Here is a 67,944-nt window from a genome sequence, read left to right as displayed (position 1 = left end):
CTGCAATCGTACGCCTGTTGATTTCATCTTCATACCTGATGGAGGGAGGCAGAAGGAGCATTTGTTTAGGCAAGTAACAGATGGAGGTGATTTTACTTTGCTGGAATGAGCTTCCTTAAAAAGCAGTTTGCATACAATGTTCTTTTCTCCTACAGAGCATCTGAACAAGAGACCATGAGTATGTTTCTTGGCTAAACTAGTTAAAACAAGTACATAAAACATTTCTAACAACCTGTTCTTTGGGGTTTTTTTGTGTTTTTTTTCTTATTTCTGGCCATTAGTCATACTTCTTCTGCATGTCTGAGGCGAATTAAACGTGCTGACCTGAAACTCTCAGAGCTGCCACGTAGTATTTTTTTTTCTCGGGAGGTAATTTAGTTAATAAGGCTTTGATCATATTCTAAATTATTCCCTAAATGGTTTTGTGTTTGGATCTGTTACTCCATTACCGTTTATCTCGAGAAAATGCCACAGCCTTCACTGTTGGGAATTCCTCTCTCCCAGATTCTCCTGGATCCCGCAGTTGGATTAAGGATGAAAGGCTGCAGCTACCCAGGTAAGCAGAACACCAGCTCAGTACTTACTTCTTCTTGAAATCCTCAACCAGGTACTGGGTGTTGACGAGCTCTCCCTCCAGCCTCCCCTTGTCACTCAGCAAACTGTTCAGCTGCATCCTGAGGTTGTTGATGTAAGTCTCAAAAAGTGGCTCCAGGTTGTTCTTCACTGTTTTCATCCCCTGCTCCTGGAGCAGGCTCCACTTGGTTTCCAGCACTTTATTTTGTTGCTCGAGGAACCGGACCTGCAAGCAGAAAGATCCTGAAGATGTTTTGAGAGAAGACAGATTCTGGAGAGCTTTTCTTGCAAATGTGAGCTCTCAGTCCTGGCTGAGGAGGTGAAGTTCCCTTCCCAGATGGTTTTCAGAGCCATCTGGAGAGATGGAATTGCTATTCGGCTGCGGGGACCTTGCTCATTATTGCAAACAAACTCTGGAATGATTTCTGATTTTCTTGCACCACGCATCCCCTTCGTGGCTTTGCTAACTCAGGGCAGGCTGCCTGCATCTTGTGTGAAGAGTGCTTGCAGAATCAGATCAAGGAGCAAAACAGGGCTTGCACTCTTACTGAGATAACAGCAATCTAGTGCCGTTTCTCCTTCTCTCCTGTGTAGCTCCCCCACCCCACAAAAACTCCAAAAGAATGGAGCATTTTCCTTGAAAGCAAAGAGGAGCTGCTCGAGCAGAGCAGAAATGCTGCAGATGCTCTTGTGCATCTGACACAGTTAACAAGGAAATGAAGTGGACAGAGAATGTCAGATCAGATTTTGCTATTTTGAACTAATAGTCCAATCATGTTGGAACTGTTGCAGTGATTACTTCAAACGCCTTTGAGGAAATTCAAGCAATGAGAAACTTGCTTCTCTCTGGTGCCAATTCACGGGATCCCTTTCTTGGTCATTTTAGATGTGTTGCTTGCATTTCATTTGACCCCCCAAAAAAAAAAGTTATCAGGGCTCCTATAATGCTCAATGGAGAGAGCTCAACATCTCCAGAAGGATGGGGTTGACTTTCAGAGCTTTTTTTTTTTTTTCCTTTTTTTCCCCACTGCCTGTGAGATGTCAAGCAGCAAATGAGGAGGACCTCAAATACTGGGTGATTAATTCATAGTAACCACTATGTAGGAGGTACATCTTCCACCCTCATTCCTTACTTCTATTCCTTCTTGATCAGCTTCAGTGCCCATCCAGCAGCTAAGAAAAGAGTTCTCATCCAAAAAAAAAAAAAAAAAAAAAAATCAGGACAAGATATTTAGGGAAGCTAATGTCTCACCTTGTCAATGAAGGAGGCGAATTTGTTATTGAGAGTTTTGATCTGTTCCTTCTCCTCCTTCCGGATCCTTTGGATGCTGGGGTCAATCTCCAAGTTGAGAGGTTTCAGGAGGCTTTGGTTGACGGAGACTTCGTGGATGCCCCCAGCTGGGAATCCAGGGCCACCCATGCCCCCACCAAAGGCACCATATCCATAGCCCAGGTTAGCTGGCACACCAAAGCCACCACCATAGACACTACCGGGGCCACCACCAAACCCTGCGGATCCATAGAAACTCCCACCCCTTCCAGCCACAGAGATCCTCTTGCATCCACCGACATTGTAGAGGCTTTTGCTTCCAAAGCCACCACCAAGCCTCCCAAAGCCACTGCCAGCATTGCAGCTTCCAACCCGGGTGACAGAGCGTGAGCTGAAGCTGGTACGGCAGGTGTTGGGGACGATGGCAGAAGCGGCACTGAAGCCACTTCTGCCCCTCTGAATCCTCACGGTGGACTGGCGGGACATGGCTGGGAGTTTGGGATGGGATGGATGCTACAGGGAGAAGAAAGGAGAGGAAAGGTGCTGGCCTGGAGCAAGGAGTAGGAGGAAAAAGGAGAAAGGTGAACCTGTGCTCTCCACAGGCTCCGGGGAGCCCTTTTATGCATTTATGAGGATGGGATGGGTTTGATGAGGTGGATCAGCTTTCTGATTAATTAAGCTTGGCACGTCCGACAGCATTCTGGAGAGTGAACTCACTCCTCACACACGCCCTGCTGAAATAATATAGCCAGGTTCTGAGCAACAGGGGCATTGTTTGGGAATAACTGTCGCCTTCTCCTGTCTTTGTAGCCAGCCAGACTCTTTGCCGTATCAAAGACCTTAAAAATGGCAGTGAGTCACCCTGGGCACAGGGAGGAAAACACCGTTCAGAACGCCTGTCATTCAACACCTCTCTCCTGTGAAAACTTCATCCCTCAGGATTGCTTTTGCTCCTGTTGTGTTCACCAGCCAGGTTTAGAGAAGTCCCTGATGCTTCAGACAGGGTCTGTGTTGGGCAGAGCAGTGCTGTGCAGCAAGCCTGGCAATAAATTGGTTTGTCCTGGGGTTTTGTCTGCTCCCCAGTGTATCTGCAGAAATAGTTTTGCTTCCATCCCTGTGTTGGCTCAGCACCTTGAGCTGATCTCTTCTGAAAATCCTGCTTCTGTAGATTTCTTCTCTCACTAAAAAAAAAAAGTAAAATGCAGGAATAAAAACGTTTTGACAAGGTCTTTGGTTCGTGTGTGGGGATTTTGATAGGTGCCATTGAGTTGTAACACAAGGAGTTGTGCCAGTGCCTCAGCACAACATCAGAAGGTTTTGGTATTTAAGGAGGGAAACAAATAAACAAAATAATAAAAAAACCCAACAAACACCAAAAACAAAAACAAACAAAAAAAAAAAACAAAAACAAACAAAAAAAAAACCACCAAAAAGAAACCCCCAAAAACCTGGAACTGCTTAGAATCCAGTGGCTCTATGGAAATTGAGTGCTCCAGGGCTGTTCCCAACTCAGCATTTATAAACACAACATTGTTTCCCAATGATTTAATCAGCTCTTCAAGCCCTGCACACGTGAAACTCTCATCCTGCCTGCTTGAATCCACTAGGAAAGTGCTCTGCAGGGTTCCCCTTGCTCAGATCTGGACTCAGGGAGACATCCTGGAGCTTTCTCTCTCAGCTGCAGGTGCCTTTGCACCCCTTTGCTTTGCATTTGGCATTGCAGGCAGTTTGAGTGACAAATCACATCCAAAAATAGGGAGAGGAAATCCATGTTGAGGGATGCTCCTGGCCCTCGTTTTGTTTCGGGTTGGTGAGGAAAAGATGATAATTTATTTATCCAAATGCATCCCCCTTAACAGCTTCCTCTGGCTGTCTGTGACTCTGAGCAGCTGCAGGCAGCAGGAGAGGAATAATGTAATATTTAATGTAATATTGAGGGATGTTGTGCTTCATCTGCCTCTGTCTTGCCAGGTAGCCAGGCTCCAAGAAGTTCTTTGTGTCCCCTTCCTCCTCCAGCTGCTTGCAGTCGGATGCATCACATCTGAGTTTTTAAATGAAGGGGAAGGAATCCAGAGCAATTACTAGTTGATTACTTAGTGTCTTTTACAAGGCTGAGCTCCTATTGTATAAGGAAAGGCTTAATCCTGCAACTTTTGCCTGGCAGGGCTGTCTCATTGGGTCTGTATGTCCACACACTGGCACCCAGGGGAACCAGAAGCAAGTGGATTGCAAGCACCAGGTCAGCATCCCAAGGTGGATGCTGTGATCAGCCCTAGGGTTGTGCCCACCAACTGACAGATGTCACAGCTTCCAGCCAGGAGATGGACTTCATCACAGAGTGTTTCATTCATGAGATTCAGGCACCAAACAGCAAGATATTCAAAGGTAAATACAAGTTGCCAGCCTTCTGAAATGCCTATGGCTCCCTTGGGAACTGCTCTCTGGGGTCCCATCCATCTCTCATAGCTCTGACTGTCTGAAAGCTTTTCTGTCTTCTCGTGCAGGCAGTGGAGATGACCAAAGGGCAGATCCTCCAATCCTAAGGGAACTAGATGGAGAGGCCCCTGAAGATGGCTTTCCACCTTCTCCAACCCTCCCTGGATAGACCAGATGACTGACTCAGGGTGTGTGGAGTTGGCCAGGATGAAACCCACCCTTGGTTACAAACAGTGCGATGTGTCAGTGTTTTCCTTTTACCCCTCAGGCTCCTTTTACATATGAAACTGGTCTTTTTTGGCTAAAGAATACACCAACTGCGTTGGAGTCCATTGTTAATAATAGTAATAATACAGCTCCTCCAACCAAATAAAAAGAAATTAATTTCTTTCCATTTCACATTTGCACTAGGGTGGAGGTGATGTGGTTGTCACTCATCTGGAAAGAATTTGAGAGGTAATTACAAAAGGCAGAACTGGGAGCATGAGAAGCTGTAGCTACAGGTTTTGGGGTATGGGGTTGATGGCAGGGGGGCCCCCACCCTGCTCTGTTGATGAAACAGAGGGTTTCCAGGTAGCTCCTGGGGGAGTGTCTCCCATGCACGCTGCAGCTCCAGGCATGTAATGAAACCTCTGCTCCCATGCAGATAGCTTCCTCTGATACAGACTTTTCCTCCTCCATCAGAGGATAATGCTTGAGCTCACTCAAGATGTAGTTCTTCCTCCTAAGCAGAGAAAGGGAGCTGTGTTTGGGCAGGTCCCACTGGCTGAGAATCCCCCCTGCCATGGCAGCTGTGAGGGTTAGCAGGCTCCAAAGCCTTTTTCTTCCCTTCCCTCTTTTTTCTTCCCTTCCCTTCCTTGTTTCCCCAGGCTGAGCAGAGGGAGAAGGTGACAGCGGGTGCCAGCCCCACGCCAAGAAGCAGGAGATCCCTTCATCCCGTGCTGTGAACCTGGGGGTAAAGTCTTGGCTGAGTTTGGTCCCTGCATGATGCTGCTATCCAGGTAATAACTCTCCTTGGAGATGAGGAATGAAAGCTCTGGCTCTATCAGGCTATAAAGGCAACTCCTGCCCCTGTAGTGAGAAATTTGAGCTGTTTTCTGTGTTCTCAGCCAGGAGAAATTTCCAACAGCTTTTCATCACCCCTTCTTCATCTCTCTGTACCCCTGCTCCCCCCCCCAGCATCCACCCCATGAGCTTTTGGTTGATGTTGGATGCTCTTTCTCAGACAAGCTTGGGTTTTTTTGTTGTTTTTTTAGAAGTGCTTCCAGTTGATTTGTTTGCAAAAAAGTGTGTGTATTTGTAAAATAAGAGCATGTCTCAGTAACTCGGGTTGGTTCACCTGTGCTACCTAATCTCAGTTTAATTATCAGTAAAGTCAAGGCTGTAATTTAGGTTAATTGCTTAAATTAAAGCCTTTGGGTTAAATTTGGGCTGCTAACCTAAATGCAAACCCTACTCATTTTGACCATAATTTACCATTCCATCCCAAGTTAATGAAGTCCTGCTGGTTACCCTGAGCTTCTTCTGCAGATGACCAAGTGACCCCCAGTGTCCTCGAGCCATGGGGACAGGGACCTTGGAGACCTCCTGAGCGAGTGCCCATAAATCCCATTTCCTGAAGGGATGAATTGGGATGAACTCAGAAGTTTTCCCATAGCTCTTGCCCCATGCTGGGTGTTGCTCCTTTGAGCCTGTTCCCAGCGGTATCTGGAGGCAGTCAGCTAGAACTACTGGATGGCTTTGAAGTGTAGGTGTGACCTGCTTTCTCCAGATAATTGTTTTCTGGGCTAGCACAGAGACACTGATGCAGCTCAAGTTTTTGGAATAAATTCACCTTCATTATTGCTGTTGTTGCTTTATGCAGAGCAGGAAGGTTTTGTTTCCCCCTCTGACCCGAGGTGGGCTGACACCTCATTTATCCTGTTCTGCATGCAGCACTGGTGCTTGGATGGTGGTACCTGAAGGAACCTGAACATCCCAAACTGCACTGTAAAGATTTCTGAGCCTCACTTGAGTCCCTGAGTAGGGCTGCAGGGGCTGTGAGCTCCACCAAGCTCCTCCTGGGAAGCAGGAACAACACTGAAGGTTCTTGCAGCAGTATTGGCCCATCTCATCCCTTCTCATGGCCCCAGGGTACATCTCTTCTCCAGATAAAGAAAACCAAGTCCTGGAAGCATTGTCCTGGAAGTCCTCATTATTTCAGGTCAGTTCTGTGCCTGCGTGTGATGTCCCCCAGCTCCATCCTGCATCAGGCACTGCTCCTGCTTTGAGTTCCCTTGCAAAGAGCTGGAGAACTCCTGTGACGTTTTATTTCTATTAAAACAAGCTGGATCCACACTGTGCTATTCTCAGAAGCAGATAACATAAACAAGGATTCTTCATGTGTCCTGGGAAGTGCATCCAGTCATGGTGCACCAATTTGATGGTTTATTTACCATGCACATGAGCCCAGAGGTCCCTGCTGAGGTCTGTGAAAAGCCCAATTGGAAGGGATCTTACTGCCCCGTTTAAATCTGAGAATATTGTCCTGCTGCTGGTTTGGCTGCATCCTGTGGTGCCTTCCCTGCAGCTATTTCATGCCTTATTTCATTTGCAAGCTGGGTATAAACCATTTGCAAATTAAACCAAAAGAATTTTCTTTGATGACAATTCTGCTTTTGAGTCGAAAAGCTGCAAAGTTTCATTTGGGAAATATGAAGGGGAGGGGTTGCAGCATTGCAGAGTCAGTCTCATCACCAGAGAAAACACTGAAATTAAATGCTGGTTTAAAAAAAAAAAAAAAACAAAAACAATTTTACAAAATGTGTAAGTTGCCAGCTAAAATAACTTGTCAAGTTTGACTGAAATATGGGAGTTTTGCAGATACCTGCAAATCAGAAGGAGGTCATTAGAAAATGACTTCTTCCATCTGTTTTCTGCTTTCTCAGAGAGGAGCTGCCAGGGTGGGTTCTTTAAACAATTCCCATGGGAACAGAAACAAGACCAAGAGCTGCTGTGTGGGGTGGTTTTTTGCCTTGGTAGCATCCTCAGACCACAGGAGAAGGACCCAACATCGATCTGGGGCAGCAGACTGATGGAGGCTGTGGAGATGCCCAGGTACTGTGGGGATGGGCAGCTTACAACCATGTTGCATGAGGGGTTCCAATGATGGTGGTGGCCCAGGTGTTTGGAGCTTATGGCATAGCAACACCTTGTGTCCACTTCTTTAAGGAACAACCCCAAAGCCCTTTATTTCTAACAATTTCAATGGTTTTGTTTTTTTTTTAAAATCACCAACAAATTAGAGTCAAGTGACAAGAGCCCCGAAGGGACACCAAGGCCTCTGCTTTGCAAGCTTCACTCTGCGACCTTAAAACATGGTCAGAACATGCACAGAAACATGGTCAGATGCCTGAAGATTGATGCAAACTGTTCAGTGGAGGAAATCCAACCCAATCACCCTTCACAAAACCTCCTGATGCACAGGGGCTGTGCCGACTTCCCAAGCCCCTCATCCCCTTGCTCCTTCCCATGCACTGGAGACTCCTGGATACAAATCCCACCCCACTGTGGGACCTCTGGGTTTGCAGGGCAGCATCCTGCCTTTCTCTTGCTCTGGGCCCCCACCTGCTGGAGACACCAGGCTGGGTTTTCTGGTGCTGGCCAACCCTGTGCACCCTGATGGTTGCATGGGCCCGTTGACTCAGGAGCTGGGAGGAGTTTCCCTGGGGTGACTGTGCCAGAAGACTTTGCACAAGGAGCCTCTGCCTTGTGGACATGGTCCCCTCTGCTCTCCTCTCAGTCTTGCCAGGGTGAACCCCCAGCTGGAGTTTGCAGGGGATGAGAAGTGGGTTGGTGACACCAAGTGGTTTCCTTCTGGGACCAGCAGCCCCCAAAAATCTACCGGAATCCCCAAGACTCTTCCTGGGGAAGGCTGCAGGGAGGCTTCATAGCATCCTTCCAGGACCTGAAGTAGGCTTACAAGAAAGCCCAGGAGGGACTTTTGACAAGGGCATGGAGTGACAAAGGGAAGGGGAATGGCTTTAAACTGAAAGAAGGGAGATTTAGGTTAGACATTATGAAGAAATTCTTCCCTGGGAGGAGGGTGCTGAGCCCCCGGCCCATGTTTCCCAAGAAGATGTGGCTAACCCATCCCAGAAAGTGTTCCAGGCCAAACTGGATGGGTCTTGGAGCAACCTGGTCCAGTAGAACATGTCCCTGTCCTTGACAGAGAAGTCAGACTACATGATAAAGGTTCCTCCCAAGCCATTCTGTGATGTTGTGATCAGCTCCTCTCCTGCCCTGGCCCCTTTCCTCATCCTTGGTTCACTCTCCAGCTCCAGCCTTTGTAGTGAGGTTCCCACCTTGTATGGTGCTTCCAGTCACTGCTGCCAGGATTTGTGCCTGGCAGGGAGAAGGAGCCAGGGAAAGGCAGTGGAGCCACAGGAGGGAGCCCAGGAACAGGGTGGGAACCTGGCCAAAAACCTCTGCCCAGGCAGAGCTCTGAAATCTCTGCCCAGGCAGGATGGGAACTGGGGACCCAGCTGCTCAGATTCATTCCAAATGAAGTTGGGACCCCGAAGCAGGAGCAGCCAGGATGTTTACTGAAGTGTTTGCACATATTGGAGAAACCTTGGTGTGCAAACTGTCCCTGGAGACCCCGATGTTTTGCCTGTGTCCCCTGCTTTCTGGTGCTGCCCTCCCTCCAGATGCTCTGTCCTGCTTTGTTCCCCTCCCTGTTTGATGCTGTTCTTGCTGCCTCCTGGCTCTGGTGCTGGTGCCAGAGCTGGGCTCTTCTGCCCTAAGATTTCCTCCTGTAAATCAATGTCCAGGATGAGCTGTACCCCACGTGTGCCAGCTCACAATTCCCAGGCAAACCTTTGAGAATCACTTTCCTTTTCCCATCCCCTGGCTCTTTCTCTCTCCTGCAGTGAAGAGCAGGAAGGGCATTCTGCAGGTAACCACAGTGGTGCAATTCATCCAGCTCTTGGCTTGCCTCTGGGGAAGCTTTTCCTACTTGTGCCTCAGTTCTCCATCCATCCCAACCTTCTCTCCACATTCCCCAGCCTGTCCCAGAGCCATGCCACAGCCTGAGTCCTAAAACTGAGGAATTTTCTCCAGAATAATGGTCCTTCCTCATGAACTGCCTACAGGGAGTCCTCTCTGAGCTGGGTTGCCCCTTCCTACCCGGACCAGCAGAGAAGAAAAGCCAAAAAGCAGCAGATTTTAAAAATGACAAATGCTCTTTATTGGACCATACATATGGAAGGCCTGGAAGTGAAGAGGCTGTAGCCATGAGGACAAGGGGTTAGAAATCAGTGCAGCAATTCATGTACACAGAAAGCAATAACCTTTCCCACAGGTGCCTGAGAAAACAGAAGGGGCTGAAAAAAATCTTGAGTTGCAGACATAACATCTGGAGGTTGTAACACATGGCCGAGGCTGCTGGAGCCTCTTGGAGGTGTTCTCATTGCTGAGGACCCGGGGCTGTGGTTTCACGAGGCTGTCACCCTTGGTTTAGGGTGAGTGAAACGTGTGTACGTAGCCCAGCGTGGCTGTCCCCGTTCAGAAAAATGCTTCCACTTGGCTTTAAATGTGTGACTGGAAGGTGAGGGGCAAGGGATGGACAAGGACTGTGCCAAAGGGGCCACCACCAGCAGCCACCACAGCTCTCCAAGGCCCCGTTGGTGACTTGTTACAACCTTGGCCAAAGATGCTCCAGATTCTTGCGGGAGGGTCCTGGTCTCCCCCCGCTTCCCCAGAGCTGGAGGACGGAGGAAGGAGAGGGTCTAGCACAGCTATTTACACCGTTGATTTCGTAGGGCAGCTCTTGCTTTTTGGAAGGTGGGGAGCCCAGAGTCACCCAGGCACCCGGGCGGCCCCCGTTGATCTCTCCATCCTTATCTGATGCTCTTTTTGCTAGTGGTGGTCTTGGAAACGATCCTCACGCTGCCTCCCGTGCTGGAGCTGATGCCTCGGCTGCTGCCAGAGCTGAAGGTGCTGCCTCCACCATAGCTCAGCCCCCCACCAAACCCCCCACTTCCCCCGAACCCTCCGCTCCCGCCGCCGAAGCCGCTGCCAATACTGTAACCGCCGCTGCCGCCACCGCCGCCTCCCATGCAGAGACCCCCGCCCAGACCTCCGCCCATGCCCAGGCTGCTGCCTCCGTAGCTCATCCCGCTGGAGCTGCTGACCACGGCTGCAGGAGATGGAAAACCCACCTTAAGGTCCTGCTGGTGCCCAGGGTGGGGGGGATCAAGCACAAGGGGTGTGAAGGGGGGGTGATACTTACAGACGCTCACGGCTCCGACTCCCTCTCCAGCGAGTCTGTTGGGAAAGGGAAATATAATAAACAATAATGGCAAAGCACAGGGAGGATATGATAGTAACCACTGGGATCATCATATTAGGCTTTTGTGGCCCCCACCAGAGCCTGTCACCTGGTGGGGTCTGCATGGCAGGTGGAAGTGATACCGCTCATTTTTCTTGCATCAGGTTCCTAGAGCTGCAGAAACTCATCTTTTCCCAGAGAGCTCACAATTTAAAATATCCCCCTCTCTGCCCTCGTTCCACATCTTGATGCTCTTTTGTATCTTTGCCAACGTGGTGCTTTAGCCCATTGGGGTGAGCTCTCTCTTTGAGCCCATTGAGATGCACCCAGCTCTGGAGAGCAGCACACAAGAGGTCCATGTGCTTGTCCTCACCTGCTCTCCTCTCCTTCCAGCAGCTTCCTGTAGGTTGCAATCTCGATGTCCAGGGCCAGCTTGACGTTCATCAGCTCCTGGTACTCCCGGAGTTGTCGGGCCAGGTCAGCCTTAGCCTTCTGCAGAGCATCTTCCAGCTCAGACAGTTTGGCCTTGGCATCCTTGAGAGCCATCTCCCCACGTTCCTCTGCCTCGGCAATGGCTGCTTGGAGGTTGGCACACTAGAAAAAAAGGGAAAGAGAAATTTGTTTAACTTGGGCTGTGCCAAACTGCTCTCCTGGAATTGTAGACACTGCCTCCCAGCAGAGCACTGGGAGCTCCTGATGGGCCACTGGGAACGTGCCATGGGGTGGGAGACTGGGGAGCTGCAGCCATGATCCAAGCAAAGGATCAACATCTACAGCTCTCTGCTTTCCAGCCACCTTCCCAGGGGTGGCTCAGTAGCTCACAGTTGCTTCCCCAGCAAAATAGGAGCTTTCACAGCACATCTTTACACTGAGAGCCCTTCTGTGGTGGGCAGAGACAAGAGGTGGCTTTGTCCCCTTTAATTCAGGGGAGGAAGCTTGGCCTTCCTGTCCTGCTCCAATTCCAGGAGCTGTTTCTTTCCTCCATGCCAGGTCACCACCACCTCCTCCCTGCCCTCCACCAGGCAGCAGCTGCTCTGCAGGAACACCTCGTGTTACCTGTTTCTTCACGCTCTCGATCTCATTCCGCAGCCTCTGGACCATCCGGTTGATCTCTGAAATTTCTATCTTGGTGTTCCGGAGGTCGTCCCCGTGCCTCCCAGCAGAGACCTGGAGCTCCTCATACTGATGGAGAAAGGAGAGAGTGCTGGTCAGGCACCACAGGGCTCAGGGAAGAGTGCACAAAGTCTGGGTGTGGGGTAAGAATGGGCAACAACAACTCTCTGAGCATCCTGCCCATGGAATAACAGTGTTTGACCTTGGTTATCAGTGTCTGCTAAGGCAGCAGCTATTGCATGGTGTGGAGAACCTGTGCTGTTAAGACCTTGGAAGGGAAAGAGGAGTGCTCTGGATCCAGTGACTCCTAGGGTCAAGGCATTGAAGCACCTTGTCCCTTGGTTTTGCCACAAGGAATATAAAGGTGGCCAAGAGCAGCTGTCCATGGGCAAGCACAGGATCTGTACATGAGAGCTGATGGCAACACGCACAGAAAACAAATGAACCTCTGGTGTAATGTTGGGATCCTTCCTCCCTTAGTCCCACCATCCCTTCTCTAGTGTGACACCAAAAAAAATCCATCTCCCAGCCTGGTTACCCACCTTGTTTTGGTACCAAGCCTCAGCCTCTGCCCGGCTCCGGTTGGCGATGTCCTCGTACTGCGCCTTGACCTCTGCGATGATGCTGTTGAGGTCCAGGCTTCGGTTGTTGTCCATGGACAGCACCACGGAGGTGTCAGATACTTGCTGCTGCATTTGAGACAATTCCTGCAGAAGATGGGAAAAATGGTCTGGTGTCAGGTGGAACCCACACAGACCAGAGATGCTGGGGAACCCCCACCCCTGAGCCATTTTCTTGCATTCCCACTGCTCTGTCTCTAACAATTTACCCTTTTCTATCTCTTTCCTGCATTATACTTCTAAAAAGGCAGTGGCCACCTGCTCTCCTACTGCACTGAGCTTGGTGGCCAGAGCTCAGGGCCACGGAGAGCTGCAGAGCAGGGAGCTGTGGAGATGCTGTCATGGGGAGAGCTGAGTGCTTACCGCTTCGTAGAGAGCTCGCAGGAAGTTAATCTCATCTGCCAGCCCATCTGCTTTGGCCTGCAGCTCCACCTTGTTCATATAAGCACCATCCACATCCTAAAGAAAAGAAGAACAAAGACTTCCGAGGTCTGTTATGCTTTAAACTTATTTTTATACTGATCTGATCAACGTGGGTTTTGTCTTTGGACATTTACTGTGAGCCAGAACCAGATTCTTGGGCAGAAGGCAAAGCTCTGGCTCTTGTGGATGTGACCCAAGACAGAGTTGAGCAGAGCCACAAGAGTTGAGATGATTTGCAACTGCAGCCAGAGGAGGAATCTTCAGAAAACAGATCCATCAGCATGGAGAAGGTTCTGTCCATTTGTGGCCTTAGGAGAAACCAGCCCATACTTACTCCTAGACCTGCCAACATCAGAGCTGATCCTACCGTGGAGCTGGAGGACCCCAGCTCAGCTTTCCTTGAAGTCTGTGCATGCCAAGTTAATTTCATTGCCCATCCTCTAATTCCCAGTTCACTCACCTTCTTCAGGACCACAAACTCATTCTCTGCACCGGTGCGCCGGTTGATCTCATCTTCATATCTGGCAGGAGAAAAGAGTGCAAGGATTTGAGTGGAAATGAAGAGAAAGACAGCGTGGAAAGAAGAGATGAGACCATTGCAGTCCCATTTGTTGCTGCTCTCAGAAATCTCCCTCACTCCAGAGCAGAAGCAGAGCAGAGCCTGCAAGACTCCACGGTGTGAGCAGTCCCAGCTAAAATTAATAGATTTTAATCACTGCTCATCCATAACTGTGTGCAGGGTCAGGAGGGAGCAGGAGGAGGTATTCCTGGTGACCTTTGCCCACAGCAAAGTTATGCAAAAGGCTTTCAACAAAGCTGCATTGCAATACCTACAAATATATAATAATGTAATAGTTTGATATTTGATATTACAATGGTGCTAATGGCTCTGAATCGTTTGCTGGAGCATTTAATTTAAAAAAAAAAAAAAAAGGTCTGTGATTCTTTAGCAGTGGTTGTGAAAGCACAGATCATTATGTCTCGGATTGCTTCTGTGGAAGATTTTATGGCTCTGAGCAACATCCTCTCATCAGATAATCAGGGCAGGGCTTAGCTAGAAAGTAGACAAAACAGGGAGGTTGTTGAGGCAAAGACCTGGATTTTCAGGGCAGGTTCATGCCAGTCCTCCAAGTAATATTGGCAGAGACATCACTGCAGATGGATTGCTGAGCGGACATGGGAAGAAATGGAAATTACCCAGTGGACTGGAAAACAACTCTAGACTTGAAATAAAACATATCCTCTTTTCCAGGCAGTGGCTCCAAAACTCAGACAATATTATTTGTCTTTTTTGTCCTGATGGGTATTTTTAAAAGCCTATGAAACAGACCAAGACCTACAGCACACCAGAAGCTATGTGAGTCTATCCTGTCAGTTCTAAGTGTCAGCTCCCCATTCCCACCCCAAAAAATGTGTCTCTCCACATTCTTAACTATCTAGTATAAACATATTACAGGCCTCCGGGGTGTTTTTCTCAGATTTTCACTAGGCCAGATCTGGTTGAATAAGGGAGAGATTGTTCTCACCAGACTCCATCCAACTAATACCAAACGGCCTCGCCTAAAAAAAAACAAAACACCTAAATGTCCCTTTTAGTCTGCAGATGCTGACTGGTGTGTCCTTAACGTGACTCATCCCACCTCCTCTGGACACTTCATCTCGGGGTGGCATTAATTGCTTCCCCAGGGAAATCGTTTTCTTTGACAAGGGTGGGGCTGAGCAAGGCCGAGCGCATCCAGGTCACCTGGCTGTCTGGAAAGGTTGGGATTTCCTTTGCAAAAAAGAGAAATGGGAGATTTGGGATCTGGTAACTCATGGTTTTGTTTCATCCATTTTTTCATGCCCCTTGTACCCATGAGTTATGCATTTTTCCATCTCCAGGTGTTTTATTTTGGGAGGGATCAGACCGTGACCTCCGCTACACCCGAGCAGCTTCCCACGGGTGCCTGGATTCTGTGCTAAGTGCTGATCCAGCATGTAAAAGAAACCTGACATGACCAGAGGTGATTCTGAGATCAAGCTTCGCTTTTATGTGTTCGTTTTGCAAACTGGAAGAGGAACACACAGGTGTTCACCAGTGAGCACAAACCACCTGCCCTGATTTTCCTGTCTGTGTTACAGAGCACAATTTCTTACTTGTTCTTGAAGTCTTCCACCATGTCCTGCATGTTCCTCAGCTCAGAGTCCAACCTTCCCCTCTCTCCCATCAGGCTGTCCAGCTGTCGCCTGAGGTTGTTGACATAGGCTTCAAAAAGGGGGTCAAGGGACTTCCTGGTGACTGTGTGACCTTGCTCTTGGAGGAGGCTCCACTTGGTCTCCAGCACTTTGTTTTGCTGCTCCAAAAAGCGCACCTGGGGAGAAAGGAAACCAGAGAGGTGCTGAACCCAGGTGAACAATGTGCAAAAAACCTCACTGCCAGGAAAAAGAGGGATCATTCAGCACGGAAAGAAAAGGTCAAGAGACACCGGGACTATTGAAAGAAAATTAGTAGGGTCTTCCTGATTTAAGGCAACAAATTATCAAAAGTACCAAAAGCAGCCAAGGATTCTAGAGAGATTTTTCAAGAGCTAATAAAGCAGGCCAAACACTCGTATTTGCAATTTTATGTGCTTTTCCACCCACTCATCCCCTCTGGCTGGATCAAGTTGGTGTTATCCCGTTGAGTTGTGTAGAGTTTTGCCAATTTACAACCAGTAGAAGATCCATCTGGCCCCCATGATGTTTTATACTGGGAGATTTATTTTTTTCAATAAAACAAGGCACTGAAAAACTCATCCTTGCAAAGAGGCAACATAAGGCAGTTCTTAGTTTTCAGCCAAGCCTACGCTGCCTGTCAGCTGGGATTGGTTTAGGCAAGCCCCAAAATCCAAAGTTTCTTCCTGTTGTTCTTTCCCAAGGCAATGCACGACTTGATGTTTGGGACTCAACTCTCACCTTGTCGATGAAGGAGGCGAATTTGTTGTTGAGGGTCTTGATCTGCTCCCTCTCCTGTGTTCGCACCTTCTGGATTTCTGGGTCGATGTCCAGCTTGAGCGGTGCCAGGAGGCTCTGGTTGATGGTCACTTCATGGATGCCACCAGGTGGGCAAACGGGAAACCCTGGGCCACCACGACCACCAAATCCAGGACCCCCCATCCCAAATCCACTGCCTAGCCCGTAGCCACCACCACCACCAGCTCCTCCTAAGCCAAAACCAGCGCCTGCTCCACCACCATAGCCAAGACCAAAGCCAGCTCCTCCACCAAAGCTGTAGCCACCACCAGCTCCGCTCCGGAGACCTCCACCAACTGAGCTGTAGGAAATTCTTTTGCTTCCACCCAGGTTATAGAGACTTCTGCTGCCAAAGCCACCACCAGCTCCGAAGCCTCCTCCACCTCCGGCTCTTCCTCCTCCAACTCTGGAGACAGAGACGGAGCTAAAACTGCTCCTGGAACCACTGCCACCTCCTACAATAGCAGAGCCTGAGCTAAAGCCCCTCATGCCTCCTCCGGTAGATGATCTGAAAGAGATCCGACTCATGGTGGCTTGTTGAGTTAGAAATGCAAAGAGCAAGAGAAGGGGAAGAAAAAAAAAGGCTGGTGAAGAAAAGCTGTGCAGCAGGAAAAGAGCAGAGGGCAACGGAGACAGAAACCCCTGTGATGGGAGCGCTCGGGAGCCTCCTCTTTTATCTGCTTGGAAAACTTGGCACGGGAATTCAGAACTTGACGTGCCTTGCAGCAACTTGCCTTGTCAAACACACCTCAGCTCCAGCAAGGCACGGAAAAATGCATTGTTTGCAGGCAAGAAAGTAACGGAGTGAGGCAGCTTCCCCCCCCCCCCCCCCCCCAAAACCCTGCTGCTCTGACTCATGAAATTAGAATTGAATGGGACAACTCTGCTGAGGTCTGCGCTCAGGAGCAGGATGCAACACGATCCTCCCCAGACCCTGGGAGACAGTTTTCCTCAGGTGAGCCAAGGGCTCGCTGGGTTGAGTAATGTTCCTTGTGCTGAAGCTTCTGCAAGGTGAAGTTTGGGGTTTAACACACTGGGACCTGAGCAAAAAGTCATCTCCCCTCATTGGGGGGGGAAATTGAGAAATTAGGTAGCATGGCTTCCAAAGGCAGTGAGTAATTCCTTTTTCCAAAATAACTTCAAGCTATTACATTAAAGAGTATTATGAGACTTATAAAATATCTCATTAAAAAGATGCCTGAAATGATTGCTCTTTTTTTGAATCTTCTTGTTAAGCTCAGGGTTCAAATGCTCCCTGTGAAGTGAGGGGTTTTTGTCACTTTTTTTTCCACACCCCCCCCCCCCCCCCCCATATTGAACCAGCAGTTTCCACATCATTTCTGGCTCTCCAGGATTTTCTGTGGAAGGGGATTCACCCCCTTTCCTTCCAGCTCTCTCCCATCCCCTTCTTCAATCCGCTGAGATCCTTCAGTCCCTGAGGAAGATGTTTCTAAACTTGCCTTTCCCCCTTCATCTTGGGCTCTTGGGATTCTGGGATTCACCCCAGGGACCCCTTCTCTTGTGTCCATGGAGAGCTGGACACAGGCTACAAGAGAACCCCTTGAGCCCCCCCGAAATATTTCTGTGAACCAGACCCTGCCCACCTCAGCCAGGAGTGTGTCAGATAAAATAGTAGGACCAGGCAGAGAGACAAAACCCCAAAGCAGCTAAATCACAAAGCTCCCCAAAATCAGCTGCATGAGCAGTAAGTGAGGGAGCTTAATCCCAAATGAGAGGCTCAGGGGCATGTGCTGCATCTCCGAGCTTGTTTCTGTTGATGAGCTTCCAACTGCTGTTTGCTCTGTCTGGAAATTGAAAGAAACTCTGTAGAAGGGGTTGGGTGTTTGGTTTGGGGTTTGTTTGTTGTTTTGTTTTGTTTTGTTTTGTTTTTCTCGTTGCTGTTGTGGGTTTTTTTGTTGATGGTGGGGGATTTTTTGTTTGTTTGTTTGTTGTTTTTTTGTTTGTTTGTTTTTTTCCTTTCTCGTTGCCATCAGAGCACTCCAGCACTCGAAACTCTCCTCCTCTCCTGCAAGAATCCCTCTCGCTGCCTCTTGCCAACAGCCGTGAGTCACCCCCAACCTTGGGGCGTCAATCGGAGCTGATCCTTGGTTGGGGTTTTTGGGAGCACCCTCAGCCAGTCGGGCGGTAGCAAGGGGGTGCTCTCACCTCGGGAGTGTAGATGTGGCAAGCTCCTGGCTGCAGGAAACCGGGAATTTCACCGGGAAAACTGCACTCCATCTTTTCCCACCTCCTGGAGGGACCGACCCCGATGCCACCGGCTGAACCGTGGCAGGAAACCTCGATGACAATGCTGGATCAGAAGTGATCCCAGGAGGAGCAGTGGGGCTCTGCTGATCCTGAAAATCAATAAATTGTGTCACAACCAGGGCAGATGTGTGAGGATTTGCTTTCCTAAGCCCGCAGCTGTGAATCCCTGGATCCTGTGGCAGGCAAGGAGCCTGGCTTTGCCCTCCCAAAGAGCTATGCAAAGTCACACCTGGGAACCAGAGCTCAGCCTGCAGATGCTTTCATCTAAGCCAAGAGAAAGGATTCATGTTTAAGGCAGTCATTACCTCCCCAGCTCTTCTAGGAAAGCAGACAATGGTAATTAAGTGGAATATTCCAAAGGATTTGGAAGAGTAAACCCAATGACTGTTAGGCACTAAAAGAAGGGAAAATCTCACAACCTCTCCTGGCTCCTTGCTCGGTTTCCTGTCATCCAGGGTTTCCCTGCTTGGTCCCTGTCACTTGTGTGCCCTGTCCTGCTCAGGGGGAAGGATGCTGGCAGGGAGGGGATGGGTTTGGGAGGTCTGGAGGGTCCAGAGCAGAGGCAGGAGGAGCAGGGGCAGCTGAGATGTTTTGCCTGTCAGCTTTTGGACTCTGCTATTCACAGAACCCCAGACTGGTTTGGGTTCAAGGGACCTTAAAGCTCACCCAGTTCCAACACTCCCATGCCCAGGGACATCTCCCACCAGCCCAGGGAGCCTCAAGCCCCATCCAACCCCTTCAACACCTCCAGGGATGGGGCAGCCACAGCTTTCTTGGGCACCCAGGGGCTCAGCACCCTCATAGTGAAAATTTCCTCCTAATTCTTGGTTTTCAGTGCAGGCTGGAAGGGGGACAGACCTTTGCAGGTTAGCTAAGGTGAGGTTGTCATCAGCCATATGAATTCCTCACACCTCTGCTGTGTCATTCAGATGAGTGCAGAAATCCAGGTGACTCAGGACTTTTTTGTAACCTTCATTAATTTCTGGCCTTTCTGTCTGCAACCTCCACTGCAGCAACAGCCACCAAGGAGATGGGGTTTGTCCCCAGACTTTGCTCTTTCTTCCTGCAGCTCCTTTGAATTTCTGGGCCAAGGGAGATTGGATGCTCCTGTGCCTTGATGCATTTGGGTTTCAGTGAGGTTTCACCCAAGCTGGAAACTTGCTGGGCTGGTGTGGACTTGCTCTTCCCCACTGCACTGGGTTGGATAAAGCTGGAATGTTGAGAGGTCAGGGAAGAGCAAAGCGTCTGCCTCTTTGAAATGCAATAAGGTGTGAGTGTTTGTCTGAGGGCTGGGCTTCCCCTCCTCCCCTCCTGGTTTTTTTGGGGTTTTTTTATTCTTTGTTTTTTTTTCTTGGTTTTTTTTTTTAATGTTTTTTTTTTAATTTTTTCTTCTCCTTTTTGCACTGACAACTGACCAAAACACCCACACCAGTTGGTGGCTTGCTGTGCTCCAGCTCACTGAAACCCTTCCTCAATTTAGATCATCCTGATAACCTCCTCCTCCAGAGCCCTCTTCATGCTCAGTTTTGCTCTGTCTTTTTAAGAAAGCAAAAATTAAATACTGGTTTGGGCTATTTTGCCAAGCTTGTAGGGATAGGCAGTACTCTCCCATGGAAGAAAGGCTTTTGGTTTACCCCAACTATGTTAAGAAATGAAAGATGAGTAACGTTTTCATCACTTAACTGATAAAATCCCACCCTCCTCCTCCTCTTTTTTCCAATTGTTCAATTTTTTTGACAACTGATTTCAAGCTTTTCGTTGTCATTTTATCAGAACTTTGAAGCTTCTCCCCAAAATTAAAGCAAAAGCCCCTTCCAGCTGAGAGCTGGGAATATTTCATGCTACTGATTCTGTTTTAGAATAAGAAGATTTAAGAATAAATTAATTCCAATCCAGTTTTATTGGACATGTTGAAAAAAAGAGAGAGGAAGGAAAACACAGCATCATTCTCAACGAAGTATGAAAAGCTGCAATTTTCTTTTTTAATCATACTTTCACCTCAAAAGAGGCCACAAATGGGAGGCTAAAGGGGTAAATTCAGAGGGATTAATTTCAAAAAGGGAAAAGTAGGGTTTGGGCACGGGTGGGCCCTTGGGCTCCTGAATGCCTCATTTCCCCTGTGTCTGGCTGGAACTTGGCTTCGCTTCCCAGTTTTCCAGAGAAACCTTCCCATAGTGGAGACTCTGAAATCCCCTCAGGAGTGGGGTGGACCTGGCCCTTCAGGTGGTTTTCTCAGTATAATTTTCCCTGTCTCAGACTTTCACCCTGACTGCTGCTACCAAAACCCTGGGGAAGTCAGCAAGACTTGGGCTGTTGGATGATTTTGACATTTCTTGAGCTATTCCAAGCAAACCTAGGATGAGACAGGACAGGAGCTCATCCCAACTGCAACCTCTGATCTTACTTTTGAAGAACAATCTGCCTCAGTTATTATTTAGAATTTTTTAAAATCCTATCATTTAGGAAACAAACCCTTTTCCATGTGCTTTGGGCCAGTCCTTGATGACTGTTCTGACAAAATACACCCACGAGATGATTGGTGAGGTGCTGCTCTGGGTAAATATTCATTGGAGAAGGGAAAGGACAGGAATGGGAGAGGAGTTTTGGCTTCCTCTTAGATAAACTCATTGCAAGATGAACTGCCATGCCTGTGGGTGGTTATTTCAGGTATCTCAGATGCTCCCAACATCCTGCTCTGAACCTGACCAAACAGCTGCAGTGCTCAGCACATCTGGAACACAAATGTTATTCAAAGCTTGGCTGTGAACGGGGAGAAGGGGGATTTTCCATCACACTCAAGTGACTCAGAAATGGCTCCCGATGGGCTCTGTGCTCCCATAATTAGGGATATTTTAAAAGGGGTATTTGCAAAGCACTGCATGGGATCTGTCAGCAGCCTCCTGGGGTATTTCTACATAGCAGAAAAACAACCCACATCTCTGACAGAGATGATTTTCTTAACTTGTTTGATTCCTCCCAGCAGTGAAGGCAAAACAAGGTGAACTGAAGCTAAGTTGCCAGCCCATCCCTGGGCTTCTGTGGGTCAGAACTGAGCTAAAGCCCCAAGTTATTGCATCTTCACTGCTGTTTGATCTGTCTTAGCTGATGGCTGTCAGCTAGCCACAATTACACACAAGCTGCTCAGCCTCATTAAAAGCAGGCAAACAAAAACAATTCCCCATGCAGAAAATCACTCAGGCCCCCGTTTTTCTTTTAATCCTGTTTCAGGTACTTTGAGAGATCTGGTTAACACGTGCTCTGCTGCTTTTCTTGAGCTGTGATCCAAGTGTGAGGAGCAGGGAGAGAAGAGGGTGGAAGGATGGTGGTGGGCAGGATACAGGAGCAGTGTGGGGGTGATGGTTCTGGGAAGGGTTGGGTGTTGGTTTTACTCGGGCTCTGTAGCATTCTTCAGGCTTTGGCTTTTTATGCTCTTTTTGCTGGAGGAGGTTTTGGAGACGATTTTGACACCTGGGTTAGTGCCTTTTGCACTTCCAGAGCTGAAATTCCCTCCGATGGTGCTCAGACCACTGCCTCCTCCATATCCACCTCCGAGACCACCACCACCACCTCCAAGTCCAAGTCCTACTCCACTTCCAAAGCCATAACCTCCACCACCACCTCCAAGTCCAAGTCCTCCTCCACTTCCAAAGCCGTAACCTCCACCACCACCACCTCCTCCAAGACCGAAGCCACTTCCACCGCCTCCTCCGCTGAGGCTCAGTCCACCAAATCCTCCTCCTAACCCAGCTCCCCCACTCATGCCAGAGCTGGAGCTGATGACAGCTGTAAGAGAAAGCAACCAGAGGGTTGGACATCTGCTTTTGGCAGTCACCCAGATCAAGAAGCTCATCACCAGGACCCACAGGATCCCAACTCCCATCCCCTCCGCAAGCTGCTCATGCTGGTGAAAGGTTCGGAAGCCTCCCCCTTCCCCGGAGTGCTCGTGGCCTCTGCTCCCCTTGAGCCCAAAGCAGGACAAGCACGGTGATACTCACAGTAGCTGATGGGGTTGAGTCCCTCTCCACTCAGCCTGTTGGACCAAATAAAGAAGAAGTTAGAGCACAGCAAAGAGCACAGGCAGGGGGACCAAGTGTTGGCAGGGGCAATGCTAAGGTCACTTTTATTCCTGCAGGGATTTTGTTCCCACCTGCTCTCCTCCCCTTCCAGCAGCTTCCTGTAGGTTGCAATCTCGATGTCCAGGGCCAGCTTGACGTTCATCAGCTCCTGGTACTCCCGGAGCTGTCTGGCCATGTCAGCTTTGGCTTTCTGCAGGGCATCTTCCAGGTCAATCATCTTTGCTTTGGCATCTTTCAGGGCCATCTCCCCACGCTCCTCGGAGTCTCCAATGGCTGTTTGCAGGCTGGCACACTGTAAGAGGAGGGATTGGGCCTCCGAAAATGCTACTTTTCTTTTTGGGTAACAGTCATACAAGGAAGAAAACCACTCTGGCTGGGGTGGTAATGAACAAAAGTTGTGGCTGAGGTTATTCACCCACAGCTAACACTGCTGGAGTGGAAATGCCAGCCTGGCAAGGGTGATCTAACACCCAGCCCAGCGTGGTGCCCTTTGCAGGAGGAAATTCAACATGCTTAATGAGGTGCATCATGCTCTGTGGCTGCTAAAGTCCCTGATCAGCAAAGCAGGGCTGAGGTGCTAAGTGACCATGGGGAAGGCTCCACGGGCTCTTTTTTGCCAGTCCTACCTGATTCTTTGTGTTCTCAATCTCTGACCGGATCCTCTGGATCAGTCTGTTGAGCTCAGAGATTTCCCCCTTGGTGTTCCTCAGGTCATCCCCGTGCTTTCCAGCCGTGGCCTGCAGCTCCTCAAACTGAGGTTCAGAAGGAAGTGTAAACCATCTGAGATGTCCAGCTGGACAAGACATGACTCCAAGAGCCTCCCAGAGGCATTTTCCCCAGAAATGCAGCCACGGCACCCATGGGTCTATGCTCACCTTGGTTTGGTACCACGCCTCAGCCTCGGCCCGGCTCCTGTTGGCGATGTCCTCGTACTGAGCTTTGACTTCAGAGATGATGCTGCTGAGGTCCAAGTCCCGGTTGTTGTCCATGGACAGGATGACAGCAGTGTCAGACACCTGGGTGCTGAGCTGAGCCAGCTCCTGTGAGTAAGCAGAGAGGATTCTGTGCTCCCCAGTCCCACTGACAGGGGTGGTGGCAGTCACTGCCCAGGGGTGACAATGAGACAGAAGTCGGGGGGGGGGGTCTTGGGGTCTGTACCGCATCGTAGAGGGCTCGGAGGAAACTGAGTTCATCGGTTAGGGCATCCACCTTGGCCTCCAGCTCCACCTTATTCATGTAAGCAGCATCCACATCCTGGAAAAGAGCAACCAAGAGTCCGTCTGCAGCACCTGGGACCTTTTCTGTAGCTTGGCCAACCCTGGAAACGCGGCTGCCCCATCCTCACTGCTGCCTGGCTGCAGAAGCTGTGCTTGGTGCATCCTCCTGGGAGAGCACCAAGAGGACACCTCTTGGTGGGCAACAGAAGTGCTGGGTGTGGCTTTGTTAATGGATAAGGAAGGGGCTCCAGGGGATTCCTGGCACTGCTGACCATCTTTGTTTGTACATGGTCTGTTTTGGCCATACCTGTGTCTGCTGTGGGACAAGAATTCACTTCCATCCTCCAAGTCCCTGATTCCTTTCCCCCAAAACCACAACTCAAATGACAACTTTTGAAGGATGAGGATGGAGCTCCATAAGACCTCCCATCCCTTAAGGCTCCTCCAGCAGTGGTTATGGTTAGCTCAGTAGCCGTAACAGCCCCTGTCCCACTCACCTTCTTCAGCACCACAAATTCATTCTCTGCTGCTGTGCGCCGGTTGATTTCATCTTCGTATCTGCAGGGAGAAAGGGAGAGACCTCGGTGAGCAGCAAAGTTGTGTAGGTGGCACTGCAAAGATATCTGTGAGGGTTATGGCATTTCCAAAGCAACCTCCTGGAAACTACCCAGCTCCAATTTGTGAGAATCCCATTTCTAAAAAGGTTGAAACAACGTTTTGACATTATGCAGATGGAACAAGGAGAGTAAAGTTGGTTTAGGTGATTTTCCTTTGCCAGTGTCATCACAAGTTGTTGTGTCCTGGATAAATCTTCTGTTTTCTGAATGGAAAAATGTTGGTGGACATTTTCTCTGCTGCTGTCGAGGAAGACAGGGGTTCTGCAAGGGGAAGGCCCACATAGGAATAGTAAATTAGAGGGGAATTAGCACAGATTAGAGCACAGACTGCAGGTACTTTTTTTCCCTTTCCCTGTCGGAAGTCTGATGGATATTTCAGGCTAGCATTTGGCTTTCAGAAAGCTCAACAGAAGTGTGATTAATCCTACTGCCTAATGCTCAGATGCACCATTTGCATCCTGTCCCCCTGGATGTGCTGCTCACAGGCACTCACTTGTTCTTGAAATCCTCGACGAGGTCTTGCATGTTCTTCAGCTCCCCGTCCATGCGTCCCCTCTCGTTGAGCAGGTTGGCCAGCTGCCTTTTCAGGTTGTTGATGTAAGCCTCAAAGAGTGGGTCCAGGTTGTTCTTGCCTGAGCTGTTCTTTTGCCCCTGCTCCTGCAGGAGGGCCCATTTGGTCTCGAGCACCTTGTTCTGCTGCTCCAGGAAACGAACCTGAGCATTGGGAAGCCAAAGAGGGTTATCAGAAGGTACCTGTGAGCGTGCTGATGGCCAGTGATCAATAACTGAGACCAACACACGGCACAAACCAAGGAAATCCCAAGCCAAGAGTTTTAGATCCAGCTGGAAATGTCCTCCAGATTATCCAGGGCTCTGTCAGCCCATCCAGCAGCTACACAAACCTGCCCTCTGGGGACAGTTTTCCAATTTAATCCAGCAAGCCAGAGAGCAGTCATTAGAAAGTGTGGGCTCAGCCCTTTCCTCTCTTACTTTCTTTAACATCTTTTGGTTTTTCTTTCCTTGTATCAGACATTTAGCTTCACTGCAGGTGAAAAGACAAGTTGCCTGCATGTACTACGTATTCACTCCAGTAAAAGCCAAGGAAGGACTTGAGTCAATATAAAAAGGGCTTTAATTTGTAGGCAGTAAAGTAACGAGGACCAAGACGTCTGCTAGAGAGAGAGGGGTTAAGCAGCTGGATCTGATGAGTTAAGCACCTGAAACTGGCTGAACCCCTTTGAGCTAATATCTCTTATTTCTCAGGCACAGAACCTGGATCTAATCCTCTTATCAGGAGTCCCTAGTCTATTTTTCTGCCCTGTAGCTGTTTAGAAGATTGTTCTGATTTGATTATTGAAGAGATGCAGATAGGAAATATGCAACAGACCATAGGTCTATGAAGTCTTTTTTGGTTTTGGTTTTGGGTTTTTTTTTGTATCTCCCAGACTCCCTCTCCATCACAGTTACACAGCATTTGATGAATTCTCACCTTGTCAATGAAAGAAGCAAACTTGTTGTTGAGGGTCTTGATTTGCTCCTTCTCATCTTTCCGCACCTGGTGGATGTTTGGATCTATCTCCAGGTTCAGGGGTGCCAGGAGGCTCTGGTTTACAGTCACTTCTTGGATTGTACCGACTCCAGGTGCTCCACCACCAAACCCCCCTTGGCTTCTGCCACCACCCAGCCCTCCACTGAATCCTCCCAGTCCCCCTGCTCCACTAAAACCAAACCCTCCACCACCTCCTGCTCCACCACCGAAGCCCCCAGCACCTCCACCAAAGCCATATCCACCACCAAGACCAAGTCCAAGACCACCACCCACTCCACCACCACCACCACCACCTCCCAGGCCAGAGCCACCACAAGCTCCACTCCCAAAAGCAGTTCGGAAGCTGCTCCCAACACCAATGGATATCCTCTTGCTACCACCAAGGTTATAGAGGCTCCTGCTGCCAAAACCAGCACCGCTGCCACCACCTCCTCCGATGAGCCTTCCAAAACCACCTCCACCTCCTCCAGCTCGTGCCACGGACACTGAACTAAATCCAGCCCTGTTGCCACTTGGAATAATAGCTGAGGCAGTGCTGTAGGATCTGCCTCCCCCTCCTGCTCTCATGCTGTAGGTCTGGCGGTTCATTGCAGCAGCACCGGGGGGAGAAGCAGCAGGCAGAGTGCAGCTCTCTGATGGGAGGGAGCACGGGATGCCCCTTTTTATCCCCCTGGGGATCTGGGCTTGGTTGCATGGAAGTCCAGTGATCAATTTAGTGCCTTCATGGTTTTGACGTGCCAGGCAGCCAGCTGTCAGACTGAAACTTGTTAAACATTGATTGGGCTCCAACACACCTATTGGAGCCAGCACAGAGCTGCTCAGCTAGAAGAGTTATCTAACTCCCTGGTTTTTTGGCAGGAAGAGCTCAGCCTCACTGCAAAGCCTCTTTATGCTTGCAGAGTTGTATTATTGTAGTGCCTAGCTGTGAAGCAAGAAAAAAGATTTAAAGGTTGAAAAAATGAGGAACAGCCCCGTGGCTACCCCTGTGCTCTAAGCTGCAGAAGATCAGCATAAAGCTTAGTGGGGAGTCCTCTGAATTAACTGGAATGAAAGGCAGTGAGAAGAAAATGACTAATTCTGAGCAAAAAATATTTCACAGGGCTTCTTCACCTGAAGGCAGAGTGTGGGTGTGATGCTCAGGAAGCCTGACATCTCTTTCAGGGCTCTCATTTATCCATCCTGCCCATTCACAGCAGTTGTTCAGAGGCTGTTTGAGCTGACAGAATCACAGAATCATCAGAGCTGGAAGGGACCTCTAGAGATCATCCAGTCCAGCTCCCACTAAAGCAGGATCACCCGGAGCACATTACACAGGATTCAATCCAGGAAAGTTCTGAATCTCTCCAGAGAAGGAGACTCCACAACCTCCCTGGGCAGCTGCTCCAGCGCTGTCACCCTCATAGTAGGAAACTTTTTTCTCATATTTAAATGGAGCTTCCTGTGCTCCAGATTGTGCCTGTTGCCCCTCGTCCTGTCACTGGGAACTACTGAGAAGAGTCTGGCTCCATCTGCCTTGCACCAACCCTTTAGATACTTGTAGACAAGATCTCCCCTCAGCCTCCTCTTCTCCAGGCTAAATAAGAAGGTCCTGATCCATGATTCTCCCAGTGCAGAGAGGTCCCAAGCCACAATTTTCCTCTGAGACACTGCATCCAAATGTCACATCAAATTTTGGCCATTTCATATTAAATCTTTAGTCTATGAGAGGTTTCTGAGGTTTCCGTTTTAGAGACAGTGGCACCTTCAGAGGACAACTCCATCCCACCCAGAGGCTGTGGTTGCAATGTCTCCTGATGATGTCCGATACGTTTTCATCTTGATCTGGAAAAGCTTTTTAATGAAAGATACAGACTTTCTGAAAAACACTTTGCCTGGTTTGTGGAACTATATTATTTGCATGCAAACATTAAGATGTAGCCAGTCTTGAGTTACTAGCTCTTTACAACTGTGATTTCTTTTCAAGACCTTTGAACCTTTTAGTTCAAAATGTTGCCAAAAGCAAAGATGTAACCTGCATGAAAAATACTCCCACAAATTCTCCTTATTCTACTTCCTGGAGTCCTTGGGAAAAAGAGCAAATTCAGTAGGGTGTGGTGACATGTTCTGGCACCTCAGACTTGGTGGAATTGCAATGTTTTTTTATTATTATTATTTTGTTCTTTGTATTTAAAAGCTCGGGTTGGTTTCAGCAGAGCAGTGTCCTGGTGGCATTGCTCACGCTGCCTGCATGACTGGGGCTTAAACACATTTATAGGACAGGACTCTGCATGCCCTTGGAGATGCATTCGTGTGCCTCATTGCTATAAAACCATTAAGTATGAGCTAAAAATTCCACTGGCATCTCTGGAAGAAAAATTAAGCAGGTGCTTTGTGTGTTCTACTAAATTTAGAAGACCAACAACCTGATTATCCTTAGGGAGATGCTGCCAGGAAGGCTCAAACTGGGACAGTTGGGTCACTCAAGTAGAATTTCCTAGTGTGAAATTCCTGGTTGGTAGAGACCAGTTTGCTTCTCTTTGGAAAATGTTGGTCTGGTCTGGATCTGCCTGGGCTGTCCCTTGAAATTCATGAACATCTCTTGCCCTGGGTATTTGCATAAAATTCAAAGCCCGGGTGTGATGGGAAAATGAGATTGTCTTCATGCTTTCTTGACCCCAGTAAAGGCAGATTGTCCTGAAGCTGACAAACAGGTTCAGAACAGATTTTAGAGCTGAATGAACATAATGTGATTAAAGGTGGGGCTGCCAACAAGAAAGAGGGAATTGTCATTTTAGGCTCCCACACTCCTTTTCCTTCAGCCCACTGTCCACAAGGTATGTGAGTGATGCAAAGGCTGGGTGATAAATGCACCATTTCTTTACTGCCCTGGTTTCTTGTGTGGAGGAGCTGAGGTTTCTGGGCTGAAAAGGCAGATACTGCACTAATCATTTGGGATCAACTCCTCTAAACTACCAAGGGGCTTGTCCAGAGTGACACCGAGCAGGATTTGACCTCCAGACTGCTCAAAAAAACTTGCACCTCACCTTTTTTCTCCCAAATAGCCTGATCTACTTGAACATCTTCAAGCAGGCAGCAGAAAACAAGGGTTTTGCAATACTCAGGTGTTGAGAAGGACAGAGATGATTGAAGGTTTTCTCCCAGAAGCAGAAGAGCTGCTGGGCTGCTTTGGTACCCTGGGGAGCCAGCTTGTTATGGGTATGCAGGTATTGTTTTGCAGGGAGGTGATCAACATTCTTATGAGCTGCTGGGACACTGGGAGCTTCTCGTTTGGGTGTTTCTGGTTGTTATTTACATAGAAACAAGATGAAGTCCAAGTTGTATGCATTGAGAAAAGATGAAGATGACCATTTCAAAAAACATCCACTTTAGGCGGGTGGGACAAAAGGTCTGATCCACTTGGCTTTCACCACCCCCCCCCCCAAGCCCAGCCAGTGTTGCCATGGCATGTCATTTATTAAAAATTAATTAGTGACCTGCTGCCTACTGATGACATCCAACAAACCATCTTGCTTTCCATCCCAGGAATGCTGCAGATGTGGAGAACCTGAGACCACCTGGACACAGCCTCTGTGCTGGGAGAGAAGCAGAGGGAGGTGCTCAACCAGTGGGATCCAGTGGGGGGTTTCCATCCCCATCACACCCAGACTGAGCCTGGCAGGGTGGTGGAACTCATCCTCCAGCCCTGAAGAAGCTTGGGCAGAGGAGCTGTGAGTCTAAGAAGCAGAGTGGGACATCAGGGAATAAATTACAGGTCTCAAATCCTTGGTGTCTCTTTCTTGCATGGGATAAATTAACTGACCCACACCCTGTGCCAGTTCCAGACTGGGTCAGAAGAAACAGATTTCTCCAAATGGCCCTTCTCAGGGGCTTTCAGCTGCACCCAACAGAGCCATGGGAGGGAAGATGTTGGCAAGGCTGGTTGGTTTTCCTGGCATCCAGCTGTGATGAGTGCCAGCCCTTCCAAACCCTGTTATAGAGACCTTCAGTGAGTCCCCATCCCTCAGAAACTGGGGACCCCAGCAGAAGCCTGGAACACCTCTGCTGTGAAGACAGGCTGAGAGTTTTGGGGCTCTTCAGCCTGGAAAAGACAAGGCTCCAGGGAGACCTTAGAGCAGCCTTCCAGTCCACTGGAAAACTGAGGAGGGGCTTTTCACCACAGAAGGTAGTGCTAGGAGAAGGCGTTAGGGTTTTAAACTGAAAGAGAGGAGATTAGGTTAGATAACAGGAAGAAATTCTTCATCATGAGTGTAGAAAGACACTGTTTGCCCAGGGAGATTGTTGATGAGTCCTCCCTGGAGGTGTTCAAGGCCAGGATGGATGAAGCTCTTTGCACCCTGGTCTGGTGGGAAGTGTCCCTGCCCATGGAGGGGGGTTGAATCTTGATGATCTTTAAGGTTCCTTCCAACCCATCCCATCCCATCCCATCCCATCCCATCCCATCCCATCCCATCCCATCCCATCCCATCCTATCCAATCATTCTATGATTCTATGACACTAACAGAGCAAAGGGAGGGTGCAGCCTGATCCCACTTCAATCCCAGTCTCCTGAAATAGTGGGAGAGGTTTTTTCTGAAGTTCTCACTGATTTCCTTAAACAAGGGCTTGGCTGATTTTTTGTTCTGCCTCCACAAACCCCAGACAGCGTCTGAGACCTCAAGTGAGCTGCACATCCCACGAGCAGTCAAACATCCAGCTTAACACTGAATTTCCAGACTTCCCTGTGGTCACACTGATCTCTGGATGGAATAAAGAGATGCAAAAGCACATCAGGAAGGGGAGCAGACAAAGGCTCAAAAAAAAAAAAAAAAAATAGACTTGTTAAAGCTCCACTTCTTGTGCATTACCAACCCCATCCTTTTGGAGATTCAATGTTTGAGAAAATATCTGTGCTCTTATAATCTCAGGGAGGGAAATAAAACCCATGAAGCAAAGCGTGAATTATGCATGTAGTTTATTGAAGGTACAGCTGCAAGTCTGGAGTAAGCGAAGGTTTAATCAACTCTGTTCACTTACACATTAAAAGCATTAAATCCGCCTGTCTGGTGCACACACAGGGAAAACAACGCATGCATTTAGCTACAGAAATATAAGGTGCTCATCAGTGTGTAATTAAAATCTGCTCTACCAAACCTGGTGTAGCAACTTGGACCGATTTACATAACCATTACCAGCCCTCTCATAAACAGGAAAAATTGGATTTTCTGCTGTCATTAAAGAAGTTAAATAATAGCCACAGCTCCATCTCGGACAATTAAAACGTGGCTTCTCTTTCTGAAGTTGGGATGACCAAATTTTTCATCCCTTTTGCAATAGCTTTATTAAGGGAAAAAGAAAAACCAACAAAAAACTGCTGAAAGGGGGTCAGGCAGAGAATGATTTTAGAGCCAAGATGACATGTGAAGACATGTTTGGCCTCTCACCTCTCTGTGACTGTAGAGGGTCAGTTCCCCCCCAAGAAGATGCAAGAGAAGGTGGGTTTTAGTCATGCAAAGAGTTTCTGGCAGAGCAACTATCCTAGCTGTGTGTGCACGGGCAGCGCATGGTTGTGTGATCCCTATAGCTGTCAGAAGGAAGGGGAATACTGTTTTATTGCAGAAATGCTGATTATTTTAAAACAGGACGTGTGGCTGACCTCTGGACTCTACCGGGTTGTTCTGACCACACGGACAGCTGTGCTGTACCGACTCCCAGTGCTGCAGACCCCCGGCCCGGGGATGATGATGGCTCCAGGGTTGCACTGCTCCACGCCGGCGCAGACGACGTTGCCCAGGTTGCCCATGCCCGTGGCACACTGCATGCCCTCCACCCCTGAGATGACTTCTCTGCCCACGCAGCTGACCGTGCTCCTTGCCCCAAACCCACCCCCCACCTTGGGGAGGCAATCCACGCTGCGGGTGCTAAAGGCAGCCCCTGGGAAGGAGGTGACCACCCCCAGCCCCATGCCGGCCCCTCCTGGCTTGACTGGACATTTGCCTCCCATTCCAGATAGGGATCTGCACTCCCCGACGGTGCCACCGCCGCTGACCACGGCTGTGGGAGAAAAACAGGCTCTGTCACTCCCCAGGCAGCTCAAACCCAGCTTGTAAAGGAAGTTAAAAGTCTAAAAGACTTGTAAGGAAATGAAGGGAAACTTCGTTAACTTACCGACACTCACAGGGTTGCCGGTACATATCCTGTTAAGAAAAGAAAAGTCTTAAAGATGCATTTAGAGAAATATTACTCAAACAGGGAAGCATCTGGAGGTGCTGCCCAGCTCTTGACTCCATAGAAACCCTGCGGGTACATGAGATTTTCTGTGTGCCCATATGTGAGGTGCTGGTCCAAACTATCCCCCCCACCACCTCCTCCTCATTCAAGCACTGCAGGGTTGGATTCCCAAATCCCAAAGGAACCTTAATATCCCATCATCTTTTTGTGCTGCAAGAGGCAGATCTGACTGCAGGGTGCTCCTTGTACTGTCATCCAGATGCCTCAAGAGCATGAGAAGGAACCAGGAGCAATGCTCCCCTCTGCACCTCTGGGGAGCTACCTCCCTCCACCCAGCATTTCTTGCTGTCTCTCTCCTCTGTTGGGTTTTGCAAACCAGGGGTGTTCCTACCTGCTCTCTTCTCCCTCCAGCAGTGTCCTGTATGTGGCAATCTCGATGTCCAGGGCCAGCTTGACGTTCAGCAACTCCTGGTAGTCTCTCAGCAAACATGCCATCTTGTCCTTGGCTTGCTGCAGTGCAGTCTGCAGGTCAACCAGTTTCTGGCGGGCATCTTTCAGGGCACAGTCACCCCTCTGCTCAGCATCACAGATGGCCGTCTGCAGGGCTGAGATCTGGGGACAGGGACAGGCAAGGGGGTGAGCAGTGGGGATATTAGGAGGCATCTCCCCAGGGTTGCTTGTGTAACGCCTTGTTTCTAAACTAGGAAGGGCCAGAGAGCCTGGGCTGAGCCTGGACACATGTGAGGATCAAGATATTTGGGATGGAGGGGACCTGTTGGCTGCTGGCTGGTAGAAAGAACACAGCAAACACTGTTATAGCCAAACCATCAAGTTTCTGCTTATTTGCTAAGGGAGGAATTAATCTGCTTCTTTGTGTATCGACAGCAGATGAGAGGCTACAAACCCTCCTGGGGTGGAGGTCCCTGCAGCTCTGCAGAGTGGGAGATGGTGAGGACAAAGCCCTTTGCTGGAGAAGCTGCAAACCCAGCTGCCCATGCAGCATTCTGCCCCTCATCCTACCTGTTTCTTGACGTTATCCGACTCACACTGCAGCTTCTGGATCATCCGGTTCAGCTCAGCTATCTCACTCTGGTTGTTTTTCAGGTCATCACAGAACTTGCCCCTGCTGCTGTGGAGCTCCTCCAGCTGTTGCACAGGAAGAAGATGACATTAATGTGACTGAGTCGCCCCTTCCAGGAGAGCTGGTGACTCTCCCAAGCCACACTGGTGTTGGTGCTCCTGGGGATGCACCCAGACATGACCTCAACCCAGACAGCTCAACTGTTCTGAGCAGGTCCTGAGCGTTTGCCCTTTGGGAACTGGGTGGTGGTTCTGATGACTGAGCACAGAGGAGACCTCTCTGAAGCAACACTCTGCTCTGGTTTTACAGAAAAGTCTTACACTGCCATTTTAAGGTTGGGGAAGTGGTGGCATGACCTTCTTTAGCAAACTACAGTGCGTGCAGTTGCATCATGGAAGACAGGAATTGTCCTCAGTTTTCTTGGCCAATGTATCCCATCTGTGCTGATGCTTTGCATACTCACTCTGGTTTGGTAGAAAGCCTCCACTTCAGCTTTGCTCTTCTGGGCAATCTCCTCGTAGCAGCACTCAACACTTTTGATGATGCCCTCCATGTCCAGGTCCCGGCTGTTGTCCATTTGCACAATGACAGAGGTGTCACACAGCTGGCAATCCAGCTGAGCTCTCTCCTGCAAAACCCATCACATGTCAGTCCCTGTCCCTCCACCAGCCCAAACCAGGCACACAGGAGGGTCTGGTGTGATGGTGAAGGTCTGGGGGAGGTTCTGCTAACACCTAACTGGAGTTCTCCAGGTGGCTGAGTGGTTTCCAGCCAAAGGTGGCAGCTGGGGACAGTTTTAGTGGGACGTTATGGGATTGCTGTGTGCAGGTCCCTAAGGAGGGGTGGGGAATCCTGGTGGAGCAACCTGCTTGGTTGCAAACTCAGCATTTCTGGCTGCAACAGCAGTTTTCTGGGCCATGAATTGCTCCTGGGTGAGTGCTGGGTGAGTACTACAGAGTGCTGGGAGGTGTTTGGCTGGAAAAGGTGCAAATACTAAGTGTCCTCTGTCTGTTTTGTTAAAGAAACATCTTGCATTTTAAAGAAAGGTGTTGATTTCACCATTTTTTTCAATAAGGTAGCTAAAACATGAAGTCCTAAAACATAAATTCTGGAGAGGAAGATGTTCCAGATGTACCAGGTGTACCCAGGGATGGATTAAATTACAAGTTGAGAGGCTTTTCATGCAAAAGATCTCTTCCTTCTCAGCCAACACTTTAGGAGATGATCAAGAATGTTCTTTGCTCCCCAGGTGTGTGCAATGGTGTTGTTACTGAATTCATATCTAGATTTTGGGGGTGCCATTTCGGGATATTCAGAAGAGGCACCTTTCCTGCTTTTAGTTTCAGTTGATGGAGCTCAGGGGACAGCAGCTGTTGCATCGTCCCCGGGGCAGCAGGAAGGAGCCAGGAGCTCTTACCTCAGCATAGATGCACTTCAGGAACTCCAGCTGCTGCCTCAGGAGACCAACCCTCACCTCCAGCTCCTCCTTGGTCAGATAGAGACAATCCACATCCTGGAGCAACACCATGCATCAGGTGAGAAGAGGCAGAGAATAAAGGGCAAAGTCCATGTTTTCTGTTAGATTTGGAGGAGTCCTCACTATTTCTTGCTCTAAAACTATCAGAGGATCATATGAATCTCAGACTGGTTTGGGCAGGAAGAGACCCTGAAGGTCATCCAGTCCCAAGCCCCCTCCCATGAGTGGGGACACCTCCCACTAGACCAGGTTGCTCCAAGCCCCATCCAACCTCGTCTTGAACATTTCCAGGGATGGAGCACCTTGGCCAGGGTCTCACCACCCTCACAGGGAACAACTTCTTCCTAATGTCCAAGATAAATCCCTTTTGTTCCAGTCCAAAGCCATTCCCCTCATCCTACATGCAGAAAGTCCATCTGAGTTTGTGTTGCAGTTACTTACAACCTGGTAGAGGTTTTCCAGATTCATTCAGCTGCCTCTATTTTGGGGCTCCCTGGGGAGGACTCATGCAGTGCCACGGTGCCAGGACTCTCGTATTTCCCTCCCTGGCCCCATGCCCAGGTTCTGCCCACTTTCCTGCCACTCTCCTCTGCTCTTGTCACCATTGTCCCTGTGTCACTCACCTTCTTGAGAACCACGAACTCATTCTCTGCAGCCGTGCGTTTGTTGATCTCATCTTCATATCTGCAGGAGGAAAGGAAAGGAAAAGGGTGGGATCTGAGACCCAGGGGTCCTGTCCCCGCCACCCAAGCAGCCAATGCAGAACAGAAGAAGCATGATTAAACCCACAGCATCTCCCTATTTGCTTTGTACCTCCTTTTTAATTTTTGCTGTTTCTTTCCTCCCCACTGGGCTTTCTGCTCAGCAGTTTTAAATAGTTGATGCCAGCAGCATGGAGTGAGGTGGCAGTAAACCAGGCCAAACCACTAGAAATGCAAAACCCTCTACCTCAGCTGATGGCTGGGACTGCTTTTTCTAGCCCTGCTACTTTGGGTGATGTTTCTCTGAAGCATCCAGGACTCTGCTCAGAGTGTTTGTGGAGTCTTCTACAGCCAAAGTGCCCCAAGGGAGGTCAGGAGCTTGAGAAACCTTTGAAACTCCCAGGTGCAATGGGAAGCAAAGCCATTGCACCATAATGACCAAATAATTGAGACCTAGAAGAACTTTCACAAGATGATTTTATGACTCTGACCTCCTTGGTAGTGGCTCAGAGAGAAAAAAACTTCTGAGATGCTTGACTGTAAGATCTCTGGAGAAAGGAGGATTACTCCTTTCTCCTGGGCTGTGCACCACCAGCCACTGAGTGTCCTAGTTTGTGATGCAGCAGAGCACACAGGCAGCTGCTATGGAATATCTGCAACTTAGATTAAAAAAAAACAGTTCCCACATTCCCCCTGGGAGGGGCAATGAACCCCAATGGAGACAATGTGGGTAAAGCGTGGGATGGAGACAAATAGGCTGAGGGGTTTGTGGGATCAGATGGCACTGGGGACACAAGATTTAACACACTGGGGAGCCACAGGCATGGAAGAAGTGGAAGATCTGACCTGGGAAACCACAGTGGTGTGCAGGAGCATTAGGGAGAGGAAAAGTGGTTCCCTGTCCCTCTCCCTAGGGAAAGGCTGTGGTTAAAGAGCTCTCCCAGTCCATCACCACCATCTGAGGCACAGCAGTGGGACCCCAGAACAGAAATCCAGCCCAGCACTGGTGTGCCCAGCCCTGCTCCCTCCCAGTGCCCAATTTTTGGATCTAACAAGAGCAATGGGATTGGCTTCACTGCTTGGCCATCAAATGCTTGGGTCTGCAGTTTCCATCTGCACTTACTTGCACTTAAACTCTTGAACCAGGTCCCTGAGGCACCTCTCCTCATTTTCCAGCCTCTCTCTCTCCCCCAGCACACATTCCAGCTGCTTCCTCAGGTTGCAGATGAAGTTCTCAAAAACAGGCTCCAAGTTTCTCCTGGAAGCTGGGAGGACGTATTGCTGCAGCAACTCCCACTTGGTGGTCAGCACCTTGTTCTGCTGCTCCAGCAGCCGGACCTGGGGGAGGAAGAGATGGGAGAGTCACGAATCCCCCTCTTGTCCCAGGAAAAGGTGCTCTGGGTTTCCCTACTTCCAAAAGTAACAAATAAAAATAAAATCAGAAATGGCTGAGCGCTGATTTCTCACCAGCCTGGGTCAGGCCAACCTCTCTCAGCTAAACCTGGTCCCACAGAGGGCTCAGATCTCAAGCTGAGCAGGATCAGTGCCTTTGCTCTGCGTGGAAGCCAATCACTGATGTGACAAAAGCTCTACCAACCCCACCTCTTGCCCTGTGACACCTCACTGATGGAGCATCCACTGCCTCCCCTGATGGGCTGATTACAATAACGAGTCTATCGCAGCAGTAAAAGCTCCATCCAGGACCTCATTTGAATGCATCTGATTTAAACTCTACCCACAGATATTTTCCATGCCTTTCACTTCTAGATTAAAGAGCTCCCTCATACTTGGGAACCTGTATGGGTCATGAATAAGTCATTTTTCAAATGGGAGGAAGCAGAGTGGCTCCTCTTACATGGGTTTGGTTTTTCCAGCTGCAAAAAATGCTCACAAAGAAAATCAAGATCAGAGAGAGCAAAGGCGTCTCTGCTGTTTGAAAAATCATTTCCTATGATACATCTCTGGAGAGCAATGAAAACCTTTAGGCTGACTTAAGGTAGCATAAATAAAAATAACATCAATGAAACCACCAAATCATTTCATGGGCAGAGTGGAGGGACAGAGAAGTTGAAAGTGTTCATTTCATTTTAGCTAGGCATCTGTCTTTCTGCAGCTCCTTGATGAACTACACAAACTATTTTTTTAAAATGCAGAAGTCCTTTAGGGTTTATAGAGGTGTGATATCAATGTCAGATTATTCATTTGTAACAAAAGTTCCTGCTCTGCCTTTTCACATTTCCAAGTGTCCATCCCTTCTTTCACAGCTTTTGATTTACTGTAGCCCTGGAGCCACTCCTGATTTATTTACTCAGCAGTCTGGTGACCATCAAACCCTAAAATAGCCATGCACTTGCCCCACTGCAAGGCTTAAATCCAAAGTCCCCAGGTCAGGGCCACCACGGTCTATCAAAGACCATTGGAAGGTCAAGATGCCAACAGCAATGGCCACTGACATTGCCTTCCTGGAGACAATCCATCTACCAGAGCCTGGAGACACGAGCCACAGGGCCTGCAGGAGGGAAGTGGGGTCTCACCTTGTCAATGAAGCAGGCAAACTGGTTGTTGAGGTTCTTGATCTGCTCTTTCTCATGGGTCCGCACTTGGCACTCCTCGGGGTCGACCCCCACGCAGAGGGGTTTGAGGAGCTCCGGGTGGATGCTGACACCCCGAATCCCTTCGGATCTTCCTCCACCGACGCCGATGCTGCCGCCATAGCCCCCGATGGTCACTCCATCCCCAAGGCCTCTGTAGCCGCCCAGGCCCCCGTAGTTTCCGCAGTTGCCAAACCCCACGACCGTGCCCACGCCAAAGCGGCCCCCGCCGTAAGCCACCCCGCAACGTCCGACCCCGGGGCCGCCGTAGACCCCGCTGCGGCAGCTCCCGCCGAAGGAAATCCTTTGCCCTCTGCCCAGGTCGCAGACGCTCCGGCTGCTGAAGCCCCCGATGCCACATCTCCGTCCCACTGCCTGGCAGACGGAGGCCGAGCTGCCGCTGGCTCTGCCGAGGCCACAGACAGCAGAAGCGGAGGAGAAGCCCCTTCTTCCCATGAGGGAGCTGGAGGTGTAGCACTGTCGACTCATGGTGGTGGGGGGAGACGGGAGGAGAAGCGGTGGAAGAGCGAGAGAGGAGCAGGGAGCGAAAGAAGAACTCCTTTAGCTTCTCTGAGGCAGAGCCCTTCCCCTTATATACACTCCAGGAGGTGCCTCAGATGCAAAAATTTAATTTATCCACTGGGTTTGGCCTGCCTGGCAGCAAGGAATGGCTTCCAACATTTTCAACCCACAGCAAACACTTCTATCTCATACGAAATAATGTGGAAATTAAAATAAACTGCTTTGCTTGCAAGCTTCAGTTTCAGGACTTATATTTTACTTAATTAATCTGCTTCCTTATTGTGTAATTATAGTTTAGCAAAATAATTCAAGGGGTTTTTATTCATGGCTTGTTTACGGTTTGGTTTCACCACAGCGTTTAATTATGTTCCAGGGCCCTCTGCGAAATGTCGCGGCGATGCCGCCTCTTCCAGGGTCTCTCACCAGCTCCGGGCTGGCTCTTGAGCAATGAGCAGTGGCACCTGGGGAGCAGGAAGGTGTCACAGCACCCAGATTGTCACCAGAGTTCTCCTGAGCATTCACCTCTTCTCCTGGGCACGGCCACAGCTCTCGGAGGCCGCTCGGTTGCCGCCGCGTTTGTCCCACGGGGTTGGAGCTTTCCCGGAATGCACGAGGATGGAGCCAAGGAAAAATCCAGCCACGGGGAAGATGCTGTGGAAAACGGGGGGTGTGGATTCACACGAGGTTGAGGCATGGGTCCAGCTGCGGTTTCTTGTGCCCCTCAGACTCCACGGGATGGAAGAGGAGGCATTGCTGGGAAAGTCTTTGCTGCAGAGTGTGATTTCTTGCTGAATTCTGTGCCTGGGGAAGGTGATAACTGTGTCTGGTGTCCGGGTGTGATGTGACTGGTGCTGAGATAGCTGCAGATGCAACAAAGTGAGGAATGTTAGCCAGAGTGAGTTTTTATTCTTGTATTCCTGTGGCACAGCTATTTGGTAATAAATTATTCTAGCAGTACCTGATAATGAGAAGGTCTGTCTTGATTAAAATTCTTTAAAAGACTTTTGAATTTGCTTGGAAGCAAATAGAGGTCCTTTTTTTGCCTTACTACAGGAGTCTAATCAACGAGTCACAAGCAATTGCTGGGGCAAAATTAACTGGTTTTGGGAGGATTCCCAGCTGACGTTATTGTATATTTGAAATAGGTTGTCTTGAATTAAAAATGGTGGAAAGGAATTATGATGATATGGAATATTTGTAGAGGGATTATGATGATATGAAATATTTGTAGAGCCTCTCTAGGTGAAGCTCTTTGCTTTGTTTTGTTTTGTTTTTTTTATTTTAGGGGTCCCACAGTGGGTTGAAATGAGCTATGAAATCCTATCTACAGTTATAATCACAGAGCAGTTCTACTGCAGCTCCATTGGTCCAAGGATATTGGGATGCACATCTTGCAATGGGATGCACTTCCCTTGGTGAAACTGAGCCAGGTGAAGGAATCAAATGAGCTTTGAGGGACCTCATCCTTCATCTCATTCTGCTCAAGGTAGTCCAAGCACCAGGACCTCTTGCTAGTAGGTGAAAGGAAGAAATATTTTGGCAATTTATTTTGGTTTGGCCCAAAATGTTGGCACAAGCAGTGGGGAAGACAAGAGGGTGCATGGTCTGAAGCCAAATCTGGAGTAGTGCCTAAGGACAGAGCATCCATGGATGGACTGGAGGTAACTTTATGGATCTCCATACAGCATGGGCAAAGTGAAAACCAGGGAGAAGCCAGAGCAGCAGTGGCACAGCTGGCTCTGGACCTGCTTTCTGCATCAAACCAGCTTTCTGCATGCCAGTTTTGTGCAGCTGTGCTGGGACCAAGATGAGGCCCCAAGGATGATGAGCAGACAGACTGGGACTCGGCTGCTGCTCCAAGCTCTCCCAGCAGGAGCACAGGGAGACACTCCAGTTCCTTTTCATGTCAAGAAAGACACAGCTCTTCACCCTTGAAGGCAGTGACTTGCCAGTTTTTCCAGCTGTGAGGAACCTGGATCTGGTTTGGGTCTGATTCCTGCTTTCTCCCATATGTGGCTTGGCTGCCTGCAGAGTGTCCTGTGGGTCATGCTGGCACTGCTGGAGGGCTGGGGATGGTCCAAGCCCCTGGTTTTGTTGGAAAGAAGGGAAAATGCCACTTGGGGGACACATATCCACATTTCTCCACCAGCTGCAAGCCCTGGGATCCCTCCTGACACGGGACACGGTGCCAGGCTTTTTCCCCATGGATTGAAAGCAACAAACCTGCACTTCAACCTTCGGCTCCTCCTGGAAGCCCTAAGAAGTGGCTTCTTCCAGGTGCCCAGCCTTGCAGATCAGAGAGAGAGAGTTCAGGGCACTGCTTGTGGTTTCTGTCTGCTGAGCTTTCACAAAGCCAGTTCGTAGTCACATGGTGGAAGCCCTGAGCATTGGTTACCTCAGCTTCAAAGGAGGAGGAAGAGGAGGAGGAGGAGGTAGAGGAGGCACTGTGATGTGACTTGGTCTTCTGAAGGGAAGGGTTGCAATGGCTTTTATGTCATTGGCCACACACATGTACAGCACTGGCTCAAGTGAGACAAAAGTACTTTCTTCTTACAGCCCTTCTTCATCTCTCCATGCTTTGTCCTGGCTGAATGCAAGTCAGCTAATGTCTGAAGAGCTGTAGAAAGGCTCTAACCTTCCTCTTTATAAGGAAAAGATGAAACTGCTGCTTTCAGGCTGATGGGAGTCAGCAAAGCTTTAAAGCAGCAGTTTACACCCAGATTTACCAGGGGAACCCCTGAGGTCCTTGGCTCTAAATATGCCTCGATCTGTAGTGACTTCCATCAGATTTGTCCTGTGAGATTTACATGAACCCAAATGCATTAAGATAAATCAGTTCTGCTTAAGAACCTCACTAAATTGAGACCTGTTAAGCCATCCGTGAAGGCAGGAAGAGCCCCAAGGGGTTTCCAACCTCCTGGTGTGATTCCAGAAGTAACAACCCCACCATCCAAGCCTGCTTTCTCCCAAAGAGGAAGCCACTTTTTAAGACCCTCTCCCAGGCAAATAGGGTTGGCAGGGCTTGGCCACTTTCCTGTTCTCCCTCCCTGCAGGCTGGGCAGTTTTTGTGGCTCTTTGTGAAAGGGACCACGAAGTTGCTAATGAGGCCCCTGGGACATCTCCCTTTGGTTTTGTGGGCCCAGCCCTCCAAAGGTGGCTGTGTCCAGGCTCTTAACTGCGAGCTGATTCTGCTGCCACATCAAAGCAGATGGCAGCAGATTTGTGGGGCTCAGGGAAGAATCAATGGTGTGGGCTCCTTCCATTGCCACCAGGCACTTCGCTTTCCTCCTGTAACCTTGCAACTGTTCATCCTCAGCCTTGACTTGTTCCTGGCCATGACACAGCTTTGATGCTGCTTTGGGGCAAAAAGATGGACAAGATAATTCTTGAGGTTCCTCCCAGGCTGTCCCTGAAGCATCGGTGTTCACTGCCCATCTGCACCACCTACATTTGCAGTGCTCCTGGATAAGACCAAAATCTTCACCCTCCTTCTGGGTCTGGGACTTTCTGCTGGGCAATAATAAACTGGGGGTTACCAAAATCAGTCACATCATCAGTTGTGGTGAGAGGATGTTGAGTGACCATGGCAGAAGCTGAGCAGAAGACAGTAAAGGTCCTTATGCAAGGAAGGTGGAGACCCACCAGAGCTGGGTGTCTGCACTGCCCATGGCCACTCTGATGCACTTGCCATGCTTGATGGCCTGAGAGGTGCATCAGTCAGGTCAATTTTGTCGTATTTTGGGGCAGTTCTTTATTCACGTGATGAAAAACCTGGGCACTGGGTGCACAGCTCCTTGTGAATCTTTCAAACAGGGCTTCTGTTTCTCCTGGATGTCTGACAGCAGTAGGCTGGGTGTCTGCAGCAGCACAGGGTTTTAAAATCTCCATTTCAATGGTGTTTACCTAAGCCTAGCAGCTCTCCTTCACAATTCTTATTCACTGGCTTATTTTGCAAGAGACAAACACCTTTTCATGCCAAACCCCCCGTGGTGTCCACCTCCTGCCTTTGTAACCTTCCTCTTTTGCATAGGAATTTGTGAGGCCCTTTTGCATCACCGACCAACTTGGTACCAACACTCTGCCCCGTGGCCCATTAGGGCTCTGAGTAATGGGGTGGCACTGGCCACTGGCATGGCAGTGCTGTGTTGAAAGCACAAGAGCCAAGACCAAGGTCTGGGAATGGTCACTGCAGAGCCAGAGCTGCCAAGGGAAGGGCAAAAAAGAGGTTTTCTAGGGCAGACCTTGTAGAGAGCAGAACCAGGAGAAGAACCACATCAGGTTTTGAGGCTGGAAATCCTGCTGTGCTGTTTGATGGGACAGTTGTCTCTCTTCTCTTCTATGGTGCAGACTCTTTTAGCCAGCAAACGTGTTCCTTCATGCACTGAACAAACAGGGACTCCAGAGATGCCCTCCAGCAGAACAGGGAAAGGGGAGAGTGTGGGAGGAGGGAAATTCAGCCACTGAATTTCAACAAGTTCCCATCAATAGGTCTGTAAATCTGTGTCTCTGTGCACACATGGGCTGTGTATAATCACGACCAGCTGGGCAGTGTGTGTGGTTAATGCAACAGAGTTAATTCTGTGAGCTTATAAACAGGTTTCTTAAAAAAAAAAATCATAGAGGGATGTACAGACAACGCACAAACATTGCTTGCAGATTATTGGCAGCAGAGCAGAAAGCACAGCTTTTATCAGGAAAATGATCTGTGTGCCATGCTGAATTAAAAAGCATCACTCTGCAGAGAGGGCTGAGAGATGTTCAGGAGAGAGAAAACCCTGGTCCTGGCCTTGTGAAACCGACTTGGCAGGTGAGACAACATAAATGAACAAAAACACCTGTAGCAAGGGAGTCCTCTTCCCTGAATTCAGCTACCTAAGAACCAGTCACCTAGCTGAAGCTAGAGGCACTGGTTCCTTGAGTACTCAAGGATAAAGCTTGGTGTCATCAACCAAAAGATTGTTTTCTAAAGCCAGCAGTGCAGGAGAGCCTGGAGACAAGGAGTCACGGTTTGCAGGGCCATGGGGCCATGATCCAAGGGCAGAGGTGGTAGCTGCACATGGCCACTGGCCTCAGTGAAATAAAAGGACAAATACGAAGCAGGAGAAATAACAATGCTGTGTTGATGAGCACCTATTCATTAAGCTTTCCAGATGGACACTCAGATTAAGGAGGACATGCCTATTAGATTAATGAATGGTTGGAGTCACTTTTGTGATTCATTTTGCCACCAACACAAAAAAAACCTCTCAGTGTGTCACTCCGTGAGTGGTGGCTTGGTGCATGAGCTCTGTGTTATGGCTGCCTCCACTGGGTTAACTGGAGATGAAGAGAAGCACCTGTGTTAGAGGAATCTGCAACCAACTTCTATTCCTCAGAATAATACTCAGAAAAGCTGCTCCAAAGGTCCCTAAAGACCCCGTGCTCTCTGCCCTGGGGAGCAGCCAACTGACACCTTGGGCACCTCAGTCTCTATTTCCCCAGCTCAGTGAGCCTGCAGGGTTGTAATGTCCATTTCCAGAGATTACCCCTGAATTGCCAGCAAACCACAGGTTTAGGGAGATAAAGGCAAGCAACGGTAATGATTATACCCCTGGACTGGTGAGCTAAAGACTTCTCTGCCACAGCTACATCCTCCAGCGTGCAGGATCACTGCACCTTCAGAGCTGCAAAGTTATGCTCTGATTTCACTGTTTCAGAGGTGGATTCCTTCACTTCTTGACCTTAATCTCCTGGTTTAGGAAACTTTCTTTTCTCCCATGGCCAGAGATGTGCCCATACTGCATTGAAAATCCAGCTGGGCCACTATCACCATCCATTGCACTGGACTTGGGAACCTGTGCCAAGAAATCCCAGAACTCAGTGACTGGAAAAGAAGGCAGAAATGGCAGAGAAATGGAAAGGAGAAAATGAAAAACTGTACATTTTTCATTGCTGTGCCAACAGGACTCTGGCCATGCTCTGATGGAGGATAAAAGGAAATACATTATTAGGTAAATCTGCAACTTTCAGAATAAAACTGCACTGAGCTGGATCTTAGAAATTCCCCATCTCATTGAGCAGCTGCTCTCAACTCTGCACCCAAGGTGATCCCAAGGGAACGAGGCTCCCATCCTCCTCTTCCTCCTCCTCTCATTGGAGATGCACACGCTGAGGAGATTAATTGGGGGAACTCCGGTGTAATTTGTTGAAGCAACATCCACACGTAGGTGCGTTGCCTTGTTATTCCCTTTGTTCTTGTTATTATGTGGTTGCTTTTTCTCCTTGAGCATCCTAGGGAGTGATCCGCCTGCTGGGCACTGCCTGTGCTACCAGGGAGTGTTAAGCACCTGCCTCTCTGCTTCTTGATCCTGAAAAGGCTTGCGTGTGGAAATCTCAGTGACCAAAAGGCAGCTTGGTGTTGAAGACTTCCTAATAATTGCACACCTGGCCTTCCGGCTCCTCCTTGGCATTTCCTGGGTTTTCTCTCGGGCAGTTTTGTGTCACCACACTGCTCAGCATGGCAAATCCCCGTCCTCAGACAGGCAAAGGACGGACGATGGCTTCACTTTCCCTTTAATTACTGAGCATGACAGCTGTGGCTTTGCTGCCCTCATTTCAAATAAGGGCTGACAAACGCTGTCCCCAGAGCGTCACACCTCCTCCTCCGAGCGACTCCTTTCAAGTTGCTCCAAGAGCACACGATAAAGAGCACCAGGTGCTTATGAGATTGCTCCTGAGTCTGCTGTCATTGCCAGCAGCTCTGCAGAGATTCAGCACCTCCTCCCCACCCAAACCCTTCAGCACTGTCACAAGCAGAGTGCTGAGGGGACAACTCCTCTCCAAAGCTGAAGGTCTCAGATGCTCACCATACCTCATTTACGCCAAACCCTCTTTCCTTGACCCAAGAATGGAATGAGCAGCTTAAAATGTAAAATATTTTTATGATTCACCCTCCCACCTCTCTGCTTTCTTCACGTAATTGCTCGTTTCTTTCCTGTTGTACAATAAATCCCAAGCAAGACTGCTAGGAGATCCTGTTTAGTAGAGTGTCCTAGGCCAACGTCTGGGCTCCTCCAGAGCAGATGTTTGCACATGTGGAATGATGTTCAGCAGTTCTTGTCCTGCTGTGATGGCACAAAGCTGTGATGAGCTCTGAGCTCCATTAGGTGCTGGGGTTCCTGATGGTGCCCATCTCCCATCACTTGTCCATCTTCACGCTGACAGAGATGCAAAGCTGGTGCCTAAAGGTTGGAAAAAACTTACAGTCTGCAGTGATTCCCCCTCATTTGCATCACTTTTGGGGAAATGCAGAACTAATTGTGTAATGAGAGTCCTCATCCTGCAGCTCAGATCTGACCTGGAGTGATTCATGGCTGAGGAATACACCAAGAGTCCTTTAATCCTGAAAAAGGGTAAATCCACCTACTGAGCTGGACCGTGGCCAAGGAGCACTGGATACAGACAGAGGATTCCCCACGTAACACCCAGACCCCAAGGAATATCAGTGGGATTTTTTGTTCCCTTGTACAATTACACACCAGCCCTGTGAGTGACTGCATGGGATGAGCAGAACCCCCTGACTATCCAGGGGAAGACATTCCTGTAGGGAGTGACCCTGGGGACCAGCTCAATGTGGGTCCTGACCTTTGTCCATCAGTTATTTTGCTTTCTCCACTGACAAGACCAGACCAAACTCTGTTTTTTTATGATTCACCCTTCCACCTCTCTGCTTCTTCACATAGTTGCTCGTTTCTTTCCTGTTGTACAATAAATCCCGAGCAAGGCTGCTAGGAGACTGCTGGTGTGTCCTAGGACCATCTGCTCAGCAATGCTCTGGGGAATAAATACTGTCCCTGAACATGGGAAAAGGATGGTGATGCAGAATCTATACTGGAAGTTTTATTAGTCTCATCCTTTGTACTTCTTTGGATCCCATTTTCACTCGCACCAAACTCCCACCTCTGAACCCCAAATCTGACGATGCTGAACTGGGCTGTGCTAAAGATGAGGGGTGTTTCCAGGAAAAACCAACCAACCAAACAAACAAACAAAAAACCCATAACCTGCATTTCCCTGCAGACAGAAAAGGAGAATTGCTACCTCTTCAAACACACATCTCAGCAATTCCAGCTCCTGCCTCAACAAATCCACCCTGCCCCACGGCTCCGTCGCGGCACAGCGTGCACTGCCCAGCTCCTGGGGACCCTGCAGACACCAAACGGTTCACACTCAGCTGCCCGGGTGGTTTTTATGGCCAATTTGGGTTTGGGCTGCCTCTGCTCATTCTTAGCAGACCTGAGGATTGTGTTGTCTGCAGTCAGGACACTCCTCGAGCCACCTCTCTGGCACAAACCTAGAAAAAAATGGAGAAGAAAAGTTGCTGGCTGTGCTCAGAGAAGGATAGAGCTCCTGAAAACGTTTTCTTGGTGTAGGAGAGAAAGCCTGAAATCCTGACAAAGGCAGGGGAAAAAATCTTGGGGACAACCAGGTCAGAATTTACCAGAAGCATGGTTTGGTCATCAAAGTCCAAAATACACTTTGTTCCAGTGCAGCTGAGTTGAAAAAAACAAAAATAAATCATAGTTTTCCATTAAAATCACCTTCAAAGGAAAGAGGTTGTATTAAGCAGAGGCAAGAAAGATCCAGCATGATCCTGTAGGGCTTGGAGCCAAGGAGGTGGAGAATCCTCCACCCCCACGCTGAGCCTGGACCACAAGCCCAGAATATTTTGCTCCTACCTTGATCCATCCCCTTCCAAACCAGATCTCTGACTCAAAGCTTCCCCCTCCCTCCCGTTAGTAATGCTGACCACAACAAAAGCACCAACATGCTTTGGAATATCAAGTGGATTGTGGAGCCGTCTGGCTGCAAGGAATGAGTGTTCCCAGGAGGAACTAATTATTGGCTAATTTTTTTCCCTGTATTTATCCAGCATCTGCTTTGTGGCAGGCTCTGGGTATCATTTGTTCCCACCTGGTGCACCAAGTGGCTCTTTGCTTCCTCAGGCTGCAGATGCAGGGCTGAAAACACAGCCTGGGATTTCCCATCCCACTCTGCTGCCTGCCCCATGTGCTAGGAATAATTATAATAATAATAATAGAGTAATAACGGTGGCAAATGGTGTGTTTATTAAAGGTCAGAAAGCAACGTATCAAGGAGACAGCTAGGCCACCTCCTTTAGTCCAGGGGTCAGGAAGAGGAAATAAAAAGCTCTGTGCTTCCTGGGAGCTAGATACTGTGTTTGAAAATTGGATAGGTGAAGAAAAAAAATATTTAAAAATTATTCTTGATGGTAATTCCTTGAGTAGTGGTAAAAAAAAGGGAAAAAGATCTGCAGCTGCTTTGTCAGACCACAAAAACATAATTTCTGTCCTCCAGGAAATTGTGCCCGACTTAATTCAGTTTTTTTTTCACACCTATGACAAAAAGATGAAATTTAACAAGTTGTGGGGTTTTTTTCTTTCTTTTTTTTTTTTTTTTTCAAGTGGGATTTTCCAAACCATGTCTTTCTGATGTGGTTGGGGACTTCCCAGTTTGGCTCTGTGAGGAAGTCAGTGGGGAATAAAAGCAAAATTCCTTCTCCTACCTTATCAGCAAAGCAGGCAGATTTATTCCTGAGATTTCTTTACCTTTGTATTTCCTAGTCCCAGATGATGCAGCCCTGGAGCTTTACCCATGCTGGGAGCTTTCATCTGGGCTGATGCTTTGGCTCTTTTCACTGCCTGCAGAATGAATGGGACCAGGATCACTACCCCAGGATTCATCCTACAAGCTCCTCTGCTGCTAGAAACCCCAAACTTTTGGCACTTGTGGGATCTTTAAAGCCAAAACTAAAGCACATCCTTCCCCCCCTTGTGCCACCTGGGTGTGTTCCACACCAAAGTCTCTATAAATTTGCTCAAAGGGGTTCCTGGTCCAGTTTCTTGCTATTTCTATTGATTGAAAGGTTGAGTTTGCAGCTTTTTTAGCTCAGAAGCAGCAGAAAAGACAAAAACAAAGACGTAGGGCCCAATGTGAGATTGCAGAGGGTTCATCTTTAGTTCATTCCAGGTAGGGAGAGAGAGAAAAAAACACCAACCCTCCTGGGAAGCAGGGACAGAAAGAGCCTGAGCACTGCCAGACTTTGAAAACTATTGCTGATGCTGGGCAAGGCTGGGTGAGGTGAACATCTGGTTTGTTTGGCTAGTGGTAAATGGAGCCTGGTTTTGACATGAAAAAGCATGAGAGCAGATAGCAGACACACAGAGAATAAATAAAGAGCAAGTGAAAAAGCTTGGATGACAGTCCTGGCTGGGAAAACACTTCCTTATGTAAGGCATTCTGCTGGGGTTAATTACCAGCTCCAATATTTAGTGTCAAGTGTGTCCTTCCAGCTGATGGCTTTGGTTGTGTCACCTCTTCTGCAGGGACAGGCTGGGGAGATGATGCTCTTGGAGATGACACCCTCTCTGTTCCACCTTTCCTTCTCTTCCAGCATTTTTATCTTGGTGTATTCCGTGCAGAAAGATGCTTTAGGAGAAGGTGAGCCACTCTTTCTACTCTGTAAATTAGGTCTGGGGAGAGTAGGTCAGTGTGGTAAGGCTGAAGGTGAGTTTATGGCAGGAGTTGTTCCATCCTCAGCAGGATGGCTGAATGGAAAATGCTGCTTACAAAGGGTGGTGACATATTTGCAGGAGGTTACCCAAGAATAGAGTCACCCCTCTCTTCCTATTGTTCTTTCTGCAACACACCCAGGCTTGTTCTCCCAGTCCTCCATGGATGATGGAGGATATCTGGATTTAGTCTGGATGGCTTTGCTCCAAAAGCTTGAAGTGTTTGTACTGCTCAGCCAAAACATCCAAAGCAAATATTTCATTGAATAAAATTACTGGAATGGGATCTGTAAATATTAGGAACTTTCCCTAAAATAACTGAATGGAAACATTTATCCAAATATTTTCTGTGGATGTTGGCAGAAAAGCTAGTTCCCCAACATAAAAAACCTGTTTCAGATTGTTTTGTTGTAGATGTTGTGCTGAGGGACGTGGCTTAGTGATGCACTTGGCAGTGCTGGGTTCATGGTTGGACCTGATGATCTTAAAGGTCTTTTCTAACCAAAAGGATTCTATGATTCTGTAACTGCTGTTAAAAAGAAGAGTAAAAAAAAAAAATCCCCAAGATTTAAAAAAAAAAAAACCAAATGTGTGAGAAGGAAAAACAGCAATTACTTTCCAGGAAATGTACCTGAGCTTGTAAAACAAGCTTTAACAAAGAGTTTATAACCCCTTTGAGATGAACCTTTTCCTTTCACTACGGTGACAAAATCTTAACAGCCAGCCCATTCATCTGTAACCATAGAGAAAAAACAAATGCAGCCCTCATCTTCCTCTTTGGTTTGGTAAAATTATAGCTAAGAATATCTGGGTGTTGGCTCAAACATGAGAAGGGAAGGAGCTGCCCTCGTTTTGGAAGGGGTAGCATCATCTTCCTTTCTTCACTCTATTATTCTGCCCAGTAAAAGATAATTATTCTGCCACTGAAATGAGGCTGTCACCTATTACTGCCAGGGCTGGGATGGGAGAAGTCACCCTTCCTAACTTTAGGAAGATATTTTAGACTCCTGCCTGCAGGTCACCCCTGAAGCAAGAAAATGAGGTGCTGCAAGTGACAGCCCTGGCTTGTGTCCTCTCTTGTCTGGGGACATCTTGATGTCCTGACTTAACCAGGAGAAAGCTCTGGAAAACCAGGAGCTTGCTGGGATTTCTCCCCTTTGAGGCTGGGACCATCATGCAAAGCCAGTTCTTGTTCCACCAGGCCATGGATGGAGAGCAAAACAACCTGGTCAAGTCAACTGGGAGCAGCTGGTGAGGACTAACCCCAGGTCCCAGAGCTTCTCAAGCAATGTTATTTTTTAGCAAAGCAGCAAAGGCCTCTGAAACAAAGTCAAGCTGAGACTTGGCTATGGATTGTGAAGGGGAGGCCATGTCTCTCATCAGGATGCTTGGCTGTGGCCCAGAGTGAAGCCACAGAGGGAACTGGTGACATTCCAGCCATCAGCTGGAGCTGCCTGGTGGCTCAGCAGGAACTCCAGGCTTTGCCTTTTTTCCAAATTCCAATTGCATTCAGCTCAGATGCAAAATTAGCCACTTCCCTGGGCTCCACCTCAGCTAATTGTAGCCACTTAAACATTGGAGAAACTCCTGAGCTGGTCTGAGAGAAAAGTTGAAGGGGAGGACTCTCCATCCAATCAGAGCCTGAGACACAGAGGATCATGAGGAGACCTTAGATGAGACCTTTTCTACTCTTAGCATAGAAATGACATCTCCTGCCCTTCCCCAGAGGTGCTTATCTTCTCCCTTGCATCAGCCTTTAATACTCACTGCTTTCAGGTTGCAATTAGAAGGTCGCCCTGCGAGAGCAGAGAGATGAGTGGCGTCGTGTGACCTGTAATTCTTCATCTGCTGGAGACAGGGAGAAATTCACTGTGATAATAGTGTCTGCAAACCCAGAGGATGACAAGAAGGGTGTATTTGTCTGGGTACCTGGTGATGTCTCCACCTGTACAAATACCCCTGCCCTGGGCTGCTGGCGAGGCCAGGAGAGACCCAGGAGATGCAGTCAGGAGAGTCTGGAGCTTGATGCATTTCCTGCTAAATTAGGTGTTTGGTTGGATGAATCACCCCGTGGAAATGTTGGTTTCTTTCCCTGCAGTGAGCCCCCAGCAACGAGCTCACATGTGAGGGACCTTCAAACTAAGAGTAAGTCATCTCACCCTGTTATGGCCAAGAAATTTCAGAGCTTATCCATTGGCCTTTTAAGCCACACAGGGTAAATCTGACACTTTGTCAGCCCTAATGCCACCAAAATAAAAAAAAAAAGGGGGGGTTTTGTCTGAAATACTGGTGAGTGTGGCAGAGCAGAGCCCTGATTGTGAGCCCATGGGGTCAGCATGGGCATTTCTCTTGACTCAACTGCTGTGAAATGGATGGATCAGACAAATGAGTTGTTCTGAGGCTGCAGCAATTAATGAAGCTCCAGGGGCTGGCAAACTTGCCATAGAGGACACCTTTCAGTGCTCAGAACTATTCTGGGGAGTGCCTGGAAATCTTTGACACTGGGCTATTTGGTATCGTATAGGTGATGTGATAGAAGGAGGTAAATAAAATAATAAACACCACTGGGCTCCCCCAGCATCTGTCTCCCTTGTCTCTCCAACCTGTTTAAGACAATCAGAAGTTTTGTTTGGTCCTTTCTTTCCCCCCATGGACTGTGAAAGAGCATTTCTTCACCCACATTGTTATTTCTTCAAATAATGGGACAAATTCAGAGACAACCCGTGTACTTTCCATGCAGTTTATTGAAGGCACAGTGAAAAGCTGGAAGTGTGAGCAGTCAGTGAGAGGAGCTCTCTTTGTGTGGGTACAAGATGTCAGCTCAGAAGAATCATGCAGCAGTAACTTCCCTTGGCATTCCAGGGGTTGGGAGGGGGGGTTGAGGTCTTCTAAAAACCAGCACGCTTTGAACTAGCCACCCCTAACATGCAAAAGCAAATGAAAAGCACTACCTGGTTGTCTGTTAAGCAAATTCCACAAGAAAGCCTATGGCTGCAGCATAACTAGCAGGTGTTTTGCAAGCTGAAATTGCCCTATTTAAAATTTAAGCTCAAATTCGCAGCTCAGGGTTTCTTCTTTGGCAAGGAAAAAAAAAAATAAGAAAAAGAAAGAAGCAGGAGAGAGGGGAAAAAAAGAAGGGACGGTGCTCTTTGCAGTGCCTCCTGGGAAAGTTAAATCACCCCTCTCTTTTCTGAAATGCTTTGGGAGGAGCAGGAAGAAAAAGAGGTGTCATCTAAGGAAGAAGATTGTTAATGAATCTGCTCGTTATGGGGAAAGTCAGAGAGAGGAGGCAGGGCAGCAGGCAAACCCTTCAACCTGTGACAATCTGAGCAGTAGAAACTCAGTAGAAACTCCACGCTGTGCTGAGCACCTGCTGGGGAAGCTTGCTAGATGTGTCTTTGGAAACAGAAACTGGCAGGGGGATGTACCTGGTGCTAATAAATGTGGAAATGGGCTCGGTGACAAATATTGCTACTAGTGGGCAGAGAAACCACCCTGTATCATCTCACTGGAAGGAACTGCAGGTCTAAGTGTTGCCCCCATGGCTGGGCCACCTCCCCAGCCAGTGGCCTTAGGGGACAACACACTGATCTCTGACAACCCCGAAGTTCCCCACCACGCCGTTGTTGCACCCCACGACCTCGGGGCTGTTTGCCACGACAACGGGAGAACCCCCCAGCTGCCGGATGACACAACCTTGGTTCCCAAAGCTGACCACCCCCCCGCTTTGGCAAGCCCCCATCCTCGCGTTCAAGCCCCCGTTCCCTGTGCTGATGACGGCGCGGGTTGGGTACCCCCCGCTCCGGGAGCTGAATCCCCCGTTTTTGCAGTTGAGCCCTCCGGTTTGGCAATAAACCTCTGGCACACACTGCTTGGCCACTGAGCTAATGATTCTCTTGGGATGGATCCCAGCACTCCGGGAGCTGAAGCCTCCATTCTGGGAGCTGTGGCGTCCGGAACGTCTCCCCATGGAGGTGAAGCCACAGGCGGCCCCGCTGGCGGCCATCAGCCCGCAGTCATCGGGGAGGTTGTAGCCACTGCTGACCACAGCTGCAAAGACAGCCCAGGGGATTGGTTATTTAGAGAGGAAAACTGGGAGGCTCTCCCAAGGCAAGTCGTTTCATGAGCAACAGAACCGACCAAACCTGATTTCCTCTAGGTTTGTCCAAGGTATCCAAGCCCCTGCTCCCTCCAACGCCTCCCCTGTGTCCCAACACATCCCCTCTCAGGTCCTCCCAGTTCCCACGTGGCTCACGTTCTGTCCCAGTTCAGAGCACTTTGCCAGCAGCTTTGCCAGGACAACTCACTGTTGCCTCCAAGAGTAGGAAAGGGTCATCAGTTTGACCTTACCCCCTGCTACCCAAAAACTGAGTTTTTTGAAACTGGGATTTCTGAGGCTGAACCTTCAACATCAGCCTCAGGTGACACGGAGAAAAGGGACATTGGCAGGGGGAGCTGGGGCAGATGGATCATGCAGCTCCATAACCTGCCTGTCCTAAAAGGAAAAACCCTCATGGCTGAAAATCTTCAGGTTACTTACACACACTCACGGGGTTCCCCACACATATCCTGTAAGGTGAAAGAAGAGAAATCCATTAACCAGTTGCAGGCACATCTAGAAACCTGGCGTTACTCATAACTTCCAGCCATGCATCCAGCCCACTTAATCCCTTGTTGTAACATGTCTGACTATCCCTAGGACAGGGAACTGTTTTTCTTGGCACAAGGGCAGCTGGCATGGCCTCCAGCCATCAATCCAGCCCCAGTTTCTGTGAGCCTGGGAGGATCTGGGAGCTGCAAAATTCAGCTGGAATCATTCTGGCCTCTAATTTACAGGAGGAAAGGTCTCTGCCACTCACCTGCTCTCTTCACCTTCCAGGAGGGTCTTGTATGTTGCAATCTCAATATCCAGGGCCAGTTTGACGTTCAGCAGCTCCTGGTAATCCCTCAGCATGCAAGCCAGCTCATCCTTGGCCTTCTGGAGGGCGTTCTGCAGCTCAATGTGCTTCTCCCGGGCATCTTTCAGGGCACAGTCCCCACGCTGCTCAACGTCACAAATGGAGGTTTGCAGGCAGGAGACCTGTCAGAGGGGAGGATAACAGTGCAGATATTATCCCAGGCTTTGTTTCCAAAATCCCAGATATTCTGATTTTGGATTAATTTGCTCTTCCAATAACAAACAGCCAAAAAAAAAAACAACCCATCAGCATCTCTTTTCTCTCCCCACTTTCCCAATATACCCTTTCCAACTACAGCCTAGAGCAGGTCTTAACTCTACTAGAGGCCAATACATCCTCATTCCCTGTATCCAAGATGTCCTTCAAGACATTTTCCTTTCTGGAAACAACACCTCTGGGCCTCTCCTACCTGCTTCTTCACATTCTCCAGTTCACACTGCAGCTTCTGTATCATCCGGGTTAGCTCTGAGATCTCACACTTGTTGCTTTGGAGGTCATCACAGTATTTGCCTCTCTTATCCTGAAGCTCCTGAAACTGGAATCAAGAAGAAACAAGAGCAGAGTCATTTCTGACCTAGCAGCCTCTCAAGTGACCAGGTACACACCGAGGTGGCTTCTTACTCACCCTGGTTTGGTAGAAAGCATCAACTTCTTCTTTGCTCTTCTGAGCTATTTCTTGGTACCAGCATTCAACATTCTTGATGATGCTTTCCATGTCCAGGTCTCTGTTGTTGTCCATTTTCACAATGACCGAAGTGTCGCAGAGCTGGCGATCCACCTGAGCCCGTTCCTGCAGGTTTGGGGAATGGCTTAGTCAGCTTTCAGCCATCCTCAGACTTTGCAAGGAGGGAAAAGCTGGGATGAGGAGCCCCGTTGCTCAGCTCATGGCTATAACAAGTCAAGAAATGTCCCTCAGCTTGGCTCAGCAGAAAATCCTCCCTGCTGGATGGGTTGCCGCACGCCAGCTCCTGACCTAGATGCTGACCTGCAGCAATTCTGTCCACATCAAGGGCAAGGAAGTTGAATGACTTAACCCTTGGTATCCTGTCATCTTCAGCTGCCTGACTGATGTTAATGACAGGATTAAGCTGGGAGTTTCTTTAGCTCTAATCAGACAGCTGCAAGCCAGAGCAACAAGACAGACACATCTCTTTTCTTGGGGGTAGGTTTGGGCACAGCCAATGCATCCCTGCAGCTGCCTAAGGAGAGGGGGAACCACCCTGTTTCCAGCATAATCATGTAAATATAATATCAGCCCTGTATTTCCAACACTTCCAAGTATTCAGGGCTGGGGATGAGACATGTCCAAGAGGGGTTTCAAGCCATATAAAATATGGAGCACCTCGAGATGAAGCCAGCACCACCTGGGATGGATCAGGGACACCCACCTCCTCAAACACACATTTCAACAGCTCCAGCTGCCTTCTTAGCAGATCCACCTTCACCTCCAGCTCTTCCTTGTTCAAAAAGATGCAGTCTGCATCCTGAAAGAGAGGAGAGACGTTCCAGCCCAATCTTGCTGAAAACATTGGAGAAACAAGGAGAAGACAGAGGCAGTGCCAATAAAACAGAAACAAGTTTCAGCAAGAGTTCAAGAGCAGAAAGGTGTGAGAGGGTGAGTCAAGATTCCCTGGTGTCTCCTAAAGGAAAACAAAACCCATTCCAGTGTGACTTACAGGAATTAGTTTGCTTATTACTTAGGACCTTCTGCTACAAACTCAGAATTGACTAATGGGTATTTAAACATAAATTTTTAATATTGTTCAAATGATTTCTACTTTTCTGCTGTCCAAGTATAAAAGATGTGGAGAGACTGTCAGAAAAGAAACAGTGTCTTAGACACAGTGTGACCTCTCCCATCCTGTCTTCCATCCACAAATACACCCTCCCATTACACTGAAGAATGTGCTTGGGGTAACAAAAGTATTGCTGTAGTACTGATGATGTAAGCTTTGAGGATACATTCTTTTTCCTTTCAACTTACATTTGCCTCTTTTTCTGACCCCATGCCTCTTTCCAGACATCCCTCCTTCTGCTCATTATTATTATTATTATTATTATTATTATTATTATATTATTATTATAGCTTTTGCAGGCACCTGCCAATAACACACTATGCCAGCCAAGCTTTACACCAAATACAGCTGTTGTGGGTATAATGTTTCGTGTGCTTTGGGTTTCTCACCTTTTTGAGTGCCACAAACTCATTTTCCACCGTGGTCCTCCTGTTGATTTCCTCTTCATATCTGTCGGAAAAGGAAAAGAAAAGGTCTGAGCTGAGCAGTACTGGCAGACACAGAGGCATTAACTACCAGGTACAAATAACAACCTTCACCTGCTCAGAGACTGCCACCAGGCACTGGAGGATCAGTGTCTGGAGACCAAACATTAGAGCATCCCAAGATCAGAGGCTTCTTCATCAGCAGTGTCATTAACAATGCAAAGAGTTTGCAGCAGGGAGACAGAAGAATGTGACATCCCCAAAGGGGATGTGCCACATGTCTGGGAGCTGAGACAAACCAGGGAAGAAGTGAAATGCCAAGGTCCTTACTTGCACTTGAACTCCTCCACCAGCTGGCTCGTGGCACACTCCTCACTGCCCAGTTTTTGCTTTTCACAGAGCAAGCAGTCCAGGCGCTTCCGCAGGTCGCAGATGTAATTCTCAAAGTACAGTTCAAGGTTTTTCCCTTTCTTGGGGAGGACGTATTGCTGCAGCAGGCCCCACTTGGTCTCCAGCACTTTGTTCTGCTGCTCCAGGAATCGGACCTGCAGTCCAAAACAAATGGCAGTTTTTTCCAACACCTATCTGGATGTGATGACCTGAGACCTGGTTGAACTCTCTGCTCTCTCTGCAGGTGCAAGAATAAGGTTTTGGGGAAGTGAGAGGTGATTTGCTACAATGGTCATAAAATGATCTGCCCTTTTGTAAAAATATCGAAGTCACATGTCTAGATTATTTAGAAACCTGAAAGTCACAGGTGTAAATCTGCCTTCCTCACCAATGAAGAGAAGCAAAACTCCTCTGATATATTTTAGGATGAGATTGAGACCTCAGAGTGTGGAACCTGTTTGTCTCTGATTTTCCAGCAAAGGGATCCTGAGGTGAGAGCTCAGATTTTGATCTCTAACCTCTTGGTGCCTGAACCAAGATTAACTTTCTCTGCTTTCGGAATGGTTTTGGAGCAGTTGCTGCATTTCAAGACCAAGCAGGGAAAAGAGTCAAAGGAAGGACAGAAAGATGAGCCCATCAGGGCTGTAACTTCTATCTGAGCTACAACCAGCCTTGAATAGAGGCCACCCAGAGAGGAGACACCTCCAAGGGAGTCAATTGCTACCATGGCCATAACACAAACAACATCCAGCACCAGGACTGTGGCTGAACCAAGCCCTTCCCCAACTCTGCACATCTCACTCAGAACCAATTCTCACAACAGAACCAACTCATCTCAACTCAGCCCGGAGGGACTGAGGACCCTTGTGTGGACCCAGCTCAGGACCTCGTGGCATGAGCTGGGTGAGGGTTTTGGAGGGTTTTGGTTGTGTCCTCAGAGATGTGCAAGCAGCTGGCACTCACCTTGTCGATGAAGCAGGCGAATTGGGTGTTGAGGGTCTTGATCTGTTCTTTCTCCTGGCAGCGTATTTCATGTTCCAGGGGGTCCACCCCAACACAGAGGGGCTTCAGAAGCCTCTCATCGATGCAGATACCTTGGATGCCATCGGGCTTGCGTTCGGGGTAGCCTCTCACAATACTGTATCCCCTGGGACCACAAACGCCAACTCTGGCTCCAACGTTCCCGTAGCCCACGCCGCCAAAGCCGAGGTCTCCAAAACACCCAGTCCCACAGGCCCCGTTGACGTAGGAAATTCTCCTGTTCCCCCCCAGGTTGCAGACACTCCTGCTGCTGTAGGCACCAGCTCCACAGCGGACGGGCTGGCAGGCAGAGGCAGCAAAGCTTCGACCACAAATCTCCGAAGCCGAACTGAAGCCTCTTCGTCCCAGGACGGATCTCACCGTAGGCGCCTGTCTGCTCATCGTGGCTTCTTTGAAGGTGGAATATGAAAGTTTAGGGGAAGTTCTTCTGCAGGAGAGGAACAGGGATCCCACTGAGGTGACACGGTGATGCTATCCCTTATATACATTTGGGAAGCTGGCCTTGATAGGATCAGGACGTTAATTTAAAGCGCTTAAGGGTTTGGTTTGCCTGGCAGCAATAAATGCTCCTCAAAATGCAAACCAGCCCAGCAAATACTAACTACTGAGGAAATAAAAAGGAATCTAAAAGTGCTCTGTTTGCAAGTTGGCTTAGAATATATTAAAGTTTGAAGTGTTCCCCTAACTTAGGCTAATTATAGTTTAGCAAACATTTTTGAAGAAACTCTTTGTGATTTGTTTGCAGTGTGTTGTTTGGGGTTTTGTGTCTCATGGGTTTTGTGTGTGATGGCATGTTTTGCAGACTTGCATTTTGTGGGGGTAATTTCACAATCTTTCCTTTTTTCTCTCACCGGGCTTGTTTTGGGAGCGGAAAAAGTAATAATAATAATAATAAAAATAAATAATAATAATAAAAAAAAAGACAGTGATGGAAAAAAACCCCATGGAAGTTATGTTGTGATGAATGGATCATTTCTGTGCCAGAAACACCAGCACATTCAGTGGGTTCTGGGTCTGCATTCATATGTAGGGACTCATAATGCCCCCCCCCCATGCAGCATTTCACACTGACTTTCTCTTACCACATGAAAGACCACCAAAAGCAGATTTCACCCAGGATCTGAGGCATATTTCAGGGGTTTTGCTAGGTTTTAAGTTGTGTGAAAGCCATGACATTTTCACTCGAGCAATGCTGCAAATTCTGATCCTGAAGTTTATTTGGTACAATGAGATTTTTGGCCCTTGCTACTCCCAAGCTGGGTGACCAAGACCTCTTTGATTCATCTTCTGGTAGTCTCTACAGAGAACAAAAAAGGAACAGTAGCAGAGTTCAGTCTGGTTACAGCCACATCACTCAAGAAGCAACAGCCGAAGGTTGGGTGACTTTGCCAGCCATGTCCTTGACACTCGGTGGAGATAACACCTCCAGGGGACACAACAGCCCCTGGGTCCATGCTCAGGGGAACTGGCATGATTCACTTCGTGTCTTTCTCCACCAACAGAGGAAGTCTTAATGAGTAGATTAAACTGGACACCAGAGATGGCTTTGACTCACATTGCTGAGATGAATCTCTCCTAATCACCAGCCCAAGGAGCTGAGACGGTGAACCTGTCTCCCAACCTTCTCTAAACTGACATTTGGAAAGTCAAAACAATAGAGCCCTTTCAGCTCTTTGAGAGTAAAGTGTTTGGGAGAAAAAGAGACATCATGGTGCAAACAGCTAAATGCCCTCAGCCCTTCCTAACTGAAAGGCAGCAAAGCTTGAAGAACCTTGAAGAAGTCTGCACGTTATATATTGTTGCTGGAGACACCCAGTAGCTGTGTTCCTTCATCCTCATTAAACCACTCCAAAAACATTTTCCAAGAGCTAGGAACAGGCAGAGCAAATCACCAAAAAAGTGCTAAACCTCCTTAAAATGTTATACCTCCTAATATGAAGTTGGCAAAAAGAAGACTTGCACCCCGAAACCATAGGACGTGACTGCAGCAGGGAGTTTCAGGAGGCTATTAATTGGGCATGTAATTACAACCTGGGTGAGTTTGAGGGGCTGGTGGTACAAATTAGTTGTGTAAACTTATACTTCTGGCCTATACAGGTGGGATAATTCAACATATTTGCAGCATGACTTTCAGATTACACCTTTGTTGATAGTATTTCAGGCTCCCAGTTTACACTGGGTTGCCAGCACAGTTGGCAAAATCAGGTAAAACAACCATTAGAGACTTCAAACTAAAGCTTGTAGCTTCCCAGAGCCTTCCAGTCCTAAACAAAGATTTATCAGAAGTGAAATGCAGCTTTGAACCCAAAGAGGACAGAAGATGATTGGTAGGAGCTCTTTGGGGGAAAACTGCACCAGACCTCAGAGCGAGGGCTCCCTGCCCTGTGTCCCTTTACAGACACCCTGGAAGCCACCAGGAACCTATCACAGGCTGCAATCATCCACCCGTGAACCAGCTTCAAAACCCCTTGCCAGAGCCACTGTCTTCATGAAAGGTGAGAGCATCACTTTTGGGTGGAAGTTGCCCATTATTGGGTGATATTTCCACGTCTGCCAAACCCCTGATGCTGCTGGAGAATCCCAGTGAGGAAGCAGCTGTGCAGAAGCTATTTGGGTGTGAAGTCACCATCCAGTGCCATCTCCCTGCCATGGGGACCCCTCCCCCAGCCCAGGGGCATCCAAGCCCCATCCCAACCTTCAAACCTCCAGGGATGGGGCAGCCACAGCTTCTGGGGGCACCCAAGGGCTCAGCACCCTCCTAGTGAAGAACTTTCTAAGGTCTACTCTAAATCTTCCCTCTTCCAGCTTGGCAATGATTGTTGGTGCCCCACGTTCTCAAGAATCAAAAGTTTATTATTTTAAGTTTGGTCAAGGGGAAGTTCTCTACAACAAAAGTTGCATCTTTTTGACTAAAGAAACAAAAAGAAAAAAAAAAAAGTAGGAGGGGGAAGACTGAGGAAAGAAGACAGGAAAATATTTTGATGAAGGGTTGAATGATTCATTTTGACGACTTGCAATCTCTCCCTTTGTCAGCATTCTTCTCCCTGAATGTGGTGCTGAAAATGGAATTCATTAGCAGAACATGTGAAGTTCAGTAATTTGGTTGTTGCCTCTGGAGATGAATCCCAACGAGCACTTTGAATGTGTTTTATGCGATAGTCTCAAAGAGCCATGCTCCATCTCTGTAATTATCCCCAGCCAGAGAAAACTCATTGCATTCAGACAGGACAATGGCAATAACCTGCCTGTGCTAACAGCATTTGTTGGATCTAAGGCTGGCTCAGAACAATTTGATGCACAGAATTTCAGGGATTCTATCGACTCCTGCTTGTGTCCTTCAGGAGTTGTTGAAGAACTGATCTGATTAATGCAGCCTTGCTCCCTCATCAGCCAAAGTTGTCCAAGGGAATTCAAGCTGGGAATGTGTTTTGTCCTCTCCTTAACCTCCCTCTGCTCCACGTTAGAAGCCAAGGATGGGATTTTCAAAGGATGTTCCTCACAAAATCCATCAAACACTGGGCCTGGGTGCACTTCCCTCCCTGCTTCAGCCATCAAACTACCCATGTATTCTAATTTCATCTTTGAGGCTCTCTCCCTGGCTAATAGAAAGAGATAGGCATCTCCAGACAATGATTCACTGCATCCTAAAATAGGCAGTGAAGACAGGTGGGAGGAATCCACCTCTGGAGGTACTTACCTCTCTTCTTATTGACTACCAGAGGCAGTCTAGACAACCAGACAACCAGACCAGGCGCCCCACTTCTGGACAGTTAAAGTCAGGTGAAATTAGTCCCACCCTTTGGGCTCCAAATTTCTTTAGCCCCTTTGAAGTCCTAATGAGAGCACCCAACATCACACGCTCCCCGGACTCGGTCAGTTCCTGGTGTGAGCACCCAGCTCAGCTCCTCTGGGTGCCTCTAAAGCTGAGGCTTGCAACAAAGCAAAGGATTGTTTTGATCTTTTTCATGCTGATGTCTCCCTCCCACAGAAGTGCACGGTGGGAATGAATGTGGGAGGTACAGGAAACCAGGGCCATGAATGGGATCACACAGCCTATAAAGCAAAAAAAAAAAAAAAAATTATTAGAAAAGGAAAAGAAATCTTGCAGCTGTTACAAGGCTCCAGTAACTTCCCTATAAAATCTACAGCTCTTACCCCTTCCAGTTGAAGCTGTTTTCTTGGTTCTCTGAGCCATACAGGAGGCAGGAGCTGCCCGTGGTCTTCCTGAAAAGCAGGAGATCAGCTCTTCCTTTTGTTATGCCCAAGCCCATGTTTGATTTGGTTTTATTTCTGCAGCTTTGAGATCCACTCCTGAATTTCAGATGGAACAAACACCCAGCTGAAGCGTGGAGCACTGATGTTCAGAGAGGCTGATCACAGGTTTCAAGTAAAGCAGCTGCTAAATTAACTGATCAGCTCTTGAAATGGTGATGGGGTGAGTTTGGAGGTGAGAAAGCAACCCTAATTCTGTCATTTCCCTGACTTATTCTCCTCTTGTATAAAAAGTGTCAGGATCGTTTGTGCTGAGTGGGAACATGGTAACCTTTATGAGATACTTAAACCCCTCTTCATGAATATTTATTGCTGCTCAAACTTTCTTTTCTTGTCGAATCTTTCTTGTGGTTTTCTTCATTAAAGATCGTGCCTGTTTTGTGCTCTTCGTATTTGATTGGGAAATAGCTCCCCATCAAATGAGAGCTGTGGAAGGAGAGAAATGAGCTCTGAATCTTCCAGTTCTGAATCAAGATAATTGCTTCAGATAGGAAAGCCCTCCCTTCTGAATTCCCACTTCTGTGTAACACGTATCTGTCCATCTTCCCTCTTCATGGCTCATTTCTTTCTTCTGCTTGTTGGCTTTCATCAGTTTAATCACAAAACACTTTGGTCCTTTGTGGCTGATCTGTGCCACTCATTGGTTGGCTTCTCTTTTTAGGCTGCTCATCTGTACAATCAAATCTCTCCCTTTGATCTCTGTGGAAATCCTAAACATGGAGTTGTAGGATTCCTAAAATGATGCTGGAAAAAAAGCACCCAAACAGCTTCCTGAGGTTTTTTCCCTATAACAATTCTTTTGCAGTAGATTTTGCAGAAGTATGAAAGGTGTTTTGTCGTCACACCTCTGCATCAGACACTCCATAACAATGCAAAGAGGCTGAATCTTAAAACACCCACTGACTACCTTTGGGTAGGAGCCAAATTTGGTGCAAATCAGCATAAATTATCTGACTGGAAAAGACTTCTGTGTTTTACACCAACCTAAGTCTGAATCTACACAGCACTCCCTGGGCAGCCCTGCTGGATTGTCAGGACTTCAAACCAGCAGATAGGTCTTGGCCAGGTCAGGAAATGGGCATTTTTGTATTCTTGGCAAGCACTGAAATCCAGGTTTGTTCTCCATGCAGTTTATTGGGAGAAGAGCAAAAATCTGAAAGTCAACAGGATGGAAGTGAGGGTGCTGCAATTTATTCGTGTCAGTGCACTGAGCAGGGAAGCCAAGAGGAGCCCAAGAGATGCAATTACTCTTTGCCAGCTCCAGAAAGTGAAATGTTTGTTGTTTTGTTTTGTTTTTTTTAACTGAGATTTCCTTTATGACTTGCCTGCCTGCATATGGGTGACCAAACTCCTTCCAGACACTGAACAAAGAGCATTGCTGGAGTCCTTCCCCTCCTCTCCATCACCCCACGGGTGTCTCACCACCAACCCCACTGACTTGTCTGAAATTGTGTCACAGAGACCTGGATGAAATGGTGAGTCCTAGAGAGCTCCTCACCAGCATCACCTCCCAGAGCAACCTTGAGAAAGAATCCTGAATTAAATCTCACAGCTTGTTTCATAGATAGCAAAGGCCCAAGCAGGGGGAGAAAAAAGAAAGTTGGTGGGAAGCAGGGATTGAGTGAAAATAAGACAGTGCCCCAACACCACCACCAGCAGCCCTTAAAAAAATCAAAAGGAAAGTGTTTGAAGTGCCCCTTTTTTTGATGTGATCCCGGTGAAGTTACTCTGATGTGGTTTCATGATGCTACAATGCACCCAGCTTGCCTCTCCCTTGTGTGTGAGAAGGAGCTGAGGGCATTTGCACCACTGAAGCTGGAGGAAGGTTTCCATTTTTCCTACTTCAGGGTCTGAAGTCCCCGTTTTCCTGACTCTCCCAGCTGGAGTTCAGATCCAGACATTCCTGGGGCATGGAGGTCCAGGTGAAATCCTCACCTTTGCCCAACACAGCCCTGGGATGAGTTTCCCACACTCCTTGCAGCTCTCTCCACACCTTGCAGCCCTCCTGAAGAGACCACTGGTGCCCAGAGGGGCTTCTGACCCCCAAATTCTTCACTGCTAGGGATGCAGCTGACAGCTCTGGGGATGTGCTGCCTGCCTGCAGAGCTGCCAGAGCTTCTGGAGGTGAATCCTCCGGGGCAGACAGCAGTCCCTTCAGGTGGGGATGCTCCAGGATGACCTGCACCTCCTGCACTGCTTCCCAGATCCACAGCCCACATTGGCTTCACAGCCAGAGATGGTGGTGATCCCTGCCATGGGAAAACATGAGCTGAATCCCTCCTGGGGAGGATGCAGCCTTCCTCCTCCTCCCCCTGCAAACCAGAACTGGATTCCTTAATGGTCTAAGCAAACCAGAAACCCTTCAGTTACTCACACATCCTCACGGGGCTCCCACGGCGTAACCTGGAGGAGAAGAAGGTCACAAGGTTACCCATCACCCAAGCAGCATTCCCAGCATGTTCCAGCCTCCTTCCCTCTGCTGAAGAGTCCCAAGGACTGAGCAGAGCCCACAGATGGTTGTAGTGGTACCAACCTGCTCTCTTGGAGCTGCAAGATTCCCTTGGGAGCTGGAATCATTCTGGCCTCTAATTTACAGGAGGAAAGGTCTCTGCCACTCACCTGCTCTCTTCACCTTCCAGGAGGGTCTTGTATGTTGCAATCTCAATATCCAGGGCCAGTTTGACGTTCAGCAGCTCCTGGTAATCCCTCAGCATGCAAGCCAGCTCATCCTTAACCTTCTGGAGGGCGTTCTGCAGCTCAATGTGCTTCTCCCGGCCATCTTTCAGGGCACAGTCCCCACGCTGCTCAACGTCACAAGTGGGGGTTTGCAGGCAGGAGACCTCTCAGGGGAGCTACAAAAAGCCCTCACTTTTCCTGCCCTCTTTCTTCTCTTTGAAAGACAAATTCTGGCTTCTTCCAAGAGTAGTATTGAGACTGGCTTGAGGAAAGCCAAATGTTTCCAAAATCCAATCTCATTTCTGGAATGTTACAGAAAGGCTGGGACTGTCCCTGTGCTGCCAGGCTGTCTTTAAGTTTTGTTTTGAGGATACCAATAGTTTGTTCTAATTGGAACTAATAATTAAGGTTTTCCAGTACTTCCCGTTATAAACTATATAATGAATTGGATGGTCTGAAAATTATTCAAGTTTCTATGGGTGCTGAATTACTGGTGACTCATAATTCTCCATACTTACTGGATGCTCTGAGCCAGTGTCAGAAGAGCTTTCTCCTGTCAGAATTCTTGCTGGAACAACTTTAGCAGCTCTCCAAGTGGCTGCAGCTAATCCAACAATCTAATTTGGCACAACTCGTTCTTTGCAATAATCAAAATAATCCAGAAGAAAAGAGGCCACCAGATAATTCTTCCTCCTTGCTTGGCACTGGGAAGATCTTTTCCAGTCCAATGGAACCCATGTGAGGCAACACATTGCAAGAAATCCTTCTCCTGCTTTGGGGTTTCCAGCTTTGCCTTGGTCGAATAGACACTAAAAGAGTTCCCAGATATTCAGAAGTCAAAGTCCTGCCTGCATGGAGACCTGAGGCCATTTCATTGTGGTTTTAGAGTCACAAGTTTTGGTTTAGGAAGCTCAGATCCCCCCTGAAGAGCGAGAGCTGATGGGTCCCAAAAGCAGGGACAACGTTGCTGCAACGTTGCTTGAAAAAAATCATCGCTTGGGCATGAGGATGCCCAAAGGTTGGAATGAAACACTCTCTGTGCTAAAGCAGAGGTCTCATGCACTCCAGCAATATTCTGTGAGGTGTTTTCCTGCACCCAGGCTCCTTTGATGACTTTTAACATTCTCCAGACCTTGCGAGGAGCAGATCAGAGGAAATTCCTTGGACCTCTGCACCCAACCCTTCCATTGGTGCCAATTCCTCATCACCTTCTCCAGGAGCACAAACTCCCTCTCAGCATTGTTCATCTGGTTGTTTCCTGCTGAGGAAGAGGAGAGAGAGGTTGCTGGGTTGGAGTCCTGGTACATCTGGGTGTTTATGGGTGAGGGTGATTTTAGATCTCATCTTTTTGGACCTCGGAGAGAATTCAAGTGATACAGGCAAAACCTGAAGTCCCATCAGAGGAGCTGCTTCAGCTCCCTGCCCTGTGGGTGCTTTCTGCTCACCCACTTGGAGCTGAACTCCCCAGGGAGCTTCTCCACATCCTTCAGCTCAGGTTCCATCTCCCTCTCTCACCCAAACACCTCTGCAGGCTGCAAATGAAATTGCTGAGGGTGTGCTTGATGTTCTTCTGAGATGGCAAGACCTGCTTTTGGAGCAGCTCCCATTTTGGTGGCCAGCACCTTGTTCTGCTGCTCCAGATGCTGCATTCAGAAAGCAAACCCACTTTATTTCTTTGTTAGGTCTGGGCATCAATGAACTGGGTGGGGAGAAGACCTCTGGAGGAGGAACAAGGCATCTTCCCATCTGAGTCAATGCCTTTCTGGCAGCTACAGAAGCCATGGAATATTTAAATAGATCTGCCTAATGATTGGCTGGGGATGGAAACCATCATTTATTGGTTGGAAACAATGCAACTTTACAAGTTTTAGCTGCACAGAGAGAAGCCAGCAGTGCAGAGGCTCAGGAAGATGCTTTTGGGGGAACAGCTCCCTAACACTTTTAATGACAAAAAGATTTCTTTTTCAGCAGCTCATGGAACCACACAAACCAGACAGATATAACATACATAAAATAATGTCATATGGATGGATCTGCACTTCCAGCTCATGGTGCTGGAGTCAAGCAAGCTGAAACCAGGATGAGGCTCACACGAGAGGATGAGGGAAGGAGAGGAATCAAAGACCTGAGCACAAAATATTTCCTTCACACTCGAAACTCATCATTCCTTTAAATCCTGGCTCAGGTCTCACCTTGTCAATCAAAGAGGCAAACTAGTTATTGAGGCTCTTCCTCTGCTCTCGCTCCTGCTTTGGGATGTGCTGGATTTCAGGATCCACCTTCACTTCAGGAGGCTCCAGGCTCCCATTGACTTGCACCACAGGGATACCTTCCCTTTGGCACCTTCTGCTATGGAAGCCTCACCCATGACTGACACCTTCACCCTTGGCATGGGTGCCCCTGCATCCCCAACCCCCTGTGCAAGGCTTGAGCCAGAAAAATTCCATTTATACACATTTCTGTGTTGGAGCCTTTGGCTGCTGTGTCTCCATCACCTCCTCCAAATGGCACAGCTGAGGGGAAAGCACTGCCCTGGCAAGACCTCATGGCAGCAGAATTAGAACTTTTTTCCATGGAAAGACCTTCCAGCTGCTGGGTGATGCTGGCAGAGATGGTGAGGAGGATGCAGGAGGGAAGCAACTCAAGAAGTGGCCCCTGAGCACCTCCTTTATACACAGCTCAGGAGTGGGGCTTGGTGGGTACAGGTGAATTTGGGGTTTTCTTGGAGTTTGCCTTGCCTGGCAGCAATTCAGAGGTTTAAATATGCAACACAATGCATGACACTGAATGTCTGTGAAATCCTCTGGAATTTACTCTTTTTTAATCACTTTGTTTATGTCCTCAGCTTGGAGGATCCCGGGGGCTGGGTTTTGGGAGGGCTCTTTTGGTTTAGCTTGTCCTCCTTCCTGACATTAATTACAGTTTAGAAAATGGCCTTAAGAGTCTCTCCAAGGAGGATCAGTAAAGGAATGTTCTGTGGAACAGCAAATAATAAGTGATTTTTGCAGTATCTGTTCTTTTCATGGTCACTCCCTTCACAGAGAGCAGGATGAGCCCGAGAGGCTCAGCCAGAAGCAGCCCCTTGCTTGGCAACTGGGCACCAGAGTGTGGACTGGAGATAAATGTCTTTGCTGTGTTGTAAGAGTGCAAAATATTTTGCTTCCATACAGGAAAAAAAAATCTTTATGGAAAGAGTGGTCAGGCTGCCCAGGGAAGGGGTTGAGTCACCATCCCTGGAGGTGTTCAAAAAACATGTGGATGTAGCACTTGAGGACATGGTTTGGTTGGCTGGTGGTGTCAGGTTGATGGGTGGACCTGATGACCTCTGAGAAGGCCTTTTCCAACCTTAATGATTCTATCAAAATGCTTCTTGGGTATCAGAAGTTCCCCAAACCATCCCCAGTTAAAGACCAAAACCTCACAACTGGGGGGGGGACTCATCTCCTCTAACTTCTCCTCTAATTTCAGAGAATCTTCCTTTTCTTGGTTGAGTCAAATAAAGTCTGAAGTGACCAGCTCAGCCCTGGATGCCCAACTTTTAGAAGAAGAAATCAGTGGACTTGCATCTTCTCATTTTTGGCTCTGATTGAGTAGAGAACATGGGAAAAATGAAGCTTCTATGGAGAAGAAAATAAATAGCCTGGCAAATAGGAAGCTCTGCCCACGAAGCTGTTACCTGGCTGCTTGGCAATCATTTCATTGGAAACAGAGGGAGGTTTGGCCTTGGTGGGCAGGCTGTGAATGCACCAGAATCCTGCAAAAGTCCCTTCTG

At 48.4% G+C, this 67,944-nt stretch overlaps 5 protein-coding genes across 6 annotated transcripts in view; all 5 read right to left on the bottom strand.

Annotated features, from left to right (window-relative positions):
- LOC103528981 (keratin, type II cytoskeletal 6A-like) overlaps positions 1–2,329 on the bottom strand; it is a 4,443-nt gene extending 2,114 nt beyond the window's left edge. Inside the window, exons 1-3 of the mRNA XM_008494392.2 lie at positions 1,826–2,329; positions 585–799; positions 1–35 (exon numbers count right to left, since the gene is read on the bottom strand). The exon at positions 1–35 is cut by the window's left edge and continues 26 nt beyond it. Coding sequence (XP_008492614.2) covers positions 1–35; positions 585–799; positions 1,826–2,329 — 754 coding nt within the window. The remainder of the gene's footprint in view (positions 36–584; positions 800–1,825) is intronic.
- A 7,829-nt stretch (positions 2,330–10,158) lies between these two features.
- On the bottom strand, positions 10,159–16,264 carry LOC103528979 (keratin, type II cytoskeletal 5). 2 transcript variants are annotated; one of them, XM_030468898.1, is made up of 10 exons: positions 15,680–16,264; positions 14,882–15,096; positions 13,206–13,266; positions 12,686–12,781; positions 12,245–12,409; positions 11,646–11,771; positions 10,963–11,183; positions 10,551–10,585; positions 10,350–10,457; positions 10,159–10,232 (listed from the first exon to the last, which is right to left on the bottom strand). In XM_030468898.1, exons 1-10 carry the CDS (start codon positions 16,262–16,264, stop codon positions 10,159–10,161), a joined length of 1,686 nt encoding a protein of 561 aa, XP_030324758.1. The 2 variants fall into 2 exon arrangements, with proteins under 2 accessions (XP_030324758.1, XP_030324757.1); XM_030468897.1 differs by having other exon boundaries at positions 10,159–10,457.
- Positions 16,265–21,389: 5,125 nt separating this feature from the next.
- Positions 21,390–26,051, bottom strand: LOC103528994 (keratin, type II cytoskeletal 5). The gene is made up of 9 exons (XM_008494406.2): positions 25,404–26,051; positions 24,408–24,628; positions 23,795–23,855; positions 23,239–23,334; positions 22,956–23,120; positions 22,707–22,832; positions 22,152–22,372; positions 22,000–22,034; positions 21,390–21,787 (listed from the first exon to the last, which is right to left on the bottom strand). Exons 1-9 carry the CDS (start codon positions 26,049–26,051, stop codon positions 21,390–21,392), a joined length of 1,971 nt encoding a protein of 656 aa, XP_008492628.2.
- Positions 26,052–31,105: 5,054 nt separating this feature from the next.
- On the bottom strand, positions 31,106–38,010 carry LOC103528993 (keratin, type II cytoskeletal 4). The gene is made up of 9 exons (XM_008494405.2): positions 37,465–38,010; positions 36,054–36,268; positions 34,853–34,913; positions 34,170–34,265; positions 33,216–33,380; positions 32,692–32,817; positions 32,063–32,283; positions 31,609–31,637; positions 31,106–31,494 (listed from the first exon to the last, which is right to left on the bottom strand). Exons 1-9 carry the CDS (start codon positions 38,008–38,010, stop codon positions 31,106–31,108), a joined length of 1,848 nt encoding a protein of 615 aa, XP_008492627.2.
- A 14,175-nt stretch (positions 38,011–52,185) lies between these two features.
- On the bottom strand, positions 52,186–57,605 carry LOC103528992 (keratin, type II cytoskeletal 73-like). Its single transcript, XM_030468896.1, has 9 exons — positions 57,147–57,605; positions 56,124–56,338; positions 55,758–55,818; positions 54,961–55,056; positions 54,198–54,362; positions 53,982–54,107; positions 53,474–53,694; positions 53,155–53,183; positions 52,186–52,664 (listed from the first exon to the last, which is right to left on the bottom strand). Exons 1-9 carry the CDS (start codon positions 57,603–57,605, stop codon positions 52,186–52,188), a joined length of 1,851 nt encoding a protein of 616 aa, XP_030324756.1.
- Between the last annotated feature and the right edge of the window lie 10,339 nt (positions 57,606–67,944).

The sequence above is a fragment of the Calypte anna genome, unplaced genomic scaffold (genome assembly GCF_003957555.1).
Source record: "Calypte anna isolate BGI_N300 unplaced genomic scaffold, bCalAnn1_v1.p scaffold_87_arrow_ctg1, whole genome shotgun sequence".
Classification (NCBI taxonomy): Eukaryota; Metazoa; Chordata; class Aves; order Apodiformes; family Trochilidae; genus Calypte; species Calypte anna.
This window is presented reverse-complemented; position numbering and strand designations above follow the sequence as displayed.

Bases quoted from the DNA above. Each gene is read 5' to 3' on its own strand.
- LOC103528994 (XM_008494406.2), bottom strand. From the start codon at position 26,051: ATGAACCGCCAGACCTACAGCATGAGAGCAGGAGGGGGAGGCAGATCC. The intron at 24,629-25,403 runs GTGAGAATTCAT...CCCAATGCTCAG, and splicing joins TTGCTTCTTTCATTGACAAG to GTTCGTTTCCTGGAGCAGCA. The intron at 21,788-21,999 runs GTGAGTATCACC...TTTCTCTTACAG, and splicing joins ACTCAACCCCATCAGCTACT to CTGTCATCAGCTCCAGCTCT.
- LOC103528992 (XM_030468896.1), bottom strand. From the start codon at position 57,605: ATGAGCAGACAGGCGCCTACGGTGAGATCCGTCCTGGGACGAAGAGGC. The intron at 56,339-57,146 runs GTGAGTGCCAGC...TTTGGACTGCAG, and splicing joins TCGCCTGCTTCATCGACAAG to GTCCGATTCCTGGAGCAGCA. The intron at 53,695-53,981 runs GTAGGAGAGGCC...CCCCTCTGACAG, and splicing joins TGGAGAATGTGAAGAAGCAG to GTCTCCTGCCTGCAAACCTC.
- LOC103528993 (XM_008494405.2), bottom strand. From the start codon at position 38,010: ATGAGTCGACAGTGCTACACCTCCAGCTCCCTCATGGGAAGAAGGGGC. The intron at 34,914-36,053 runs GTAAGTGCAGAT...TTCCTCCTGCAG, and splicing joins GTTCAAGAGTTTAAGTGCAA to ATATGAAGATGAGATCAACA. The intron at 32,284-32,691 runs GTAGGATGAGGG...CCCTGTCCCCAG, and splicing joins CGGATAACGTCAAGAAACAG to ATCTCAGCCCTGCAGACGGC.
- LOC103528979 (XM_030468897.1), bottom strand. From the start codon at position 16,264: ATGAGTCGGATCTCTTTCAGATCATCTACCGGAGGAGGCATGAGGGGC. The intron at 15,097-15,679 runs GTGAGAGTTGAG...CTTTCTCCCCAG, and splicing joins TCGCCTCCTTCATCGACAAG to GTGCGCTTTTTGGAGCAGCA. The intron at 11,184-11,645 runs GTAACACGAGGT...CTTTTTTTCTAG, and splicing joins TCGAGAGCGTGAAGAAACAG to TGTGCCAACCTCCAAGCAGC.